The sequence below is a fragment of the Monodelphis domestica genome, chromosome 6 (assembly GCF_027887165.1).
Source record: "Monodelphis domestica isolate mMonDom1 chromosome 6, mMonDom1.pri, whole genome shotgun sequence".
NCBI classification, from domain to species: Eukaryota; Metazoa; Chordata; class Mammalia; order Didelphimorphia; family Didelphidae; genus Monodelphis; species Monodelphis domestica.
Genome location: NC_077232.1, coordinates 115,415,231 through 115,487,319, shown reverse-complemented (window position 1 = coordinate 115,487,319; position 72,089 = coordinate 115,415,231).

Here is a 72,089-nt window from a genome sequence, read left to right as displayed (position 1 = left end):
AACTAAGATAAGTTATCTGGAAATAGAAAATAGTGTTTTGAAAGCCAAAATCAACCAGCTTGAAAATGAGACAAAGGAGATAAAAGATGAAGCAAAGAAGATGAAAGATGAGGCAAAGGAGATGAGAGATGAGGTAAAGAGAATTAAATATGAACTCCAAAGAAAATCAGACCAGAAGGAGAAGGATGACCAAAAAAGCAGGGATGAAATCCAGTCTTTAAGAACTAGAATACAACAAGAACCAACTGACCTAACAAGGCAGCAGGACACTATAAAACAAAACCAATAGAATGAAAAAATTGAGGAAAATATGAAACACCTCATTCACAAAACAGAGGATTTAAAAATCATTTGAGGGGAGACAATTTAAGAATCATTGGTCTACCAGAAGACTATGACAAAAGATAAAGCCTGGACATAGTACTACAGGAAATTATTCAAGAAAACTGGCCCCATATTCTAGAAGAAGATGGAGAAGTGAATATTGAAAGAATCCACAGATCATCTCTGGTACTTAATCCCCAACTGACAACACCCAGAAATGTTAAAGCCAAATTCAAGAACTATTAGACCAAATTAAAAATTATATTACAAGCTGCCAAGAAGAAGTCATTCAGATACCATGGAACCAAGGTGAGGATAACACAAGATCTGGCTGCAACCACACTGTATGATCGAAAGACATGGAATATTATATTCCGGAAAGCAAGAGAACTAAGTCTACAACCAAGAATCAACTCCCTAGAAAAACTGATTATATTATTAGAGAGGAAAGTATGATCATTCAACAAAATAGAAGAATTCCAAGAATTTGTAAAGAAAAGACTAGACCTGAACAGACAGTTCAATTCCCAAGCACAGAACTCAAGAGAATGATCAAAAGGTAATTTAAAAAAAAGAAGGGAAAAAGGAAAATAAAACAAAACAAACAACTTCCCCCTTTTTTAAGATACTCAATAAGTTAAAATGCCAGATATCCCTATAAGCAAAGCAAAGAAAAGAAAAGAAAAGAGGTGATTGGTAACTCTTAAAAACTGTTATCACCTGGGCAGCTAGAAGAATTACACAAAGAGGGAACAGTGACAAACTGTATAGGATAAAAGGACAAGACATAGATAGGTATATAGATATATACAGGCATAAATACATATACATATGTATATGTACATCTAGAGCTAAAAAGAGGTTAATACTAAAAGAAATGGGAAAAGAAACAAATGGGGGTAAATTTATATGTCACAATGAAGCTCATGGTGGGAGAGGGGAGAACATCAATACACTGGAAGGATAAAGAGGTTGGAGATAGGAAATACTCAACTCTTATGTGCATTGAAATTGACTCAAAGAGGGAAGAACAATCCAATCCATTGGGAAAGAGAATAGATTTGTACCTTATAGGGGAATAGAAGGGTAACAAATGGCCTGATGGGGAGGGAAGCAGTAAAATGGAGGGGGAGTGTGGGGGGTAGTTTTAGAAAGACTACAGGGAAAATAAGGGGGGGAATAAGAAGGGAAATGGGTAGAAAGGTAAGGAAAATAAGGGTGGGAACAGGGGGAACTGATTAAAAACAAACATTGCTGTAGAAGGAAATAGTGAAATAAGAAAAGGCAGAACCAGGAGTAGAAATCAAAATGCTCAGAAATACACAGCTGGTAATCATAATTCTGAATGTGAATGGAATGAACTCCCCCATAAAATGCAAAAGAATAGCAGAGTAGATTAGAATCCAAAACCCTACCATATGCTGACTGCAAGAATCACACATGAGGAAGGTAGATACTCATAGGATGAAAGTAAGAGGATGGGGCCAAATCTATTGGGCATCAACTGATAAAAAGAAGGCAGGAGTCATAATCATGATATCTGACAAAGGTAAAGTAAAAATAAATCTAGTTAAAAGAGATAGGGAAGGTAATTACATACAGGGAAGGTAAGAGAAGTAAAGGAAATCTTAGAAAAGTTAGAATTAGTGCACATGTGCAGAAAAATACATAGGGACAAAAGGAATACATTTTCTATTCATGAGCACATTGTACATTACAAACAAGTGCAAATGAGCAGAAATAATAAATGCAACCTTTTCAGACCACAATGCTAAAAATAATAATTAGTGAGTGTAAATGGAGAGGTAAGTTAAAAATTAATAGGAAATTAAATAATAAAATTCTCCAAAATAGGTTAGTTAAAGAACAAATCATAGAACCAATTAATAACTTCATTGAGGAAAATGACAATGATGAGGCATCTTTTCAAAACCTATGGGATGCAGCCAAAGCAGTACTCAGGGGCAAATTTATATCCTTGAGTTAATATATTAACAAATTAAGAAGGGCAGAAGTCAATCAATTGGGCATGCAAATAAAAAAATTAGAAAGTGAACAAATTAAAATCCTCAGATGAAGACTAAATTAGAGATACTAAAAATCAGAGGAGAAATTAATAAAAGCAAAAGTCAAAGAACCATTGATTTATTAAATAAGAGTAGAAGCTGGTACTTTGAAAAAACAAATAAAATAGAAAACAGTACTGGTCAGTCTAATTAAAAAAGGAAAGAAGAAAATCAAATTTACAGTAACCAAGATGAAAAGGGAAACCTGATCTCTAATGATGAAGAAATTAAGGCAATTATTAAAAACTATTATGCCCAATTAAATGGCAAGAAATATGACAAACTAGGTGATATGGATGAATACTTTAAAAAATATAAACAACCTAGACTAAGAGAGGAAGAAATAAATTACTTTAACAACCCCATATCAGAAAAAAAGAAATTGAACAAGCCATCAAAGAACTCCCTAAAAAATTTCCAGGTCCATATGGATTCACAAATAAATTCTATCAAACATTCAAAGAACAACTAATCCCAATATTATACAAACTATTTGACAGAATAAGCAAAGAAGAGTTCTACCAAATTCATTTTATGAAACAAACATGGTACTGATCCAAAGCCAGGCAGGTCAAAAACAGAGAAAGAAAACTATAGACCAATCTCCTTAATGAATATAGAAGAAAAAAATCTTAAACAGGATCCTAGCAAGAAGAATCCAGCAAATTATAAGAAGGTTTATTCACTATGACCAGGTAGGACTCATACCAGGAATTCAAGAATGGTTAAATATTAGGAAAATCATCCACATAATTGATCATATTAATAAGCAAGCCAACAAAAATCACATGATTATCTCAATAGATGCAGAAAAAGCTTTTGATAAAATACAATTCCCATTCCTACTGAAAACATTAGAAAGTATAGTAATAGAAGGGCCTTTCCTAAAAATAACAAACAGTATATATCTAAAACCATCAGCAAACATTTTCTGCAATGGGGATAAACTAGAAGCCTTCCCAATAAGATCAGGAGTGAAACAAGGATGCCCATTATCACCTCTATTATTTAACATTGTACTAGAAACACTAGCAGTAGCACTTAGAGAAGAAAAAGAAATTGAAGGTATTAAAATTGGCAATGAGGAGACTAAGCTATCACTCTTTGCAAATAATATGATGGTTTACTTAAAGAATCCTAGAGAATCAACCAAAAAGCTAGTTGAAACAATCAACTATTTTAGCAGAGTTGAAAGATACAAAATAACACAAGTCATCAGCATTTCAATATATCTCCAACACATCTCAGCTGCAAGAATTAGAAGGAGAAATTCCATTTAAAATCACCCTAGACCAAATAAAATATTTAGGAATCTATCTGCCAAGACAAACATAGGAACTATATGAACACAACTATAAAACACTCTCCACACAAACTAGATCTAAACAATTGGAAAAACATTGATTGCTCATGGGTGGGATGAGCTAATATAATAAAAATGACAATCCTACCCAAATTACTTTACTTATTTAGTGCCATACCTATTGAACTACAAAAAAACTTTTTTTTACTGAATTAGAAAAAAAACTTAACAAAGTTCTTTTGGAAGAACAAAAGATCAAGTGTATCCAGAGAAATCATTAAAAAGGAAGGGTGACATGCAGTCCCAGATCTCAAGGTATACTATAAAGCAGTGGTTATCAAAACAATTGGGTACTGGTCAAGAGACAGAAAGGAAAGTAAGTGGAATAGAGTTGGGTTACATAACCTCAGCAAGACAGTCTATGATAAGCCCATAGATCCCAGTTTGTGGAACCAAAAACCACTATTTGATAAAAAACTGTAGGTAAAATTGGAAGACAGTATGGGAGAGATTAGGTTTAGATCAACATCTCACACCCTACACAAAAATAAACTCAGAATGGGTGAATGACCTGAATATAAATAAGGAAACTATAAGCAAATCAGGAGAATATAGAATAGTATGCTTGTCAGATCTTTGGGAAAGTAATGACTTTAAAACCAAGCAAGAGCTAGAAAAAATTACAAAATATAAAATCAATAATTTTGATTACATTAAATTAAAGTTTTTTGAATAAACAAAACTAATGCATACAAAATTAGAAGGGAAGCAACAAATTGGGAAACAAACTTTATTTATTTTTTTAAATATATTTTATTTGATCACTTCCAAGCATTATTCGTTAAAGACATAGATCATTTTCTTTTCCTCCCAACCACCCCCCATAGCCGATGCGTAAGTCCACTGGGCATTAGATGTTTTCTTGATTTGAACCCATTGCTTTGTTGATAGTATTTGCATTAGAGTGTTCATTTAGAGTCTATCCTCTGTCATGTCCCCTCAACCTCTGTATTCAGGCAGTTGCTTTTTCTCGGTGTTTCCACTCCCATAGTTTATCCTTTGCTTATGAATGGTGTTTTTTTCTCCTGGATCCCTGCAAGTTGTTCAGGGACATTACACCGCCACTAATGGAGAAGTCCATTACGTTCGATTATACCACAGTGTATTAGTCTCTGTGTACAATGTTCTCCTGGTTCTGCTCCTCTCGCTCTGCATCACTTCCTGGAGGTTGTTCCAGTCTCCATGGAACTTCTCCACTTTATTATTCCTTTTAGCACAATAGTACTCCATCACCAACATATACCACAGTTTGTTCAGCCATTCCCCAATTGATGGGCATCCCCTCGTTTTCCAGTTTTGGGCCACCACAAAGAGCGCAGCTATGAATATTTTTGTACAAGTCTTTGTGTCCATTATCTCTTTGGGGTACAGACCCAGCAGTGCTATGGCTGGGTCAAAGGGTAGATATTCTTTTGTCGCCCTTTGGGCATAGTTCCAAATTGCCCTCCAGAATGGTTGGATCAATTCACAACTCCACCAGCAATGAATTAATGTCCCTACTTTGCCATATCCCCTCCAGCATTCATTACTTTCATTTGCTGTAATGTTAGCCAATCTGCTAGGTGTGAGGTGATACCTCAGAGTTGTTTTGATTTGCATCTCTCTGATTATAAGAGATGTAGAGCACTTCTTCATGTGCTTGTTAATAGTTTTGATTTCTTTATCTGAGAACTGCCTATCCATTTCCCTTGCCCATTTATCAATTGGAGAATGGCTTGATTTTTTGTACAATTGATTTAGCTCATTATAAATATGAATAATTAAACCTTTGTCAGAGGTTTCTATGAAGATTTTTTCCCAATTTGTTGTTTCCCTTCTGATTTTAGTTATATTGGTTTTGTTTGTACAAAAGCTTTTTAGTTTGATGTAGTCAAAATTATTTATTTTACATTTTGTGATTCTTTCTATATCTTGCTTGGTTTTAAAGCCTTTCCCCTCCCAAAGGTCTGACATGTATACTATTCTGTGTTTACCCAATTTACTTATGGTTTCCTTCTTTATGTTTAAGTCACTCACCCATTTTGAATTTATCTTGGTGTAGGGTGTGAGGTGCTGATCTATTCCTAGTCTCTCCCACACTGTCTTCCAATTTTCCCAGCAGTTTTTATCGAATAGTGGATTTTTGTCCCAAAAGCTGGGATCTTTGTGTTTATCGTATACTGTCTTGCTGAGGTCGCTTTCCCCCAGTCTATTCCACTGATCTTCCTTTCTGTTTCTTAGCCAGTAACAAATTGTTTTGATGACTGCTGCTTTGTAATATAGTTTTAGGTCAGGGACTGCAAGGCCCCCATCGTATGTGTTTTTTTTCATTATTTCCCTGCATATCCTTGACCTTTTGTTCTTCCAAATGAACTTTGTTATGGTTTTTTCTAAATCAGTGAAGAAGTATTTTGGTAGTTCAATGGGTATGGCACTAAATAGATAAATAAGTTTGGGTAGGATGGTCATTTTTATTATATTGGCTCGTCCTATCCATGAGCAGTTAATGTTTTTCCATTTGTTCAGGTCTAGTTTTAGTTGTGTGAAGAGTGTTTTGTAGTTGTGTTCATATAGTTCCTGTGTTTGTCTTGGGAGATAGATTCCTAGGTATTTTATTTTGTCTAAGGTGATTTTGAATGGGATTTCTCTTTCTAGTTCTTGCTGCTGAGCTGTGTTGGAGATATATAGAAAAGCTGATGATTTATGTGGGTTTATTTTGTATCCTGCAACTTTGCTAAAGTTGTTGATTATTTCAATTAGCTTTTTGTTTGAATCTCTAGGATTCTTTAAGTAGACCATCATGTCATCCGCAAGGAGTGATAACTTGGTCTCCTCCTTGCCTATTTTGATGCCTTCAATTCCTTTATCTTCTCTAATCGCTACTGCTAGTGTTTCTAGTACAATGTCAAATAGTAGAGGTGATAATGGGCATCCTTGTTTCACTCCTGATCTTATTGGGAATGCATCTAATTTATCCCCATTGCAGATGATATTAGCTGTTGGTTTTAGATATATACTGTTTATTATTTTTAGGAATGACCCTTCTATTCCTATGCTTTCTAGTGTTTTTAATAGGAATGGGTGTTGTATTTTATCAAAGGCTTTTTCTGCATCTATTGAGATAATCATGTGGTTCTTGCTAGTTTGCTTGTTGATGTGGTCAATTATGTGGATGGTTTTCCTAATGTTAAACCAGCCCTGCATCCCTGGTATGAAACCTACTTGATCATGGTGAATGATCCTTCTGATCACTTGCTGGAGTCTTTTTGCTAGTATCCTATTTAAGATTTTTGCATCTATATTCATTAGGGAGATTGGCCTATAGTTTTCTTTCTCTGTTTTTGACCTGCCTGGTTTTGGAATCAGTACCATGTTTGTGTCGTAAAAGGAGTTTGGTAGAACTCCCTCTTTGCTTATTATGTCAAATAGTTTGTATAGTATTGGGATTAACTGTTCTCTGAATGTTTGATAGAATTCACAGGTGAATCCATCAGGCCCTGGGGATTTTTTCTTAGGAAGTTCTTTGATGGCTTGATGGATTTCAATTTCTGATATGGGATTATTTAAGAATTCTATTTCCTCTTCTGTTAGTCTAGGCAGTTTGTATTTTTGTATATATTCATCCATTTCTCCTAAATTGGTGTATTTATTGCCATATAATTGGGCAAAGTAATTTCTAATGATTGCCTTAATTTCCTCCTCATTGGAGGTGCTGTCCCCCTTTTCATCTTTAATGCTGTGAATTTGCTTTTCTTCCTTCCTTTTTTTAATTAGATTGACCAGTACTTTGTCTATTTTGTTTGTTTTTTCAAAGTACCAGCTTCTTGTCTTATTTATTAAATCAATAGTTCTATCACTTTCGATTTTATTAATTTCTCCCTTAATTTTTAGGATTTCTAATTTGGTTTTCTGCTGGGGGTTTTTAATTTGATCGCTTTCGAGTTTTTTCAATTGCATTTCCAATTGATTGATCTCTGCTCTCCCTTGCTTGTTAATATAAGCTTTCAGGGATATGAATTTGCCTCTGATTACCTCTTTGGCTGCATCCCAAAAGGTTTAAAAGGATGTTTCGCCATTGTCATTTTCCTTGATGAAATTATTAATTGTTTCTATGATTTCTTCTTTGACTAAATGGTTTTGGAGTATCATATTGTTTAATTTCCAATTGGTTTTAGATTTGGTTTTCCATGTACCATTACTAATCATTATTTTTATTGCCTTGTGATCTGAGAAGGCTGCATTCATTATTTCTGCTTTTTTGCATTTGTGTGCTATGTTTCTGTGACCTAATATATGGTCAATTTTTGTGAATGTGCCATGTGGTGCTGAGAAGAAGGTGTATTCCTTTTTATCCCTATTTATTTTTCTCCATATGTCTATTAATTCTAATTTTTCTAAGATTTCATTCACTTCTTTTACCTCTTTCTTATTTATTTTTTGATTTGATTTATCTAAATTTGATAATGGTTGGTTTAAGTCTCCCACGAGTATGGTTTTATTGTCTATTTCTTCCTTCAATTCTCCTAGTTTCTCCATTAGAAATTTGGGTGCTATATTATTTGGTGCATACATGTTGATTAATGATATTTCCTCGTTGTCTAGAGTCCCTTTTAACAAAATATAATTACCTTCCCTATCCCTTTTGATCAGGTCTATTTTTGCATTGGCTTTATCAGATATCATGATTACCACTCCTGCCTTCTTTCTATCAGTTGAGGCCCAGAAGGTCTTACTCCATCCTTTAATTCTGACCTTGTGGGTGTCAACCCGCCTCATGTGTGTTTCTTGAAGACAACATATGGTAGGGTTTTGGATTCTAATCCATTCTGCTATTCGTCTACGTTTTATGGGTGAGTTCATCCCATTCACGTTCAAAGTTATGATTGTCATTTGTGGACTCCCTGGGATTTTGATTGCCTTCCCTAATTCTAACCTTTTCTTCTTCGGCTCTACCTTTTAGTCCAGTGATTTACTTTGAATCAGTGCCCCTTGTCCCCTCCCTTTTTAGTCCCTCCCTTTTTCTTCCTCTCCCCTCCCCCCTCTCTTTCCCTCCCTTTTTGTTCTCCCTCTCCCCCTCCCCCCCTTGGTTTTCCCTTCTCCTTACCCTTGTTGGGTAAGATAGAATTCAAGATCCCAATGGATCTGGATGTTTTTCCCTCTCAGAGTTGATTTCCCTGAGATTGAGGTTTAAGTAAACGCCCCCCCCCTCTTCCTCTCCTTCTTATAGGAGTTTTCTTCCCCTCCCCTTCCCATGTGAATCCTTGTGTGAGAACCATTATTCTATTTGGTCTTTCTTTACCCCCTATTTATACATTACATTTTCCCCACATGTTAGTATACATGGATTGATATATATGTAGTACTTATAGAAGAGAGTTTGAGTAAAAGAAGAAGATAACATTTTTCCCCTTTCCTTAATATTTACCTTTTCAGGTATTCCTTGCTCTTTGATTTTCGGTATCAAACTTTCCACAGAGCTCTGGTCTTTTCTTTGCAAAAAGTTGGAAGTCTTCTATTTTGTTGAATGCCCATACTTTCCCTTGGAAGTATATAGTCAGTTTTGCTGGGTAGCTGATTCTTGGTTGGAGACCCAGCTCTCTTGCCTTTCTGAAGATCATGTTCCATGCCTTACGATCATTCAGAGTAGAACTTGCAAGGTCTTGTGTGACCCTGATTGGCATTCCTTTATATCTAAATTGTCTATTTCTGGCTTCCTGTAGGATTTTTTCTTTTGTTTGATAGCTTTGGAATTTGGCAATTACATTCCTGGGAGTTGTCTTTTGGGGGTTTAGTGTAGAAGGTGTTCTGTGAGCTCTGTCAGTGGCTGTATTGCCCCCTTGTTCTAGAATCTCTGGGCAATTTTCTTTGATTATATCTTGTATCACCATGTCCAGTTTGGTGTTTATTTCTGGCTTTTCTGGGAGTCCAATTATTCTTAAATTTTCTCTTCTCCCTGTATTTTCCAGATCTATCACCTTGTCGGTGAGATATTTTATGTTCTCTTCTAATTTCTTGGTGTTTTGGCTTTGCTTTATTAGTTCTTGCTTTAAAGCCTGGTTTTCTTTTACAGTTTGGTCAAACTGGTTTTGTAGATGCATGAATTTCTTTTGCATTATTTCCCACTTTTCCTCCCAGAGGGCTTCCATCTTTTTGGTCATTTCTGATTCAAATTCTTCATGGGTTTGTGGAGAGTTTCTATTTGCTTTGGAAGATTTTGGAGAATTTTCTTGTATATCTTCTTCTATCTGCTCTGTATTTTGTATTTTGGCTCCATAGAATGTGTCCAAAGTCGCCCCTTTCTTCTTATTTTTCTTGGTATTTTGGGGCTTCTGTGCTTCTGTGGAGTTTGTCATCTCTGAATGTGGAGGATTAGCTTTTCTTATCTCTGTCTGGTGATCAGATGCTTTAGTCCTGGGCAGATGTTGGTTCTATGAGCTTTCCCTGGGTTAAACTGAATATGCCTCACTGGAACTGGAATGGAAGGGTTGGACCACAAGGCCACACTCTCCCCCGGCACTCTGGTTGCTTTCCGGAAGTTGCCTTCAGAATCACTGTCCCTGAGGCTGTTTCGTCGGCCTGGGGGGGGGGGGGATGGGCTGCAGCTTCCCCAACTCTGAGGGCGAGGACTTTCACTGAGACTTGGATAGCAGGATCCAGCCCGTGAGGCTGTCTTGCCCGCCCTGAGGGTTGCTGTTGTTTCGACCAGCTCTCTGCAGCGGAAGCCCCAGGCAGTAACTTTCACCAGGACTTGGGTAGAAGTCCCTGGGGGTTGTTGTTCCGAGGACCCTGCTCTCTGAGCCCGGCAGTCTGCGGCTTCCAGGAGCCTTGGACTCTGAGCTCCTACCCCTGAGGTCCGAGTGATCTCGGGTTCTGGCTTTTGAGGGGAGCCGTACCTTTTGAACCGGGTCCAGGTCCAGGAGGAGGGTTCCCAGGGTCTGTGCTGTTGATCGTTTTGAATTTCGGCGCCTTAGGAGCTTATAGTTTGAGATCGGTCAGGAAGGATTTTCCGGAGATCTGAGCTTTAGCTTTCTCTAAGCTGCCATCTTAACCGGAAGTTTTTGAGAAAATCTTAAATAAAATACTAGCAAAGAGATTACAACAATATATCACAAGGATTATTCACTACAACCATGTGAGATATGTACCAGGAATGTTAGGCTGGTTTGATAGTAGGAAAACCATTATCTTGGTGGATCATTTTAGTAATAAAATTAACAGAAATAACATGATTATCTCAATTATACAGAAAACACCTTTGAAAAATACAACAATCATTCATATTAAAAACATTACAAAGCATAATAAGTGGGTCATTCCTTAAAATGACAAACAGTATCTACCTTCTTCTTTTACAAGTGTCATCTGCAATGGGGATAAGTTAGAATTCTTCCTAGTAAGATCAGGAGTGAAGTAAGGATTCCCATAATCACCACAATTATTTAATATTGTACTAGAAACTCTAGCTTCAGAAATTAGAGAAGAAAAAGAAATTGAAAGCATTAAAAGTAGGCAATAAAAAAGCTAAAATATCACTCTTTGCAGATGACATAATGGTATACTAGAAAATTCTAGAAAAGCAACTAAAATGTAATTGAAATAATTAGTAATTTTAGAACAGTTGTAGAAGGAAAATACCCCCCCCAAATCATCAGCATTTCTATATTTTTTCCAAAAAAACTCAGAAGCAAGGCTTAGAAAGAGAGACTCCATTTAAAATCTCTCTAGACAATATAAAATACTTGGGAATCTATTTGCAAATACAAACACAGGAAGTATATGAGCACAATTACAAAACACTTTTCACACTAATAAAATAAGATCTAAAAATTGAAAAATTATTAATTGCTCATGAATAGAATGAGCTAACTTAATAAAAATGGCAGTTTTACTCAATTAATTTATTTATTCAGTGTCATACTTATCAAACTATCAAAAAACTATTTTAAAGAACTAGAAAAATAAGAACAAAATTGATCTGGAAGAACAAAAGATCAAGAATATCAAGGGAATTAATGAAAAAAAAGGGAAAGGATGGTTGTCTAACAGTACCAGACCTTAAATTGTACTGTAAGTCAGTAATCATCACAACAATCTGGCACTAACTACGAGATAGAAATGTGGATTAATGGAATAGATGAGGAGTAATTGATTGCAGAAATTTAATATCTGATAAACCCAATGATTCCAGCTTTTGTGATAAGAATTCATTATTTGATAAAAACTGCCTGGAAAATTGTGGCATGATGAAAATTAGGGTTAGAGCAATATCTCACACTCTACATATCAAGTTCAAAATAGGTATATATTTTTAACATAAAGGTCAAAATTATAAGTAAATTAGGGGATTGTAGAATAGTTGGCCTGTCAGAACTATGGGGAAGGGAAGAATTGTACCTTAAACAAGAAGCAGAGAAAATTACAAGATATAAATGAATAATTTTGATGGAATTAAAAAGGGTTTTATACAAACAAAACCAATTCAGCCATGATTAGAAGGGAAGCAACAATTTGGAAAAAAATATAACAAAATTGTCTGACAAAAGTTACATTACTCAAATATGTAAAGACCTAAGTCAAATATGAAAGACTCCAAGTTATTTCCCAATTGATGAATGATCAAAGGTTATGAATAGACTTTTCATGTAAAGAAATAAAAAGTATCAATAATCATATGAAAAATATTATAAATCCCACTTGATTAGAGAAATTAACATTAAAACAACTTGGAGGTACCATCTTATTCCTAGCAAATTTACCAATGTGAGAGTAAAGTAAAATAATAAGTATTGGAGGTGATGTGGCAAAATTGAGACACTAATGCATTTCTGGTGGAGTTGTTAATTGATTCAGCCATTCTGGAAGGCATTTTGGAATTATGCCCAAAGTGCTTTAAAGAATGCATACCAAGGAACTAAGTCAAATTTACAAGAAATCAATCCACTCCCCAATTGACAATGGTCAGAGGATATAAATAGGCAGTTTTCAGATGAATAAATCAAAACTATCAATAATCACAAGAAAAAGTTTCCTAAATCGCTCCTAATTATAGAAATGCAAATCAAAACAACTTTGATATACCACCTCATACTTAGCAGACTGGCCAGTATGAAATTAAAGTATAATAATAATTGTTGGAGGAGATGTGGCAAAATTGTGACAATAATACACTGTCGGTGGAGGTATGAATTGATCCAACCATTCTGGAAGGTAATTTTGAATTATGCGCAATGGGCTTTAAAAGAATGCATAACCTTTGATCCAGCAATACAAATTCTAGGTGTGTACCTCAAAGATATAATTATGAAAAAAGCTTGTACAAAATTTGGTGGCAAAAATAGGGAAATGAGAGGGTAACTTCCATTGGGAAATGGCTGAATAAACTGTGGTATATGATGGTGATGGAATGCTTCTGTACAATAAAGAAGGATAAACTACTTGATTTCTATATGAGCTAGAAAGACCTCCATGAATGAATGTGCAGGGAAATTAACAGAATTAGGAGAACATTTTACACAGAGACAGAAGCATTGTTGGACAATCATATGTAATTTGCTTTGCTACTATTTGTAATTCAATGATCCAGGAAAATCCCAGGGGACTTATAGGAAAAAATGCTATTCACATCAAAAGAAAGAATTGTGGGAGTAGAAACATGAAGGAAAACATTTGTTTTTCACTAGTTTATATGGGTATAGGATGTGGGGTTTGGTTTTCTTAAAAACTTACTTCAGACTTCCGGTTAAGATGGCGGCTTAGAGAAAGCTAAAGTTCAGATCTCCGGAAAACCCTTCCCGACCGATCTCAAACTATAAGCTCCTAAGGCTCCGAAATTCAAAACGATCAACAGCACAGACCCCGGGAACCCTCCTCCTGGACCTGGACCCGGATCAAAAGGTATGGCCGCACTCAAAAGCCAGAACACAAGATCACTCGGACCTAAGGGGAAGGAGCGCAGAGTCCAAGGCTCCAGGAAGCCGCAGCCCGGCCGGCTCAGAGAGCAGGGCCCTTGGAAGAATAACCCTCAGGGCCTTCTATCCAGTCCCAGTGAAAGTCATTGCCCTCGGAGCTCCCCCAGCAGAGAGCAGGGTCGAAACAACAGCAACCCTCAGGGCAGGCAAGACAGCCTCACGGGCTGGATCCTGCTATCCAAGTCTCAGTGAAAGTCCCTGCCCTCGGAGCTTGGGGAAGCTGCAGCCCATCCCCCCACAGGCCGACGAAACAGCCTCACAGCCAGCTATTCTGAAGGCAACTTCCGGAAAGCAACCAGAGTGCCGGGGGAGAGTGTGGCCTCGTCGTCCGACCATTCCATTCCAGTTGCAGTGAGGCATATTCAGTTTAACCCAGGGAAAGCTCATAGAACCGACAATCTGCCCAGGACTAAAGCCTCTGACCACCAGACAGAGATAAGAAAAGCTAATCCTCCACATTCAGAGATGACAAACTCCACAGAAGCACAGAAGCCCCAAAATACCAAGAAAAATAAGAAGAAAGGGGCGACTTTGGACACATTCTATGGAGCCAAAATACAAAATACAGAGCAGATAGAAGAAGATATACAAGAAAATTCTCCAAAATCTTCCAAAGCAAATAGAAACTCTCCACAAACCCATGAAGAATTTGAATCAGAAATGACCAAAAAGATGGAAGCCCTCTGGGAGGAAAAGTGGGAAATAATGCAAAAGAAATTCATGCATCTACAAAACCAGTTTGACCAAACTGTAAAAGAAAACCAGGCTTTAAAGCAAGAACTAATAAAGCAAAGCCAAAACACCAAGAAATTAGAAGAGAACATAAAATATCTCACCGACAAGGTGATAGATCTGGAAAATACAGGGAGAAGAGAAAATTTAAGAATAATTGGACTCCCAGAAAATCCAGAAATAAACACCAAACTGGACATGGTGATACAAGATATAATCAAAGAAAATTGCCCAGAGATTCTAGAACAAGGGGGCAATACAGCCACTGACAGAGCTCACAGAACACCTTCTACACTAAACCCCCAAAAGACAACTCCCAGGAATGTAATTGCCAAATTCCAAAGCTATCAAACAAAAGAAAAAATCCTACAGGAAGCCAGAAATAGACAATTTAGATATAAAGGAATGCCAATCAGGGTCACACAAGACCTTGCAAGTTCTACTCTGAATGATCGTAAGGCATGGAACATGATCTTCAGAAAGGCAAGAGAGCTGGGTCTCCAACCAAGAATCAGCTACCCAGCAAAACTGACTATATACTTCCAAGGGAAAGTATGGGCATTCAACAAAATAGAAGACTTCCAACTTTTTGCAAAGAAAAGACCAGAGCTCTGTGGAAAGTTTGATACCGAAAATCAAAGAGCAAGGAATACCTGAAAAGGTAAATATTAAGGAAAGGGGAAAAATGTTATCTTCTTCTTTTACTCAAACTCTCTTCTATAAGGACTACATTTATATCAATCCATGTATACTAACATGTGGGGAAAATGTAATGTATAAATAGGGGGTAAAGAAAGACCAAATAGAATAATGGTTCTCACACAAAGATTCACATGGGAAGGGGAGGGGAAGAAAACTCCTATAAGAAGGAGAGGAAGAGGGGGGGGGGCGTTTACTTAAACCTCAATCTCAGGGAAATCAACTCTGAGAGGGAAAAACATCCAGATCCATTGGGATCTTGAATTCTATCTTACCCAACAAGGGTAAGGAGAAGGGAAAACCAAGGGGGGGAGGGGGAGAGGGAGAACAAAAAGGGAGGGAAAGAGAGGGGGGAGGGGGAAGGAAGAAAAAGGGAGGGACTAAAAAGGGAGGGGACAAGGGGCACTGATTCAAAGTAAATCACTGGACTAAAAGGTAGAGCCGAAGAAGAAAAGGTTAGAATTAGGGAAGGCAATCAAAATCCCAGGGAGTCCACAAATGACAATCATAACTTTGAACGTGAATGGGATGAACTCACCCATAAAACGTAGACGAATAGCAGAATGGATTAGAATCCAAAACCCTACCATATGTTGTCTTCAAGAAACACACATGAGGCGGGTTGACACCCACAAGGTCAGAATTAAAGGATGGAGTAAGACCTTCTGGGCCTCAACTGATAGAAAGAAGGCAGGAGTGGTAATCATGATATCTGATAAAGCCAATGCAAAAATAGACCTGATCAAAAGGGATAGGGAAGGTAATTATATTTTGTTAAAAGGGACTCTAGACAATGAGGAAATATCATTAATCAACATGTATGCACCAAATAATATAGCACCCAAATTTCTTTTTTCTTTTTTTTTTTAATTTTAATATTATTTTATTTGGTCGTTTTCATACATTATTCACTGGAAACAAAGATCGTTTTCTTTTCCTCCCCTCCCCCCCCCCGCCTTTCCCTCTCCCATAGCCGACGCATGATTCCACTGGTTATCACATGTGTTCTTGACTCGAACCCATTTCCCTGTTGTTGGAGTTTGCATTATAGTGTTCATTTAGAGTCTCTCCTCAGTCTTATCTCCTCCAACCCTGTATTCAAGCAGTTGCTTTTCAGCAATGTTTTTATTCCCACAGTTTATCCTCTGCTTGTGGGTAGTATTTGTTTTTTTAGATCCCTGCAGATTGTTCAGGGATTGCATTGATACTAATGGAGAAGTCCATCACCTTCGATTGTACCACAATGTATCAGTCTCTGTGTACAATGTTTTCCTGGTTCTGCTCCTCTCGCTCTGCATTACTTCCTGGAGGTTGTTCCAGTCTCCATGGAACTTCTCCACTTTATTATTCCTTTTAGCACAATAGTATTCCATCACCAACATATACCACAATTTGTTCAGCCATTTCCCGATTGAGGGGCGTCCCCTCATTTTCCAATTTTTGGCCACCACAAAGAGCGCAGCTATGAATATTTTTGTACAAGTCTTTTTGTCCATTATCTCTTTGGGGTACAAGCCCAGCAGTGCTATGGCTGGATCAAAGGGCAGACAGTCTTTTATCGCCCTTTGGACATAGTTCCAAATTGCCCTCCAGAATGGTTGGATCAATTCACAACTCCACCAGCAATGAATTAATGTCCCCACTTTGCCACATCCCCTCCAGCATTCATTACTTTGCATAGCTGTCATGTTAGCCAATCTGCTAGGTGTGAGATGATACCTCAGAGTTGTTTTGATTTGCATCTCTCTGATTATAAGAGATGTAGAGCACGTTTTCATGTGCTTATTAATAGTTTTGATTTCTTTGGCTGAGAATTGCCTGTTCATGTCCCTTGCCCATTTGTCAATTGGAGAATGGCTTGATTTTTTGTACAATTGATTTAGTTCTTTATAAATTTTAGTAATTAAACCCTTGTCAGAGGTTTTTATGAAGATTGTTTCCCAATTTGTTGCTACCCTTCTGATTTTGGTTACATTGGTTTTGTTTGTACAAAAACTTTTTAATTTGATGTAATCCAGATTATTTATTTTGCATTTTGTAATTCTTTCTAATTCTTGCTTGGTTTTGAAGTATTTCCCTTCCCAAAGGTCTGACATGTATACTATTCTGTGTTCGCCTAATTTTCTTATAGTTTCCTTCTTTATGTTCAAGTCATTCATCCATTTTGAATTTATCTTGGTGTAGGGTGTGAGGTGTTGATCTAAGCCTAATCTTTCCCACACTGTCCTCCAATTTTCCCACCAGTTTTTATGAAATAGTGGATTTTTGTCCCAAAAGCTGGGATCTTTGGGTTTGTCATATACTGTCTTGCTGAGGTTGCTTGCCCCCAGTCTATTCCACTGATCCTCCTTTCTGTCTCTTAGCCAGTACCAAATTGTTTTGATGACCGCTGCTTTATAATATAGTCTGAGATCTGGGACTGCAAGACCCCCTTCCTTTGTATTTTTTTTCAATAATTCCCTGGGTATCCTTGATCTTTTGTTCTTCCAAATGAACTTTGTTATCTTTTTTTCTAAATCAGTAAAAAAAAATTTTTGGAAGTTCCATGGGTATGGCACTAAATAGATAGATGAGTTTGGGTAGGATGGTCATTTTTATTATATTGGCTCGTCCTACCCATGAGCAGTTAATGTTCTTCCAATTGTTCAAGTCTAGTTTTAGTTGTGTGGAAAGTGTTTTGTAGTTGTGTTCATATAGATCCTGTGTTTGTCTCGGGAGATAGATTCCTAAGTATTTTATTTTGTCTTGGGTAATTTTGAATGGGATTTCTCTTTCTAGTTCTTGCTGCTGAGCTGTGTTGGAATTATATAGAAATGCTGATGACTTATGTGGGTTTATTTTGTATCCTGCAACTTTGCTAAAGTTGTTGATTATTTCAATTAGCTTTTTGGTTGAGTCTCTAGGATTCTTTAAGTAGACCATCATGTCATCTGCAAAGAGTGATAATTTGGTCTCCTCCTTGCCTATTTTGATGCCTTCAATTTCTTTTTCTTCTCTAATTGCTACTGCTAGTGTTTCTAATACAATGTCAAATAATAGAGGTGATAATGGGCATCCTTGTTTCACTCCTGATCTTAATGGGAATGGATTTAGTTTATCCCCATTGCAGATGATATTAGCTGATGGTTTTAGATATATACTGTTTATTATTTTTAGGAATGACCCTTCTATTCCTATGCTTTCTAGTGTTTTTAGTAGGAATGGGTGTTGTATTTTATCAAAGGCTTTTTCTGCATCTATTGAGATAATCATGTGATTCTTGTTGGTTTGCTTGTTGATGTGGTCAATTATGTGGATAGTTTTCCTAATGTTGAACCAGCCCTGCATCCCTGGTATGAATCCTACTTGATCATGGTGGATGACCCTTCTAATCACTTGCTGGAGTCTTTTTGCTAGTATCCTATTTAAGATTTTTGCATCTATATTCATTAGGGAGATTGGCCTATAGTTTTCTTTCTCTGTTTTTGGCCTGCCTGGCTTTGGAATTAGTACCATGCTTGTGTCATAAAAGGAGTTTGGTAGGACTCCCTCTTTGCTTATTATGTCGAATAGTTTGTATAATATTGGGGTTAACTGTTCTCTGAATGTTTGATAGAATTCACTGGTGAATCCATCAGGCCCTGGGGATTTTTTCTTAGGCAGTTCTTTGATGGCTTGATGGATTTCAATTTCTGATATGGGATTATTTAAGAAAACTATTTCTTCTTCTGTTAGTCTAGGCAATTTATATTTTTGTAAATATTCATCCATATCACCTAGATTGGTATATTTATTGCCATATAGTTGGGCAAAGTAGTTTTTAATGATTGCCTTAATTTCCTCTTTATTTGAGGTGAGATCCCCCTTTTCATCCTTGATGCTATTAATTTGCCTTTCTTCTTTCCTTTTTTTAATTAAATTAACCAGTACTTTGTCTATTTTGTCTGTTTTTTCAAAGTACCAGCTTCTAGTCTTGTTTATTAGCTCAATAGTTCTGTCACTTTCTATTTTATTAATTTCTCCCTTAATTTTTAGGATCTCTAGTATGGTTTTCTTCTGGGGGTTTTTAATTTGTTCATTCTCAAGTTTTTTGATTTGCATTTCCAATTCCTTGGTCTCTGTCCTCCCTAATTTGTTAATATATGCACTCAGGGATATGAATTTTCCTCTAAGTACTGCCTTGGCTGCATCCCATAACGTTTGAAAGGATGTTTCGCCGTTGTCATTTTCTTCAACGAAATTGTTAATTGTTTCTATGATTTCTTCTCTAACTATCCGATTTTGGAGTATCATGCTATTTAATTTCCAATTAATTTTTGATTTAGGTCTCCATGTACCCTTGCCGATCAATATTTTAATTGCCTTGTGATCTGAAAAGGCTGCAGTTAATATTTCTGCTTTTCTGCATTTAAGTGCCATGTTTCTATGACCTAGTGTATGATCTATTTTTGTGAATGTGCCATGTGGTGCTGAAAAGAAGGTGTATTCTTTTTTGTCCTTATTTATTTTTCTCCATATGTCTATTAATTCTAATTTTTCTAAGATTTCATTCACCTCTTTTACCTCTTTCTTATTTATTTTTTGATTTGATTTATCTAAATTTGATAGTGGTTGGTTCAAGTCTCCCACTAATATGGTTTTACTGTCTATTTCCTCCTTCAATTCTCCTAGTTTCTCTATTAAAAATTTGGATGCTATACTATTTGGTGCATACATGTTGATTAGTGATATTTCCTCATTGTCTATACTTCCTTTTAGCAGAATATATTTACCTTCCCTGTCCCTTTTGATCAGGTCTATTTGTACTTTGGCTTTGTCAGATATCATGATTGCAACTCCTGCCTTCTTTCTATCGGTTGAGGCCCAAAAGGTCTTACTCCAACCTTTAATTCTAACCTTGTGAGTGTCAACCCGTCTCATATGTGTTTCTTGAAGACAACATATGGTAGGGTTTTGTGTTCTAATCCAATCTGCTATTTGTCTGCGTTTTATGGGTGAGTTCATCCCATTCACATTCAAAGTTATGATTGTTATTTGTGGATTCGCTGGCATTTTGATGTCTTCCCCTAGTTCTGACCTTTCTTCTTTAGCTTTCTCCTTTTGAACCAGTGATTTACTTTAGGTCAGTCCCCCTAGTCCCCTCCCTTGAGATGCTTCCCTTTCTAGCCCCTCCCTTTTTATGCTCCCTTCCACTCCCCCCTCTCCTTCCCTCCCTTTTTGTACTCCCTCCCCTCTCCCCCTCCTTGATTTTCCTTTCTTTCTTGCCCTAATGGATAAGATAGAATTCAGGATCCCGCTGGATCTAGATGTTCTTCCCTCTCAGATTTGATTTCACTGAGAGTAAGGTTTAAGTACTTCCACTTCACGCTCTCTTCCTCTCCTTCTCATATGAGAGTTCTTCCCCTCCCCTTCCCATGTGTATCTTTATATGGGAAAGTTTATTCTATTGATTCCCCCCCTATTTCTTGAAGTTAATCTTAGTATTATCACGGTTCCCCCCTCCCTTTTCCTTTTTTTGCCCCAACTTTCCCCAAATCTTCTTGATTCCCCAATCTTTCCCTATGCATGTTTCTTCTAACTACTCTTACGATGATACAATTTATGAGAGTTACACAAAACATTTTCCCCACATATTAATATATATAATTAGATGTAAATGTAGTCCTTATAGAAGAGAGTTTGACTTAAAGAGAAAGATAAAATTTATCTCCTTTTCCCTTTCTTTCATATTTACCTTTTCATGTTTCTCTTGCTTTCTGTGCTTGGATATCGAACTTTCCACAGAGCTGTATGCAGCAAATAATATAGCACCCAAATTTCTAATGGAGAAACTAGGAGAATTGAAGGAAGAAATAGACAATAAAACCATACTAGTGGGAGACTTAAACCAACCATTATCAAATTTAGATAAATCAAATCAAAAAATAAATAAGAAAGAGGTAAAAGAAGTGAATGAAATCTTAGAAAAATTAGAATTAATAGACATATGGAGAAAAATAAATAGGGATAAAAAGGAATACACCTTCTTCTCAGCACCACATGGCACATTCACAAAAATTGACCATACATTAGGTCACAGAAACATAGCACACAAATGCAGAAAAGCAGAAATAATGAATGCAGCCTTCTCAGATCACAAGGCAATAAAAATAATGATTAGTAATGGTACATGGAAAACCAAATCTAAAACCAATTGGAAATTAAACAATATGATACTCCAAAACCGTTTAGTTAAAGAAGAAATCATAGAAACAATTAATAATTTCATCAAGGAAAATGACAATGGCGAAACATTCTTTCAAACCTTTTGGGATGCAGCCAAAGCGGTAATCAGAGGTAAATTCATATCCCTGAATGCTTATTTTGTTATGGGTTGTATTAAAATACAGTATGCAGAATTGTCTAATATTTTTATTTTTAAATTCTAACTTTGTAGCAAACTATTGTGCTAACAGCCAAATAAATAAAAAGTACAAAATAAATTTAAAACATATCAAATCTTATGGCAAAAAAATTCTTCAATAGGTAACATATATAATAACAGTTAAAGGCTTTATGATAAATAATATTTCAAGTTTTTATCGATGGCAATAATGTCTTATTCATCATTGAGAACAAGGGGCAACATGGGATGCCATATACAAAATTATTGTGGAAACACACACACAATGGGACTGTAGTAATATCTTTTTTTTTCAAGTTATACATGGAATAGGTCTTGACTACGTGAGGCACTGATCATTTTGAACAATTTCAAAAAAAATGTTAAATAGTTCATACCGCATGTACTTTTACAGGCCACAAAACTGAAGGCATAGGGATTGGCATCTTGCTTTAGAGAAGGAATGATAAGTAGTTGAGATTGAGGAGTGTATACTTTCATCAGGGCAACAAACATAGTATACAATACCCTCATAATATATAATAATAGTCTTTTAAAAAACTACTGAATCTATTTTCCTTTTCATTAATTTTGACATCTCCTTTGCCATTTCACTGAGGGGATATCTCTTTAAATTTGTTTTTCCTAAGAAAAATTAAACAGACTTTTCTGCAGAAATATAGAAAGCTAGAACTGTGCTTACAAGAGGCCTAAGGGTTTTGATCATAAACAATGGTCCTGAAACCTAAATTTTTATGCAGAGTGATCACAGCAAGGTTAATTTTCTAGGCTTGAGTTTCCACATTTGAAATCTGATCACCTAGAAACAGAAGGAAATTTCTTGATGCAGTGTTCTCTTATGGAAATAAGAAAATAGTTCATTGTATCTGCACAGAACTTGACCTGGCAACAAAAGTCAGGTTTCTTGGAGAAGGAAGATATTATATAATTCCTTCTCAGTGTTTTACTTAAGTATTAATGAAAATATTCATTTTATTTACTTATTTTAGATTTATTACATATAAATAAATATTTATTTGTAATTCATAATTAATAAATTAATAAAAATAAAAACAAGTATTATTTAAAGCCAAAGGCAGCTAGATAGTTCAGTGGCTAGATAGTCAGATCTAGAGATGGGAGTTTTGGATTTAAATATGGCTTCAGATGCTTCTTAGCTCTGTGACCCTGGGCAAGCCATTTAACTGAAGTTGTCTAGCCCTTACTCTTAGGTCTTACAATCAATATTTAGTACTAATTATAAGATTGAAGGTAAGGAATTAAAAAAAAACATTAAAGCCAGTGATTTTCCCTGAAGGAAAGTATAATTTTAATTTAAAAGGCTATTATTAATTTAATAATCCCAAAGCATGTGTGTTTTATAACAGAAACTATAAAGCCCACTTAGAATTACAATTACAAACTGATGATATAGAATTCTGTGGGAAAGAGTCCAAACTTTTTCAGGGGCAACCCCAAGGTCTATTCCCTTTTGATGAGAGTTAATAATCTAATTTTATGTTCCAGTATGGCATAGTGATGTAACACTCAAATAGAAATAGGGCTTATCTACTAAATTATGCCCCTGAAAAAATCTATTGACTTAGAAGAAAGAAATAGTAATATTATATATGATTTAGTGTAATTTTATGTATTTTGTTCATTTCTAAATGCTATAATATGGATTAGGCTCCATTCAAGAGTGTTGTGGGATGCATTGGTGTCCATATGTCACATATTTGATACTTCTCATACACAGGATAGTGAACTGGCCTTAGAACCAGAAAGATCAAGCTTGAAGTCTCTTTTTCAGGGCAAGAAGGTACCATATCAAACTGAAGACAAATTGGAAGAAGATGTTTATTTATACTAGTACAGGGAATATGAACACAAAAAACTGGGAGTTATCTATACCAATGAAATTGTGGGTAAAAATTCTGTTCTATATATTCTTTCTACATGTGCATATTGACCGTTATGAGATTTTTTACATCTTTATTTCTGTGAATCTGTGTAGGATTCAGTTTTCTATTCTATATTTGATACTCATATTGCACATTTTCATTACTAGAGCTAGGGGCCCTTTTACTTTCACAGAGTCAATCTTCACAGGAAATATGCAGGACTATTGTCTATTTCCCTAGAATGATTACAGGTGGCAGCAAAGAGCCAAAAAGAATAAGTGATCATTTTTGCAACAGTTTGTGGAATTAAAATTCTTCTGAAGAAGCCAAGTGACTTTGATGTGGATGGGACTGTGGCGTGGAAAAGAAGAGGTAGAGGAAAGTTGAGATATAGATTATATATACTACCATGTTCCAGTTGGCTTGATTCTTTGTTCAAAATATGGAAGAGGTATACAGTGACATGTCTTGAGAATAAATGTTTATAACATTCCTTTCTATCTTTGATCTGAGAGCATGGATCTTTGAGAAAAGTAAGCATAACATTTTGCTCCCTTCTGTGGCATAGAAAAAAATTGCATTCAAAAACAGAAAACTAATTCATAGTCTGAAAAAAGAAAAATGGATTATTTATATTGATTATATAATTTTATAATCAAAAGGCATGGGAGTAAAGAATATCCCAATACTGACTACACAATAACCAGAGGAGAGAAAATATTACTTCTAAAAGATCATACAATAAGGGAATTTTAATAAGTAAATCATGGAACCAGGAGAGTGAAAGTGTTACAGTGACTCAGACATAGTTAATATCCCTCTTGGGAGAGGAATTGCCTATAATAAAACACTAAATATAAAGATAGAACTGGGAAGTAAAGAAAGAACAGACCTAGCAATCCTCACAGGTCAACTTCAGTTGTATCAGATAAAACAAGTTTCTGAGATTAGAATAAAATAAAACAAAAGAAAAAATGTAACAACCAAGTTACCCTTAATATCTAGGAATATATAAAATACTGAGGAAATCAAGCACAACATGGGGCAAGATTCCAGTAGTTTTTGCTCTCTCCCTAAAAGCAGAAAAAGCTATATAAAATCTATAATGGTAAAAAGAAATCTATAAAATGACCATCCCTGGGTCTCATAAGAATTAAAGAAGGGTGATTCATGATTAAACAGACAAGAGGACAGACACTGCCTTACCATACAGTAAAAGATGAGGTCTTTTAACACTCTTCTGATTCTTTTCTAACAGCAAAAAGACAGAATTCTTTCCTTTGGCTTTTTGAATTAGCAAATTCCATGCTCTAAGGATAGCTCAACTGAGTCATATATACTTTTGGCTGCAATAAAGTTATATAGAGAGCAGGGATAATCTTCCCCCAGGAGCACCTGTATTAAATTGGCCTTTTGAATTGAAACATAGAGAAGTAAAAGGCTCCAAAGCACCTGTGCCCTTCTATATTAAATTGGGCTGTGACTAATTAGAGTCAAATCTCTGTAAAATATCAGACATCACTTAATCTCCTTGCACTTACATAGAAGTGGATCTCATCTTCTAGACATTCTTTTTTTTTTAAATATATTTTATTTGATCATTTCCAAGCATTATTCGTTAAAGACATAGATCATTTTCTTTTCCTCCCCCCCACACCCCCCATAGCCGACGCGTAAGTCCACTGGGCATTAGATGTTTTCTTGATTTGAACCCATTGCTTTGTTGATAGTATTTGCATTAGAGTGTTCATTTAGAGTCTATCCTCTGTCATGTCCCCTCAACCTCTGTATTCAGGCAGTTGCTTTTTCTCGGTGTTTCCACTCCCATAGTTTATCCTTTGCTTATGAATGGTGTTTTTTTCTCCTGGATCCCTGTAAGTTGTTCAGGGACATTACACCGCCACTCATGGAGAAGTCCATTACGTTCGATTATACCACAGTGTATTAGTCTTTGTGTACAATGTTCTCCTGGTTCTGCTCCTCTCGCTCTGCATCACTTCCTGGAGGTTGTTCCAGTCTCCATGGAACTTCTCCACTTTATTATTCCTTTTAGCACAATAGTACTCCATCACCAATATATACCACAGTTTGTTCAGCCATTCCCCAATTGATGGGCATCCCCTCATTTTCCAGTTTTGGGCCACCACAAAGAGCGCAGCTATGAATATTTTTGTACAAGTCTTTGTGTCCATTATCTCTTTGGGGTACAGACCCAGCAGTGCTATGGCTGGGTCAAAGGGTAGATATTCTTTTAGCACCCTTTGGGCATAGTTCCAAATTGCCCTCCAGAATGGTTGGATCAGTTCACAGCTCCACCAGCAATGAATTAATGTCCCTATTTTGCCACATCCCCTCCAGCATTCATTACTTTCCTTTGCTGTTGTTAGCCAATCTGCTAGGTGTGAGGTGATACCTCAGAGTTGTTTTGATTTACATCTCTCTGATTATGAGAGATGTAGAACACTTCTTCATGTGCTTGTTAATAGTTTTGATTTCTTTATCTGAGAACTGCCTATCCATTTCCCTTGCCCATTTATCAATTGGAGAATGGCTTGATTTTTTGTACAATTGATTTAGCTCATTATAAATATGAGTAATTAAACCTTTGTCAGAGGTTTCTATGAAGATTTTTTCCCAATTTGTTGTTTCCCTTCTGATTTTAGTTATATTGGTTTTGTTTGTACAAAAGCTTTTTAGTTTGATGTAGTCAAAATTATTTATTTTACATTTTGTGATTCTTTCTATATCTTGCTTGGTTTTAAAGCCTTTCCCCTCCCAAAGGTCTGACATGTATACTATTCTGTGTTTACCCAATTTACTTATGGTTTCCTTCTTTATGTTTAAGTCACACACACATTTTGAATTTATCTTGGTGTAGGGTGTGAGGTGTTGATCTATTCCTAGTCTCTCCCACACTGTCTTCCAATTTTCCCAGCAGTTTTTATCGAATAGTGGATTTTTGTCCCAAAAGCTGGGATCTTTGTGTTTATCGTATACTGTCTTGCTGAGGTCGCTTTCCCCCAGTCTATTCCACTGATCTTCCTTTCTATTTCTTAGCCAGTACCAAATAGTTTTGATGACTGCTGCTTTGTAATATAGTTTTAGGTCAGGGACTGCAAGGCCCCCATCATATGTGTTTTTTTTTCATTATTTCCCTGGATATCCTTGATCTTTTGTTCTTCCAAATGAACTTTGTTATGGTTTTTTCTAAATCAGTGAAGAAGTATTTTGGTAGTTCAATGGGTATGGCACTAAATAGATAAATAAGTTTGGGTAGGATGGTCATTTTTATTATATTGGCTCGTCCTATCCATGAGCAGTTAATGTTTTTCCATTTGTTCAGGTCTAGTTTTAGTTGTGTGGCGAGTGTTTTGTAGTTGTGTTCATATAGTTCCTGTGTTTGTCTTGGGAGGTAGATTCCTAGGTATTTTATTTTGTCTAGGTGATTTTGAATGGGATTTCTCTTTCTAGTTCTTGCTGCTGAGCTGTGTTGGAGATATATAGAAAAGCTGATGATTTATGTGGGTTTATTTTGTATCCTGCAACTTTGCTAAAGTTGTTGATTATTTCAATTAGCTTTTTGGTTGAATCTCTAGGATTCTTTAAGTAGACCATCATGTCATCCGCAAAGAGTGATAACTTGGTCTCCTCCTTGCCTATTTTGATGCCTTCAATTCCTTTATCTTCTCTAATTGCTACTGCTAATGTTTCTAGTACAATGTCAAATAGTAGAGGTGATAATGGGCATCCTTGTTTCACTCCTGATCTTATTGGGAATGCATCTAGTTTATCCCCATTGCAGATGATATTAGCTGTTGGTTTTAGATATATACTGTTTATTATTTTTAGGAATGACCCTTCTATTCCTATGCTTTCTAGTGTTTTTAATAGGAATGGGTGTTGTATTTTATCAAAGGCTTTTTCTGCATCTATTGAAATAATCATGTGATTCTTGCTAGTTTGCTTGTTGATGTGGTCAATTATGTGGATGGTTTTCCTAATGTTGAACCAGCCCTGCATCCCTGGTATGAATCCTACTTGATCATGGTGAATGATCCTTCTGATCACTTGCTGGAGTCTTTTTGCTAGTATCCTATTTAAGATTTTTCCATCTATATTCATTAGGGAGATTGGCCTATAGTTTTCTTTCTCTGTTTTTGACCTGCCTGGTTTTGGAATCAGTACCATGTTTGTGTCGTAAAAGGAGTTTGGTTCCCTCTTTGCTTATTATGTCAAATAGTTTGTATAGTATTGGGATTAACTGTTCTCTGAATGTTTGATAGAATTCACAGGTGAATCCATCAGGCCCTGGGGATTTTTTCTTAGGAAGTTCTTTGATGGCTTGTTGGATTTCAATTTCTGATATGGGATTATTTAAGAATTCTATTTCCTCTTCTGTTAGTCTAGGCAGTTTGTATTTTTGTATATATTCATCCATTTCTCCTAAATTGGTGTATTTATTGCCATATAATTGGGCAAAGTAATTTCTAATGATTGCCTTAATTTCCTCCTCATTGGAGGTGCTGTCCCCCTTTTCATCTTTAATGCTGTGAATTTGCTTTTCTTCCTTCCTTTTTTTAACTAGATTGACCAGTACCTTGTCTATTTTGTTTGTTTTTTCAAAGTACCAGCTTCTTGTCTCATTTATTAAATCAATAGTTCTATCACTTTCGATTTTATTAATTTCTCCCTTAATTTTTAGGATTTCTAATTTGGTTTTCTGCTGGGGGTTTTTAATTTGATCGCTTTCCAGTTTTTTCATTTGCATTTCCAATTGATTGATCTCTGCTCTCCCTTGTTTGTTAATATAAGCATTCAGGGATATGAATTTACCTCTGATTACAGCTTTGGCTGCATCCCAAAAGGTTTGAAAGGATGTTTCGCCATTGTCATTTTCCTTGATGAAATTATTAATTGTTTCTATGATTTCTTCTTTAACTAAACGGTTTTGGAGTATCATATTGTTTAATTTCCAATTGGTTTTAGATTTGGTTTTCCATGTACCATTACTAATCATTATTTTTATTGCCTTGTGATCTGAGAAGGCTGCATTCATTATTTCTGCTTTTCTGCATTTGTGTGCTATGTTTCTGTGACCTAATGTATGGTCAATTTTTGTGAATGTGCCATGTGGTGCTGAGAAGAAGGTGTATTCCTTTTTATCCCTATTTATTTTTCTCCATATGTCTATTAATTCTAATTTTTCTAAGATTTCATTCACTTCTTTTACCTCTTTCTTATTTATTTTTTGATTTGATTTATCTAAATTTGATAATAGTTGGTTTAAGTCTCCCACGAGTATGGTTTTATTGTCTATTTCTTCCTTCAATTCTCCTAGTTTCTCCATTAGAAATTTGGGTGCTATATTATTTGGTGCATACATATTGATTAATGATATTTCCTCATTGTCTATCGTCCCTTTTAACAAAATATAATTATCTTCCCTATCCCTTTTGATCAGGTCTCTTTTTGCATTGGCTTTATCAGATATCATGATTACCACTCCTGCCTTCTTTCTATCAGTTGAAGCCCAGAAGGTCTTACTCCATCCTTTAATTCTGACCTTGTGGGTGTCAACCCGCCTCATGTGTGTTTCTTGAAGACAACATATGGTAGGGTTTTGGATTCTAATCCATTCTGCTATTCGTCTACGTTTTATGGGTGAGTTCATCCCATTCACGTTCAAAGTTATGATTGTCATTTGTGGACTCCCTGGCATTTTGATTGCCTTCCCTAATTCTAACCTTTTCTTCTTCGGCTCTACCTTTTAGTCCAGTGATTTACTTTGAATCAGTCCCCCTTGTCCCCTCCCTTGATGTTTCCCTTTTTAGTCCCTCCCTTTTTGTTCCTTCCCCCTCCCCCCTCTCTTTCCCTCCCTTTTTGTTCTCCCTCTCCCCCTCCCCCCCTTGGTTTTCCCTTCTCCTTACTCTTGTTGGGTAAGATAGAATTCAAGATCCCAATGGATCTGGATGTTTTTCCCTCTCAGAGCTGATTTCCCTGAGATTGAGGTTTAAGTAACCCCCCCCCCTCTCTTCCTCTCCTTCTTATAGGAGTTTTCTTCCCCTCCCCTTCCCATGTGAATCTTTGTGTGAGAATGATTATTCTATTTGGTCTTTCTTTACCCCCTATTTATACATTACATTTTCCCCACATATTAGTATACATAGGTTGATATAAATGTAGTCCTTATAGAAGAGAGTTTGAGTAAAAGAAGAAGATAACATTTTCCCCTTTCCTTAATATTTACCTTTTCAGGTATTCCTTGCTCTTTGATTTTCGGTATCAAACTTTCCACAGAGCTCTGGTCTTTTCTTTGCAAAAAGTTGGAAGTCTTCTATTTTGTTGAATGCCCATACTTTCCCTTGGAAGTATATAGTCAGTTTTGCTGGGTAGCTGATTCTTGGTTGGAGACCCAGCTCTCTTGCCTTTCTGAAGATCATGTTCCATGCCTTACGATCATTCAGAGTAGAACTTGCAAGGTCTTGGGTGACCCTGATTGGCATTCCTTTATATCTAAATTGTCTTTTTCTGGCTTCCTGTAGGATTTTTTCTTTTGTTTGATAGCTTTGGAATTTGGCAATTACATTCCTGGGAGTTGTCTTTTGGGGGTTTAGTGTAGAAGGTGTTCTGTGAGCTCTGTCAGTGGCTGTATTGCCCCCTTGTTCTAGAATCTCTGGGCAATTTTCTTTGATTATATCTTGTATCACCATGTCCAGTTTGGTGTTTATTTCTGGCTTTTCTGGGAGTCCAATTATTCTTAAATTATCCCTTCTCCCCCTATTTTCCAGATCTATCACCTTGTTGGTGAGATATTTTATGTTCTCTTCTAATTTCTTGGTATTTTGGCTTTGCTTTATTAATTCTTGCTCTTTTACACGATCGTTGTCTTCCAGCTGCCTGATTCTGGCCTTTAAAGCCTGGTTTTCTTTTACAGTTTGGTCAAACTGGTTTTGTAGATGCGTGAATTTCTTTTGCATTATTTCCAACTTTTCCTCCCAGAAGGCTTTCATCTTTTTGGTCATTTCTGATTCAAATTCTTCATAGGTTTGTGGAGAGTTTCCATTTCCTTTGGAAGGTTTTGGAGCATTTTCTTTTATATTATCTTCTGTCTGCTCTGTATTTTGTATTTTGGCTCCATAGAATGTGTCCAAAGTCGCCCCTTTCTTCTTATTTTTCTTGGTATTTTGGGGCTTCTGTGCTTCTGTGGAGTTTGCCATTTCTGAATGTGGAGGATTAGTTTTTCTTGTCTCTGTCTGGTGTTCAGAGGCTTTAGTCCTGGGCAGATGGTTCTATGAGCTTTCCCTGGGTTAAACTGAATATGCCTCACTGGAACTGGAATGGAAGGGTCGGACCACGAGGCCACACTCTCCCCCCGGCTCGCTTTCCGGAAGTTGCCTTCAGAATCGCTGGCCGTGAGGCTGTTTCGTCGGCCTGTGGGTGGATGGGCTGCAGCTAGCCCAAGCTCGGAGGGCAAGGACTTTCACTGAGACTTGGGTAGCAGGATCCAGCCCGTGAGGCTGTCTTGCCCGCCCTGAGGGTTGCTGTTGTTTCGACCAGCTCTCTGCAGCGGAAGCCCCAGGCAGTAACTTTCACCGGGACTGTAGAAGGCCCTGAGGGTTCTGCTCTCTGAGCCTGGCCGGGCTGCAGCTTCCGGGAGCCTTGGACTCTGCGCTCCTACCCCTGAGGTCCGAGGGATCTTGGGTTCTGGCTTTTAAGGGGAGCCGTACCTTTTGATCCGGGTCCAGGTCCAGGAGGAGTGTTCCCAGGGTCTGTGCTGTTGATCGTTTTGAATTTCGGCGCCTTAGGAGCTTATCGTTTGAGATCGGTCGGGAAGGGTTTTCAGGAGATCTGAGCTTTAGCTTTCTCTAAGCCGCCATCTCAACCGGAAGTCTCTAGACATTCTTTGTAGTACCTTTGGCAAGTTAATTCAGTAAAAAACTGAAATTATTGACAATAAGGGGAAGGAGGAGGAGGAGGAGGAGGAAGAAGAAAAAGAAGAAGAAGAAGAAGAAGAAGAAGAAGAAGAAGAAGAAGAAGAAGAAGAAGAAGAAGAAGAAGAAGAAGAAGAAGAAGAAGAAGAAGAAGAAGAAGAAGAAGAAGAAGAAGAAGAAGAAGAAGAAGAAGAAGAAGAAGAAGAAGAAGAAGAAGAAGAAGAAGAAGAAGAAGAAGAAGAAGAAGAAGAAGAAGAAGAAGAAGAAGAAGAAGAAGAAGAAGAAGAAGAAGAAGAAGAAGAAGAGGAAGAAGAAGAAGAAGAAGAAGAAAGAGGAGAAGGAGGAGGAGGAGGAGAAGGGGAGGAGGGGAGGAGGAGGAGAAGTATTTTTGAGGCTAATTTATTCATAAAATATAAGGTCATCAAAAAGTTTTCAATTTCAACCTGCACTCTAGCAGCAAGTTTTTATTTTTTATTTTATTTGTGTCTCTGTGTATGTGTGTATTTTAACCTTATGCACCTCTGTAAAGTCTTTAGGACTTAGGTACTAATCACAGAAAACTTGTGGTCGGCATTAGTTGAGGGAATTGCTAGATATATAATTTTTTTTTCCTGATGAAAATAAAACCCTTCAACTTCATATATATTTAAATATATTTGTCTCTTTCAAGAAATTTAAAAACCCATTTAATGAACACATCTTATGATCAAGACAGAGTACTATATCCTATAGAAAACACAAAGATACAGTGAAATGCTTCCTATCCATAGTTTATGATGTCATAAGGGAAATAGGATAGACACATATAAAACCTATCTATCTATCTATCTATAGCCTTCTAAATTTATGACATAAATTAGGTGTATATGATAAATAAAAAAGATATAAAATGTTAAAAGTATAGAATGCTTTAGAGATGAGATATAGGAAGCCTAAGGGATTCAGTATTGCTTGATCTAGAATCTAGATCTTATAATATAGACAACTGCGATAGGCAGAGATGGAGTTAGGTTGGGAAATGAATTTAAATGCATTTTTTAAAATGTGTAGATGGGAGGAAGGGCAAGATATTGCAGGACTCATGAGTAATTCAATTTAGCTAGCACATAGACCATAGGTTACAGAGAATACTATGATTTAAAGCTAAAAAGTTAAGTTAGTGTCTGATTGTTCATTAGAGCCAGATTGTGTAGGACTATAAGTGCCATATGAAGGAATTTGAACTTCATTTTCTAGGTAATAGGGAACCATTTCAGTTTTATGAATAAGGAATAACATGATCAGAACTCCCAATTAGGAAAATCAGTCTTGCAATTGTGTTTCGGATCAATAGGAATGGAGAGAAATGAGATCCAGAGAGACCAGTTAGGATGCTATTTCAATAATACAGGTTAAGATGAAAGAAAGAATTTAATTAGTATAGTAGCAGGGGCAATAATAAGCATAATATCTAAGATAGGTTAAGATATATGCAAAATTAACTTTTTAAAGCTTTAACACAACTCATAGAAAAATTAGAAGTATAAATTATTAATATTTACATTCAATTACTATAGAGCTTTTTTACCTTACATTCAACTTCAAAAGAATCTCATGTACATGTAGCATGGTTTCATCTGGCCTCTCTGTATGAGAACTTTATGTTATATTTCACCCCTTTTCCAAGGTTATCCAGTATGTTCACAGACTGAGTGGGATGCCTTAGTTCTCTGCAACTGGTTAGAGCTCACACCAATCCTATTCCTCCATCAGAAGGGACAAAGGTCCCCTGTTTCATTTAAACAATAGATTCAATTTTAGTGTGGAATAATTAATTCAATGTTTAAGGAGAACAAACCTAAAAATATTTCTGCCAATACATCAGAATCATCTTATCTGTCACACTACCTCAGCCTCTATTGAGGAAAGGAATATTAGACCCCAAACATAACTCAGTTTCTTTATAATATTAGTTCAACAAAATTCAAGTCCATAGCTTGATCTGGGCTAGGATCCTGGGAATGTAGCTTCTCGGGATTTGTTATATCCAATCTAGAATTCCTGGCTCCATGGTATCAAGATCTCAGGTACTGAGGTCCTTTCTGAAATTAGATTTGGAAAGGGCAACATGCTCTAGGGTAGGTTTACAAGAAGGTAGGATTGAGTGTAGAAGGATGTAAGCCTAGAACCTACCCACCATACCACATGATTCCAAATTATGAGTGAATGAATCCTTCATATTGGGATGCCATAGGAAAAGGAGACAGACTGCTCAATTCAGGTAGTTTTTAATATTCAACTAATCGGAAAAGGTTAATCCCAATCATGTGGTAAAGCAAAACAGAATATCCATACACTTGCAGTCCTTCTGTTTTTCAGGAGGAGGTCCTGGTGCTCTTTATAGGTGTAATGCTCCTTTAGATGATCTGTCATTGCAACAAACTTATTACATATTTACATATTAAGCAGTATGTGAATATGATTAGAAGATATGATAGAAGAGAAATGAGAGAACAATCAGAAGTTCTAGATTAATGTACTTTCCTTAAGAGGGAAAAGAACTGGAAAAGCCAAAGATCAAGGCCCATTTCCACAAGGCCATATATCTGTCTGAGAAGGGAATAGGGCTAAGAACTTTATAGGATTGTCATTTACCAATGCTTTCAGTTGACTAAAACTAAGAAGAAACATAAAAAAGAATTAATAATTAATCAAGAATCTAGTTGTTATCCTGTTTTTTAGACTTTCTCAGTTTTAACTAAATTAACCCTAATAAATATTTCTATAATCCAGGTGATTATCACATCTGAACTGCTTAAAGACTGCCTAGGCATGCTCAAATCTCTCTAGGGTACTTCCATTATACATCATCACAACATTTGGAATCAGCCTTTCAAGACACTTTCTCTTAGGGTGGAAGAAGAACTCTGAACATTTACTAGGTCCCATTACACAAACATAGCTGAATAAAGTAGTTCCTGTTGTCAAGAGGCTTACATTTCAATAAGGGAAAGTGGAGAGGAAGGAGATAACAATGGGTTAGAATTGCTTTGATATGGGTTGGAATTGAAATACAATATTCTATCCCTATGGGTACTTAAATTCCATGTGGTTCAATATGTTATACACACACACACACACACACACACACACACACACCCCAGAATGCTGAGCTTAAAAGTTAGAAAACAAGAGTCCAAATCTAGCCAGGACAAGTCCTTTAACTTCTGATTATATTAAATACTTAATATATAAAATGAGCATAAAATAGCACTTATCTATTTTACAGGGTTATTTTCAGGACTAAATGGCATAAAAATTGTAGTGTTATCACAATGTCTGGCACCTAGCAGACATATTATATGGGCTCCTTCCATCCTACAAAATCCCTCTCTCTCTCTCTCTCTCTCTCTCTTTCTCTCTCTCTCTGTCTGTCTCTCTCTCTCTCTCTCTCTCTCTCTTTCTCTCTGTCTCTCTCTCTATCTATCCATCTCCCTCTCTCTGTCTGTCTCTCTCTGTCTGTCTCTCTCTCTCTCTCTCTCTCTCTCTTTCTCTCTGTCTCTCTCTCTATCTATCCATCTCCCTCTCTCTGTCTGTCTTTCTCTCTTGATTACATATATATATATATAATATATCAATACATTGAAACCTTTTTCTTTTATACTGTTTTCTATTGATCTTTAAATCTCTTATCAATCTTTATGTATCTAGTTATCTAAAAAAACAACAACAAAAGAAGGCAATGGGAGAGTTAAAGATAGGAAATTAAGAAAAACCTAAAACAGAAGGTAACAATTGATCCATATTTTAATGAAGCTATCAAAAAGAAAGGAAAATGTGGCAAACATAAGGTAAAATATCACCTATAAGAATCTGGAGTCTCAGATGCAGCATCTAAGGTTCTGATTGGAGTTGGAAGAGGATGATGGCTGGAATACATATAGTTTGACATGGAGATGACCATGAAATGATCCACCTCTCTCCAAAATAATCATGCCTCTCAAGCATTTTTATTTTCTATATAGAGAAGCAATCCTTGAGCTCTTAGACCTAGGTCTTTTTGAATTCAGGGGCAGCTATGTGTTTCTCAGTAGATTGAGAGTCAGGCCTAGAAATGGGAGGTCTTGGGTTCAAAGTGGTCTGATTCACTTCTTAGCTGTGTAACCCTATGCAAAGCACTTGACCTCAATTGCCTAGCCCTTATAACTCATCTGCCTTAGAACTAGTACACAGAATTGATTCTAAGATGGAAGGTAAGGGTTTGAAAAAACCTCCCTTATCTTCCTTAAAGGCTATATTCTGCTAAAATTCTTTCTGGAAATTTCCCATTCCTTTAAATAAGAGGTAGAGGTCCAAGAGTACATATTCTTCTCACTGTGGCCTTGTGAGCAAGAACATGTCATTTTCTAAAATACTCTATAAAGAATCTTTACTTCTCTTCTAGGAGTGGAGGCAAAATGGAGAGGTAAAGCAGAGAATCTCTAAGTCACCATGAGAATCCCCTCCAACTAATTTTAAAATAATGCCATAAAATGAAAATAGGAATGAAAGAACCAACAAGGAGAAAGAAATGACTTTCAAAAAAAGAAGGACATAAAAGGAAGGAAGAGAACATCTGGGACACTGGGGGGGAGAGGGGAGCATAGTCAGTAAGAGGCTATAACAAGTAGTGAAAAAAGCCAAGGAGAAGCCACAGATTCCCACCCCACATCTGATGTTCCAGGTTTAGAACCTAAGCCTAAGCCAACATTCAGCTCCTGAGACCCTGCTTGAGCAAACAAGGATCCATGCCAACACAAACTCCTTGAGATTTCAAACTGTAGTAAAGTCTAGAATCCCAACTCAGGGCAGTCTGTGGTGAATTGGGCTAATCTTTGTGGCCTAGACTAAAGCCAGTAGTTCCAGTTTGGGCTGGTGATAAGCACATAGAACCCAGTTTGGGGTAGTTGGTTGAACCAAGAGGGGTACAAATATTTCTGCCAGGGGCTCCAGGTAGAGTTCCAGGACAAGGCAATCAACTGTGTGCCTGATTATATCAAATATATAGTGACACCAAAAACTTGTGCCTAAGTCTAGGGCTAGAATTTGAATCATCTCTGACCAGATCAGGTTCGGAGGGAGACCAAAAGCTTATATCCAAGCTATCAGCATCTCAAAGGTAAACTGAATGAGCAGTGGGGGGAGGCCCTCAGTGTTCCCAACCTTTAGGCCATCATACCATCTTAGAAAAGGAAAACAGAAAAATAAGATAAAGGGAGGTTTGAAATTTATGAGGGTACCCTAACCTCCCACAAAACACAGGCTACATATAAGAAGGTAGGGGTAGGAAAAATAAGCAAATAACAAAAAAAAGCATATAACACAAAATAATTTTCATGGAGACAAAGAGCAAGGTAGAGAAAGCTAAATAAAAGCAAAGTAAACACAATCAGAGTCCAAAATTAAAAGTATTGATTGGACACTGGTTCTAGAAGAAATAAAAAAGACTTCAAACACCAATTAATAGAGGCAGAGGAAAAGTGGGGAAGAGAAGTGCAAGAAATTAAAAAAGGATACCCAAAAACTGACAGAGGATAAACAGGCCTTAAAAATCAGAATTGAGCAACTGGAAGGTAACAGTTTCATGAGTAATCCAGAAAGAAAAATGTAAATTCAAAAGAATGAAAAACTGAAGAAAACATGAAATATATTATTGAAAAAAAAAACTGACCAGGAAAATAGACCCAGAAGAAACAATTGAAGAATTATTGGGCTACCTGAGAGCCATGATTAAAACAAACATGTGTGGAAATCATAAAACAAGAAATTATTTAATAAAAAGACCCAGATATACTTGAACAAGAATATAAATTAAAATTGAAAGAATACACAGATCACCACATGAAAGAAACCCTCAAATGCCAACTTCCAGTAAAATAATAGCTATATTCAAGAGCCACCAAGCCAAGGATTAAAACTGCAAGCAGCCAGAAAGAAACAATTCAAATACCATGGAACTACAATCAGGATCACATTGGACTTAGTGGCTTCTATATTAAATGATTGGAAGGCATGACCTATAATACTCAGGAAAGTGAATGATCTAGATTTAAAACCAAGAGTCACCTATCCAGCAAAACTGAGTTTATTCTTTTTTGAGAAAAGTGAATATCCAATAAGATAGAATATCTCCAAGCACTCCCTGAAGAATAAATCAGACCTAAACAAAAAAAAATGAGAATTTCAAACACAAGACCCAAGAAAAGCTTAAAAAGTTAAATAAGAAAGAGAAAATTTAATGGACTCATTAAGATTAAAATGTTTGTATTTCTACATGGAAAAATGATATCTAATTCTCAAACATTACTCTTAGCAGTAAAGCAGACAGAAGTAATATACTTAGAAAGAGATTGGGAAAATAAGCTAATTATGATGATATGATGTATATGATGATGTATGATGATATGATGTGTATATAAATGCAATGACATGATATGAAGTTTATGTGTGATATGAATATATAAGGTATAAATGTAAAAAAATCAAGAGGTGAAAAAAGAGGATTGCAATAATATAAAACATAAAGGAGAGATAGAATGGGATATATTATATGACAAAAAGGAATAAAAAATCATTATATAGAGGGGAGGATGATGGTGGTGAAAGGCAGTCCTTAAAATTTACCCTCATTGTAACTGACTCAGAGAAGGAAAAAAGCAAATATACTCATTGGAATATAGAATTATTTCTTACCTAACAGAAAAGTAGAAAGGGAATAAGACAAGGGAAGTGGGAGATAATTGGAGGGAAGGAGAAGTGGGAGGGTAGTAAAAATAAGGCACTGGTGAGGAGGAATGGAGTGAAAGCTAATAGAGCAGGATCAAGAGGGGAACATAAAATAGAGGGCAATATAGAGTTAGTAATCATAACCCTGAATGTGAATGAGATAAAATGGATGCAGATAGAAGAATGGATTAAAAATCAGTATCCTATTATATGTTGCTTACAAGAAACATATTTGAGGCAAGGTGACACACAGATTCAAGGTAAAAGGCTGGAGGAGGTTATGCATCTTTTAAAGTAAAAAAAGCAGGAGTAGTAATCATGATATCAGACAAAGTTGAAATAAAAATTGATCTGATTAAAAGAGATAAGAAGGAAATTACATCTTACTAAAATGTACTATGAACAATGAAGAAATATCAATACTAAACTGTTATGCCCCAAATAGTTTAGCATCCAAATTTTAAAGGAGAAACTAAAGGAGTTAAAGGAGTAAATAGATAATAAAACCAGTCTAGTAACTCTACTTTCCCCTTTCAGAACTACATTAATAAAATAAAAAAATAAGAAATAAGTAATGGAAGTGAATGAAATTTTAGAAAAAATTAGAGTTAATAGATACCCAGAGAAAACTAAATAAGAATAAAAAGGAATATACCTTTTTTCCACAGCAAATGAAACATATACAATGGTCAACCATGTACTAGGACATAAAAAATTACAAACAAATGCAGAAAGGCAGAAAAAAATAACTGCAACATTTACAGAACATAATGTGATGAAGTTGTAATTAATGAGGGTTCATGGAAAGGCTAATTTAAAATTATTTAGAAACTGAATAATCTGATTCTTCAAAAATGGTGGGTCAAAAAATCATAGAAACAATTACTGATTTCAATGAAGAGAATGACAATGAGGAAAATTTATATCTCTGAGTGCCTATTTCAACAAAATCAAGAGTGAGATCAATGAAATGGACTTGCAACTTAAAAAATCAGAAAGAGAACAATTTAAAAATCCCCAGATAATATCTTAATTTTAAATCCTAAAAATTAAAGGAGTAAATGATAAAATTGACAGTAAAGAACTACTGATCTAATAAATAAGATTAGGAGATGGTACTTTAAAAAAACAAACAAAATAGATCAAGTACTAGAAAGTATAATCAAAAAAAGAAGAGATCAAATAATAGTATCAAAAATAAAAAGGGTGATTGCATCTCTAATAAAGAGGAAGTTAAGACAATTATTAAGACCTACTTTGCCAATTACATGGCAATAAATATAAAATCTATGTGAAATAGGCAAATATATTCTAAAATAAAAAATTCCCGAATACATGGGTTGAAGGAATATGATTGGGGATATAGAATCTAAATGAACATCCTAGGGAAAACAACATCATTGATAGGTTCTGATTAAGGACACAAGTAATTCCCAATGAAATTGCGCATCACCTTCAGTAACGGTGGGGGGGGGGGGAGAGGGAGGGAAATAAAGTGAGTATTGTAATCAAAAAAATTAAATTAAATTAAAATTTAAAAAAGAAAGAAATATAAAATCCCTAGGTTAACAAAAGAGAAAATAGAATGCTTTAAAAAATCCCATCTCAGAAAAAGAAATTGAACAGGCAATCAAGGAAAGTCCTAAGGAAAAATCCCTGGGACCATATGGTCTCAAAAGTGAACTCTTTCAAACATATAAAGAACAAATTATCCCAATATTATAAAAATCATTTGGCAAAATGAGCAAGAAGGAGTCTTCCCAAATTCTTTTTATGACACAAATATGATAATGATTTCCAAACCGGGAAGATCAAAAACAGAGAAAGAAAACTGCAGATCAATCTCTTTAATGAACACAAATGCAAAAATCTTAAACAAAATACTAGCAAAGAGACTTGAGCAAGTCATCACAAATATTATTCACTATGACCAGATGGGATTTATACTAGGAATGCAAGGCTGGTTTAACATTAGGAAAACTATTCACATAATTGACTATATCAGTAACCAAACTAACAGAAATGTCATGATTACATTATTAAATGCAGAAAAAACCACTGACAAAATACAACACTCATTCTTATTGAAAACACAAGAAAATATAGGATTAGAAGGGCCATTCCTCAAAATGCTAAACAGTGTTCATTTAATACCATCAACAGTATAATCTGCAATGGGAATAAGTTAGGAGCCCTCCCAATAAGATCAGGAGGGAAACATGGATGCCCATTATCACTACTATTATTTAATATTGTATTAGAAATACTAGCAGTAGCAATTAAGAGAAGAAAAAGAAATTAAAGGGATTAAAGAAGGAAATAAGGAAACAACTATCACTCTTTTCAGATGATATGATAACATACATAGAGAATCCTAGAAAATCAACTAAAAAGCTTGTAGAAATAATTATTAATTTTAGTAATGTTGCAGGCTACAAAATAAATCCACATAAATCATCAGAATTTCTACATATTTCCAACACATCCCAGCAGCAAGAGTTTGAAATAGAAACTCCATTTAAAATCTAGACAAATAAAATATTTGGAAATACATCTGCAAAGAGAATCTCGTGAATTATATGAACACAACTACAAAATATGTTTCACACAATTAAAAATAGATCTAAACAATTGGAAAACTAATAATTGCCCATGAATAGGATTAATATAATAAAAATGACAATCTCACCTATGTTAATTTAATTATTCTTTGCCATATATAACAAACTGCCAAACATTCTTTTTCATACAATAAAAAAAATATAACAAAATTCATCTGGAAGAAAAGATCAAGAATATCAAGGTAATTAATGAAAAAAATGTGAAGGATGGGGGCTTAGCAGTACCAGTTCTTAAACATTAGTATAAAGCAGTCATCAACAAAACAATATAGTTCTGACTAAGAGATAGAAGACTGGATCAATCAAATAAACTAGGAGTAAATGAACTCAGCAAGCTAGTGTTTGATAAACACAAAGATCTGAGCTTTTGGAACAAGAACTCACTATTTGACAAAAACTGCTTGGAAAATTGGAATACAATATAGGAAAAATAGGTTTACATCAACATCTCACATCTTATACCAAGATAAATTAATTAGATTATTGTATACCTATCAGATCTATAGAAAGGAATAAATGTAAGACCAAGCAAGAAATAGAGAACATTATATCATGTAAAATGAATAATTTTAATTATATTAAATTAAAAACTTTTTTGTACAAACAAACTGATGCAAGCAAAATAAGAAGGGAAGCAACAAACTGGGAAAATTTATAGCAAAATTCTATGGCAATTACATATGGAACTAAGTCAAATGTATAAGAAATCTAGCCATTCCCCAATTGAAAAAATGGTCAGCAGATTTGAATAGGCATTTCTCAGATGAAGAAATAAAAAGTATTATTATTTACATGAAAATGTGTTCTAAATCCCTCCTGATTAGAGAAATGCAAATCAAAAAAAATTTGAGATATCACCTCACACCAAGTAGTTTGACCAATATGACAGTAAAAAAAATATGGACATATAAAATAAAAAGACAAAATGAATAAAATAAAAAATGGAAGGGATGTGGCAAATTTGGGACACTGTTGGTTGGGTTGTGAAATGATCCAGACATTCTGGAAGTCAATTTGGAATTATGTCCAAAGGGTTTTAAAAGAATGCATACCCTTTGGTCCATCAATACCACTACTAGGTTTTACTCCAAAGACATAATGAGATAAAATACTTGTACAAAAAAATATCTGTGACTTCACTCTGTGATCACAAAAAAATTAGAAAATGTGAGGATGTCCCTACTTTGGGGAAGGGCTAACCAAATAGTGGTATATGATGGTGATGGAATACTATTGTGCTATTAGGGATAATAAACTGCTTGATTTTCATAAGATCTGGAAAGACATCCATAAACTGATGAATGAAATGATCAGAACCAGGAGAACAATGTACACTGAAACTGAAACATTATAGGATGATCGTATGTAATCAACTTTGCTACTAATAGCAAAGCATTGATACAGGACAATTTTGAGGGACTTATGAGAAAGAATGGTATCCACATCAAGAGAAAGAACTACTGGGGTAGAAACACAGAAGGAAAATATTTTATTTATCTCTTATTTATATATGCATATAGGATGTAGGGTTTTGATTTTTAAAAGATTATATTATAACAAAAAATGAATAATATGACAATAGGTATTACATGATCTTTGGTATAAGTCAGCCATGATGCGCCTAATTAGAGTGAGAATATTTCAGTTAAGTGGAAGAAACTAGAAAGAGAAACATTGGAAAGAAGCCAGATTAAAGAGATTGGCTTGTTATACATAATATGTACACAAATAAATTAAAAAAAACAGGTGCTTAGGTATTTTCTTTGAATTTGAAAATAAGATTTTTCCTCTCTATGTATACTGCCAACTAGCAAATAATTACATAATCTCTTTCTGGATCAAATATCAACACCATCATTTGTTTCTAAAATGAAAAATAAGTTAAAATGAACTTCTTGTACTCCTTATCATTTTTCTATTATGCCAGTGATACAGAGAAACACAAGATTATCTACAACTACTTTTCCAATCTCCTTCCTTCATACCAACACAAAAATGAATTCATTATCTGTACAACTTTTTTGGAGAGACTCCTTTGTTGTGTGAATATCCCTATAAACCTCAGTCATGAACATCTCCAGGCAGATAATATTTGATTAGGAAGGATGAAAAGTTAAAGGTCCTAAATAGATGTCTATTTAATTCAAAGTTAATCTAAAAAAGTGTCTCTAACTAATATAATCTATCTCCCTACATCTAAAAACACACTCATTCACTTTGGGAGCAATCCTACTCCTTAAAACTTGTCTAATATTCACCAAGCTTTATAATGCAAACAACAATTCAAGTTAAACAACCATCAATACTGAGACTTCAAGTATTGTTAGAAGTAGAATTAGGATATTTATGCTTTATATAGTCATGGAAAACCTCTAAGTAAGCTCATAACATTGATCATTGAATTTATCTCTTTGATATTCTCACCTGATTAAGTTTTGTTAGTTATCTTTGTAGTACCTCAGAGGAACAAAGCTGAAGAAATTCAAATATGAACTTTGGACTCCATGTAACATATGCACATACAAAAACTGGAATGGCAACAAAACAACAATATATTAAGAGAGTCCAGTTGAAGGATAGTCTTTATGCAATAAAAATCCTTTCAAACTCTAATATTTCAGTCCTCTTATATACCCATTCTTTTCCAAAGTTTAATATGATTTTTAGAATTTTTGTAATAACTTCATTGAAATGATTCTTTCAAAAAATATCAAGGAATATCATTAATAGTGACTGTTCTCTTTCCTTATAAACACCCCCCAAGAATTTTGTTGCTATAAGATAAAGCAATGTTTTCATTGGTACAGTTCTGGCTCTCAGTAATATGCATGTTGGGCTTTTATTTCCTCAGCTGATTTTGCAGCTACAGTTAAACACAGCCCCCAGAGTCATCCAGACAGCAGACGATGATGTAGATACCTAAATAAAGATGTTTCTGGCATGATCAACTGTTAAATAACTGAAAGTTGTGAAAACAAGAACAGCCATGTTAATTTCAGCTACATTAAAACTCACATACATATCCCTTTCAGAGTTTGCCAAGTGAAAGCTAAAAATGCTGGAGGTAAGGAACAATTTAATGAAAAATTGTTTTATTTTCCTTCAAAGGAGAAGAGGTAATCACAAATAATATATACCTTGCACTCGAAAGCTACATGTTATTATCTCAAATCAGTGTAGAGAATGAATAAATTGTTCAGAATTTCTCCAAAGGTTAGTCATATTTTTGACATAAAGAAAACTAAGTAGCAAAAGAGTACTCTATAATTACTTTGAGATTTCTATACTTAATAGAGATAAATAAATAGAAATTAATAATAAGACTATAGAACCTCACTAACTGAACTACTGCAAAAATACAACTCCAGATGTCAATTTTAGACATATTAAAGGACATAGTGATAGACTCAATAGTAATTTCAATGATAAAGACAATCACCACATGAACAATCTTCCAATATCATTGAAAATCAGGGCCATCTCTGCAACAGACAGATTTAGAGAACTGATTAAATCACTAAGAAAATAAGTTATTTGCCCAACAACACATAGCCATTATATATCAGAGGAGGTAAGATACTTAGTGGTGCAAATTTGCTCCTGATCTTGTAATTGACAACATATTGCTTGAATAATAAGCCTAGGCCAAAATGAAATAGTGAAAGTTAATAGGGTTGGATTATATTTGGAAATGTCACATTTATAATATCTCAAATTGATCCATTCTTCAAAAGACCAACTCATTCAACGGTATTGCCCTCATGATGTCATATAGCTATAGAATCTTGAAACATGATCTTGTGACAATTAAATGGGGAATATAATAAGGATGATAAATGACAATGAAATGTATAATAGTAGATTAAAACTATGTAAAAGATCTCAGAAAGGAAAATGAGTTAAAGTCACTAGTAGTGAAAATAAGGAACAATAGATATATACCAAATATAATATTAACATCTCCCACTCATTCTGTCTTTTTATCTTCCCTAAAACTCATTTAGTTTAAAATATTATGTGTATGTAAATATATATATATATATATACATATATATATATATATTCTTTCCCTTCACCACCTCAACTCTGAGAAGATAAGAAATATGATGCCCATTATACAATGTAAAAATGGAGATTTGAATCCAGGACTCCAATCCCTGAAGTCCTTGCCCCACTTCCCCAGAATGCTTTGTAATCTTAATGAATTCTCATCTGGGCCAAAAGAAAATTATTATTTAAAGGGTCTCCGCCTATGGTGGGGTCTCTTGGTTCTCTTCTCTTTTTGTCTCCACTGGCAAGCAGACATCTCTCATGATGTGAGTGAAATTGAATTGGGACTCTCGGCCCACCTAGCACATGCCTTCTCTTACTTGTATATTCTTAAAATTGCTTATCTTAAATAAACCTATAAAAATATAATACTCCTTGCAGAGAAAAACTAATTTCTACCCTGCCTCAGTTCCCCCAATTTTAACTTTTATAACGTGATATCATGGAAAACATAAATCCATATTGAACATATTGAAAAAAAAAGTAGGAAAAATAAACTGAAAAAATATGTTTCAATCAGTATTCAGAATGCATTGGCTCTTTCTTTGGAAGTTGACAGCATTTTTCATCATGGGTGACCAATGAATCACATTCATTCATTTTGCTGGTCAGGGAGCTAAATCTTTTACAGTCAATCATCATTACGACATTGCTATTAAGATGGTGCCATTCTAGTTCTAATCACTCTTTTCATTTTGCTTGAAACCTTCCTACTTATAATTTCTTTTTTAATTTTTTTTAAACTCTTAAAAAACCTTCTTACCTTCCATCATAGAACAAATACTGTATATGTGTTCCAAAGCAGAAGAGTAGTAAGGATTCAGCAATAGGAGTTAAGTGACTTGCTCAGAGTCCCAAAGCTTGAAAGGGTCTAAAGGAAGATTTGAACTCAGGCCTGGCTCTCAATTCATTGAACCACCTAGCAGGCCCTGTGCTCATAATTGCTTATATTAGAATATTATTCCATCATAATCTTATACCTCAACTTGTTCAGTAATTTTCCATTGGATGGGTATTTTCTTAATTGTCAATATTTTGCTACTACAAAAAGAGTTGCTATATACATATTTATACAAAAGGTTTATTTTTTATTTTTTCTTTCATTCCTTTGAGATACAGACATAGTATTGCTATAGCTCCGTTTTCTAGAGATTTAGGCATAATTCCAATTTTACCTCAGGATTGTACTGTTGAATTAGTTCACAATTCTACTAACAATGATCTAATATCCAAGTTTTTCTGTATCTCTTTCCTATATCATTTGTTGTTTCCCTTTTCTGTTATATGAACCAACCAGATAGATATAAGATGTATAAAACAGAATTATTTTATTTTTCATTTCTCTAATCAATAATTATTTAGAATAATTTTAAATGTAGCTATTGACCTTTTTATTAATCAAGGAATGGCTTTTTATTTTTATAATTTGTCTCATTTCCCTTTATATTTGTTAAATGAGTTCTTTATCAGAGGAAATTGTTTTAAATTTCCCTTTCCCTGGTTTCCCATTTTCTTTCTAATTTTGGCTCCCTTAGTCCTCTTTGTGCAAAACCTTTTTAAATTTCCTTTTATCAGGACTATTTTTTTTACTTCCTATGATCCTGTCTATACCTGCTTTGGTTATAAAAGTCCTTTTTTATTCATAGTTCTGCCAGGTATATTTTTCCAAGATCCATTAATTTAATTTTAATGTCAAACTTTATGTCTAAATTATGTATTGATGCTAAATTTATCTTGGTGAAAAGTATGACATGATTGTTTATGCCTAGTTTCTGCCAGACTGCTTTCCAAGTTCCCTAGAAATTTTTATTAAATAATGAGTTCTTATACCCAAAGCTAATATCTTTGGATTAATGAAATGCTGGATTATTATAGTCATTCTACTATGTATTATGTACCTAATGTGTTCCACTGATCCACTGCTTTATTATTTAGCCAATGTCAGATGGTTTTGATGAATACTGCTTTGTAATATAGTTTGAATTGCAGTACTTCTAGATTGATTTCTTTCACATTTTGTTTGGATTCTTTTGATATTCTGGAACTCTAGTTTGCTAGAGAATTTTTTTTCTCTTTAATTAATTCTGTAAAATAATTCTATGGTGTTTTGATTGGTATGACACTTAAAATAAGTTAATTTAGGTAGATTTGCCAATTTTTGTTATAGTAGCTGAGTTTTGTGTGTATGGGTTTTCAAGGTCTAGCAACACTAACATACAGGTTTTGTCGAACTTTTTGGGATGCACACCCACCTTTGCTGTCTACTTTTCAAACAACTCTCACCTGTACCCCCAGTAGCCATACACGAGTAAACCATTGTGGAGATGGGCTAAATCAGGTTAAGAATAAACAATAGACCACAAACCTATTGTTCAATTATAGAGGTGTCTACCCTAATCATGTGAAGACTTTCCCCTATGTTATGGGAAGATGAGAAAAATTTGTTTAAAATCTATAAAGGCAGCTGAAGCAGACTCAGTGGGGCATTTAGAGATCAATCAGATGTCAAAGATGCTAAGGTTATGCACTTGCATCCAAGGCCATAATTAGTCATGCTAATTTTTGCTTAATCCATTGACTTAAATTATTACTCTGAAAGAGAGAATGAGGCTGAGGACTTTTTGAAACTCTGCCTCACTTGAATTTAATGTGTAAATAAATTAAATTATTCTTTATGGTGCCATTGGTTCTCTTTGAAAACAGATGGCAAATAACATTGGCTCACCTACCCATAAGCAATCAATATTTCACCAATAAATTAGATATCTATTTGTATGAAAAGTGATTTGCAAATTATTTCTCCCATAGTTCCTAGGTTTTCCCACACATTTGACTCTCAAGAATTTTATATTGTCTGTCATTATTAAAATGGAATTGTTCTTTCTTTCTCTTCATTTTTTTTGGTGACACATGGAAATGCGGATGATTTATGTGGATTTGTTTTATATTATATCTACTTAATAGCTGTACTAATGTTATTAATTGTTTCCGTTAGTATTTTAGTTGATTATTTAAGATTCTCTAAAAATCCTATATCATCATCAAAGAGGGATAACATTGTTTCCTTGTTGTCTATTTTTATTTTATCAAATGTTCTTGCCTTCTTAAACTATATCTAGCATTTCTAAAATTTTCTTTTTATTTTGAACTACACTGTTTTCCTTTTCTCCCATCCGCCCTCATCTCCCCTAAGCCTGAGATGGTTAGCAATTTGATATAGATTTTACATGTGAAATAATATAAAATGTTTTTTATATTAGTATTTTGTGGAAGAGATCGCAGACAAAACAAAAAGGAGAATAAAGAAAGTGGAATGTAGTATGACCTGCATTTAGACTACATCAGTATTTTCTCTGGAGGCAGATGGTATTTTTCTAAAAACTAAATTACTCTCAGCAAAGTAACAATCCAAAATAAGACTCATTATATACATACCCAGAGAAGAAACAGTTCAGTCAAAGCATGAAAAAAACTACTGTCAAAATTTATTTCTACATGTAACTAAAAATTTAAAAAATTAGAAAAATGTAAATGACAAGCAGTATCATTTCAGAAAAAAAAAAAAAAAACCCTCGCATGTACTGATCCAAAATGGAGTAAGCAGAACCAACATAACATTATAAACAGTGACAGCAATGAGTTCCTTGGATTTATCTAGGATTTTTGGATTTCTGATAATGGTTAAATTGTTCATAATTGATCATCACACAATATTGAAGTTACTGCATACAATGTTCTCCTGGCTCTGTTCATTTGACTTTGTATAACTTCATATGAGTCTCTTCAGATTTTTAATTTTTTAAAAATTTTCTGAAGATATTCTTTTCATTCTTATGTCACAATAGTATTCCCTTTAAAACATATAGCACAATTTCTTCAATTATTCTTCAAATGATAGGCATCCCCTGAGTTTCTGATTCTTTATCACCACAAAAGAGCTGTTTTAATTAAGTATTTTTATTCAAATAACTTCCTTTCCTATTTTTATCTCTGGGATACAGACCTAATGATTTTATTGCTGGATCAGAGGCATGCAAAGTTTTTAAGCCCTTTAGGTATGATTTAATATTAATCTCCAAAATGGATGTTTAATTTCCCAGCTCCACCAATATTGCATTAATGTCTCAGGTTTTCTCACATTCCTCCAAACATTTATCATTTTCCTTCTTTTTGTCATGTTAGTCAATATGAGGTGGTACCTTATAATTGTTTTAATTTCCATTTTTCTAATCAATATTTATTTGAAGCAATTTCTTATGTTTCCATTTTCTTCTCTGGTGAATTAAAGCAAACAGTGGTTAAGTAAGTTGCCAAGGATTACACAGCTGTAAGTACCTGAGGCTGGATTGAACTCAGAGCTTCCTATTCTAAACCTAGAACTCTGTCCACAGAGCCACTTAGTAGTTTCCAAGGCAAATCTTGCCTGGGGTCACACAAGTAGTAAGCTTCTGAAGACACATTCAGACTTAGTTCTTCCTGACTTAAGGTTCAGCATTCTATCTACTAAGTCATCTAAAGGATATTAAAAGGGACTGCAGTTCTAAACTTTTGATTTTATAGATGATGAAAATGAGAAAAAAAAAGACTTAGTTATTTGTTCAGTCACATAGCTAGCAAATATCTAGATGAAAGCTGAGACATTTTATACCATACTTTGTTCTCTATATATTTCAGAATGATGCCTTCTATGATCCTGTGATTTTAGAGTATAGTCTTTGGGACTATCCATGCCTAGTTAATATTTATAAGGCATCAGTTTCCTGGATTTTATAACACTGTTTTTGGTTTTGCTTTGTTTTGTTTTGCTTTGTTTTCTAAAGTATTTTCAAACACCACATCTAATTTCATGGTTATTGCAAGCTATAAAGTAAAACATTATTCCTGTTTTACATAAGGAAATTGAGGCCAATGTATTCAATATTTTAATAAATGTACCATCATAGAAATACTTTAACTTACTTTTCTCACAGCAATCATTATGATATTAGTATCTTTTGGCTAATAATTATGCTGTCATTTTGAACACAGAAATTCTGTCTTAAAGACCTTTTCTTAAAACAGTGGTCTATACTTAATTGAAGAGAAATATAAGCTACAGACACATTTATACATGTATATTTATTTCTTTATTTATATTATGTATTAAATATAATATATTATTATAATATCATATACAACTTATATTGCATATAATATATGGCATAGCCATATATCTATATAATATAGATAGAAATTTATACAGATGCAAGTACAAAATCATAAGTTGAATAAATACAAATTAATCTTGGAGACTTTATAGTAAATGTACATATATTAGTAAAGCAAAAGAAAAATAGAAATAAGTTCACTACTAGTCTAACTTCCCAAATTTATTGACTACAATTGCAAGTCTTAGTTCCTGGATTCCTAGGTCAGAGTGGTCCTTGCTGCTTCAAATGCTGACCCCATCTCCTGCTGCAATGATTGCCAGTAAAGGCTCACCAGCAAAACAGCTGCTTTCACCAGCCAAAAAATGACTGGAAGCCACAGTTTCTGCTTGTCCTGGCTTTTCTATCTTGCCCATGACATTACAACTACTCAACTTTCAAATGGAAAGTTTGCATCATGTTTTCTGTCATCAAGACATGAAATCAGGCCATGCCTCTGGACCAGAGACTATTCAGAAGGGCTTCCACCCACCCATTCCAGAAATTAGAAACTGCATTTTCACTCTACGTCCTAACTTAATGCTCATGTGTCAATTGTGAGTTATATATTTGTGCTAATTTCACACATTAGCATGCAATGAAAACATAAATGAGGTTAACAATCTAAACATTAATGTTTATAAAATACTTTACACATGATAATCCTCTGATGAAGGAAATCCAAGCATTATTTTCCTTATTTAGCAAATGAATAGTCTGAGGATCTAAGAAATTTGCTGGTTTCTATTACTCAAACTAGGATTAGATTCCAGATTGGAAACAACAATTTAAACTGTTGCTAATTCTAAACACAAAATTGTGTCTGTGCATTTCAATCTGTCTCTCTTTTCTGTCTGTCTATTTATCTATCTATCTATCTATCTATCTATCCATCTGTCTATCTTTCTCATCTAGGTGACTTAGTGAATAGAGAGCCTAGGGTCATGAAGATCTGAGTCATAATCCATCCTCACACTTGAGTGCACCTTTGGCAATCTATTTAATCCTATTTACCTCAGTTCCTCCTCTGTAGAATGAGCTAGAGAAAGAAAGGAACAACCACTCCAGTAGATTTGCCAAAAAATACAAAATGGGTTTACAGAGAATCTGAAAGAACTGAAACAATTGAACAACTATATATATGAAAACGCACAAAGACAATTGTTATTCTTGGTCACCGAGAGACTACCACTATATATACACATATATGTATATATGTGTATGTGTATGGACATATGAACACACATCAATATATTTTGTGTATATACATATGTATATGTATATATATATATAAAGTATGCAACATAATAATATACTGAATATACTTTTATATACATGTATATATATATTGATACATAATTATATAATACTAATTATATATTTCCCATGATTCAAAAGATGTCTTCATTATTATTATCATTCTTTTTCATCTATTTTATTGCTGTCATCATCCTTTTTCTTAAGAGGACAATAATAGATCACACTTAGAAAGGTGTGACAAAGTATTATTCATCTAGGTATGTTCCTCAGAACCTAGCACAGTAGTTCATTCATGGTAAGTCCTCAAAACGTGTTTAATTGTATCACACACAACATAGAAATGTAATGCCAAGTTTATTCAATTACTATAGAGATATTTTGGAGACAGAATCTTCCTTGACCCTTCCACCACCCACAGAATGAGCTCTACTTCATGATTTACCAGGTTATTTATAACTGAAATTCTGTGATCTTATAATTTAAATAAGCCTTTAAATTTTGGCTTCTTTTGTTTCTCAGGTTTTAGTGCTGTGGTGTAATATACATTTTATTATCATCTCCTATGCCCTATGTTTTCTCACCAATTTTACCACATACTAGTACAAAAATAATAATTATAGCATTGATATGGTTCCTGTAGATTTAAAAATGTATTTTTAAATGTTAAACAGATTCAATCTGACATGGTCTTGGAAATTTCTTTATATAATTCTTCTTCCTTTGCCTCCACTACTTAACCACATAAGCTACAGACATCTACAAAATGGATCTTTTGTTTATGGTCATCAGGAGCATCAGGAGCCTCAGGATCATCAATGTCACTACATTAGATATCATTAATGAATTACTACAATTTTGAGAACCTGAGTGAGTTCCTAGGTGTTTTTGCTTCTCAAATTCTAACAACTATAATAATAAAACTGCACATTTCTACAACATTTTTCCATTTTTGTTAACATTTATTTTCATATGTTTAATTTACAACCTAACATAATATGTAACCTAAAAATAATATAATATATGTCATAAATATGTAATAAATAATTATAAATGTGCTTATACAAAAGAAGCAAATTATCAGTTATGTCCAAAAATCTATGTCTTATTTTTCCCTTCCTTTCCATCCTTTCCCCTTCCCCAAGAAGTCAGGTAATGTGATACACATTGTACCTGTATTATCATATACATATTCCCCTGCTCATCATATTGTGAAACAAGACACATTTTGCTTACACTAGAGAAAAATTCAGAGAAAATAACAAAGAATGGTATGTTTCAATCTGCATTTGGATTCTGTTTGTTCCTTCTGTGGTGGTGTATCTCCTTTTTCATCATGAGTCCCTTGGTGTTCTCCTGCATCCTTGCCTTATTAATATCAGTTAAGCCAATCACAGTTCATCTTCTTTCATTATTTTTGTTACTGTGTTCTCTTGGTTCTGTTCATTTCACTTTCCATCGCTTCATATAAGCTTTTCCAGCTTTTTTGTGATAATCTTATTTCTCGTTTCCATTACAGTCATACAATACAATTTGTTCAGCTACTTTTTAATATTTATAAAATATTTTTCTGATTACAACTTGGTTAACTAAGTAGAAAGTGCAGTTATTAAATATTTGATTTTATAGATAAGGAAACCGAGGCTTTCACTATGATGTCGCTTGATCAGGGGCAACAAAATGTTAATTTTCAGAGGTGTCACTAAAACTTCATTCTCACTATTCTGACACCAGTTTTCATTCCGCTGTAGCCAGCTGCTTCTGTAAAATAAAGTCCTTCTAAATGTGATTCTATCATCTGGTGATTTCTGGATTCTTATATTTATACTCTAAGCTCACTCAAGATACTATGTTTTTGCTGTAGAGTTGTTTCTAAGGTTTCTTGAAAACAAGACCAAATAGTGGAAAATATGAGTTTATATGGTTCTTAACTGCAGGCTATTTTGTTTCTTCATTTTATTTGAATTTTAAAGTATACTCAGAAGATTGCACATCTCTACTTCTGAGTTCTGCCCTATTCTTCTACCTTCCCAGATAATCTCAACATTTCCCTATCACTTGATCAAATGAACATTTATTAGACATATGGTATGTATCAGGTATTGTGTTAGACAATGGAGATGCACAGACAGAAATGAAACAGACCTTGTCCTGAAGGAGTCAATATTTTTAGTAGTAAACAGCATGTACATATGAAATATGAAAATATACATGAAATAAGTCGAAGCTTATTTGGGGAGTAAGAAGAAACTGATTGATCAGAATCAGGAAATGCTACATTATTTGGTGGTGTTTGGGTTGAATTTTAAAGGAAACCAGGGATTTTAAGATGTGGAAATGAGGAAGGAGAGAAATCTATGCACGAGTAAAATTGCCTGTGGAACAATGTGGAGAGAAGATACATATTGTCATTTGTGAACAATGAAATAAGTTCTGGCTGAACTGAAGAGTGTATGAATATTAATTATATATAATAAAACTGTACTAGTAAGGTAGAAACACATTATGAAGCAATGATAAACCAAGAAATTCTTTTTCTTCTAGAAGTTATAGTCACTAAATATTCTTGACCAAAGGAGTAATACACTTAAACTTTAGGAATAATACTTTGGTATTTGGACAGAAAATGAATAGAGCAGAAAGCAGAGTTGAAAGGAGATGATTAAGGAATGAGGTTGGTGAGGACTATAAGTAGAGTGATGGCCTTCTGAGCAGATAGAAGGGACTGGATATAAGAGATGATATGGAAATAGAAGTGACAAGAATTGACAATTTTTGCCACAGGACAAATGAGTAAGAGTGAGGTACTCATCTTAGCTCTGACGTTCAGATGTTAGTGTGACAGAATTTTAGTGATATCCATAAAAGTGATGGCATTTCAAGGAAGAATGGACTTTGGGAGAAAAGTAATGAATTTTGTTGGACATTCTGAGTTTGAGATGTTAAAGTAATATCTCATTCAAAATGTCCAAGAGAAAGTTGGTGGCACACTGAAACTCAGGAGAGATGGATGGATATCATAGTTTGGGAAGCATTAATATAGAGATCCTTATTGAGCAATTGGAGCAGAAGAGGTCACCAAGAGGAAAAGTGTGAAGATGGAAGAAAAAAGACCTAGAATTGAAACGTTGGAAGCACCAAACAAAATAACTCGAGAATAAATTATCAGACAGGAGAATGGCAAAAGTTTTAGGGACCAAGTGCTGTGTCCCATTCCCTATCTTACATACTGAGTGCCTCTCCTTATCCCAGACAGGGAAGGGAGGAAGCACTCCCGTTGGGCTATTAGGCAGAAAGTTGGGTGAAGTGAAAAAATGTTCTCAGTTGTGGTTGAGAAGGGAAAGGGAGTATTTGGATCCCTGAGTCCTTCTGCCTTTCTAGTAATAACCTCTGGTGGGCTACAGTGAGTGTGCTCACAGAAAGGGCTCTGAATGCCCTCTCTGGCATGTGTACCATAGCTTCAACACTATAGACCTAAAGCATACTGATTCTCATATGTTTCTCCTAAGACAAAAGAAGGAAACAGAAAGAAAAGGGAGTGAAAATGAATGAGATCAGATTTCTGCATACACAGATTCACTATGACCAAAGATTCCCAGAAGTGGATCCTTTGTGAATTAGAAGACTTCTATAAATGTTTGCCTATGTGTATTTACATATGTGTGTATATAGCTTTGTACATAGACACACATGCACAACCATATCTTGACATTGACACTGACAAATTGACAACCTGGTTTCATGAAACTGCAAATTGACCCTTATCATTCATTCTTGTCTTTAGGAATCTCCCTTACTGACTCTTGACCCAAACTAACTGTAAACCCTCAAGCACCTCTTGATCACCTTAGAAAAGATTAGCAGATATAATAAAGTTTAAATACTCTTATTGTTTTCTTAGTTTCTCCTTTTGAGTCTATGCTACTCCCAGGTACCTTAGTTTTTTTGTTATTGCATCTAGGCCTATCCTAGTCACTTTAGACTGCATTACTGTGGGTTCCAAGTGAGGGACAGAGCATAAGTCTTCTCCCTTCTCCACAAAGTGATAAGTGCACTACATCCTGTAGTTCAGTGGACATCACAGGACTGATATTCTGTGGGTCTTCCCAGATTTTTCTTCCAAACTCAATTAAAAACCCTTAATTATAATGACTTAGATAGTTCTGTGTTTTTTCTTCCTGAGAACACATACACATACATACACAGGGGTGAGTGTGTGTAAATATGGATGAATCTATTTACAGAAATGTCTTTTGTTTATATAAATAAAAGGAACATTTTTCTTTTTAGATACAAATAAAATAATTGCACATGTATATTATCGATAGGACATATTCTTCCTGGTTTATCTTGTTAAGTCTATAGGTAATGCTTAAATATAGATATTCATGACTTTATCCAATCAATAGCTAAATTCCTGCAGAATTAGCTATAAAGCAAGCATTAGCAAAGGTAATTGTATTTCCCCATATGATCTAGGAAGTAAGTATGTTTCCTTAAAAGGATTCTTCTATAGACATAGTGGGAACCTAAAATGAAAATATGTGTATGGCTCTTTTGCAGGTTTGGCTTGGTGTTTCTTGAAAGCAAAGTAAAAAAAAAATAAAGGGCTGGGTATGAAGGTAATGTGGTTACAAAAGACCCTGTCAACACATAGTAGGAGTTGTTGCTATAGGAAGATGAGATCAAGTATAGATAAATTATAATTATTATATAATGGGGAATGTCAATGACAGTGAAAGTCCAGGACAAGGGATATATTGGATCAGAGACTAGGTATACAAAAAAACAGGATTTAAAGGCTTAAATTTGAACTAGCCTTCACTAGGAAGGATGAACCACAGAACAGAAAGCCAGGAAATGCATTGCCATTTGAGAGTTGCCACTAAAAGTCATAGAAAAAGTGACTTAGAATCACTTGCTTGTGAGTATCAGAGCCAATATTCAAAACAAAGTTTCCTGATATCAAGACAAATACTTTCCCATCCTCCCAAAGTGTACTACTTTTCACATGAGTCTCCTAGGACAAAAGAGAGAAAGAGAAGAAAATATATATAAATACACATATTTCCCTGATATAAGATGAAGTAAAAAGGTAGGAAGAAAAGAATAAGACCAAAATTCAGCACCTTGCTCTATGACAATGGGCAAATCAATTATTGACTTTGACTCTGGTTGTTTTTCCTCCTGGAAAATGATGATGCTGTGAATCTTTTTGTTCTAAGATATCTCTGCCTTGAATAAAATTCATTCCTATGCCTCAATCTCATTTTCCTTCCTTCTCTTGGAATTAAAAAAGAAATAAAGGGAGTTGAAAGACCTTTTGGAATTTAAAAAAGATGTATGAATTCTCAAGCAAACCTAAGATATTAATACTGACTCTGATGCCAATCACTCTGGTGAAGTTGGCTTATTCTCAGTTTTTCTATACTTCATTTGGAGCAGAAACACCATAAGATAATTAGTAATGTGAAGATTCTCATTGTCTCTCAAAGTCAATCAACAGGCATTTATTAAGCAACCATTGTATGCTAGGCACTAAGCAATGTTTTATTAAATATTTAGTATGTGAGAAGAAGTGTGCTAATATCTGAGAAGACAGAAGGCTAAAGAAAGACAACCTTGTCTATGGGCATTGAAGGACCTTCTAAAAGGGAGATAGTATGTAAAAGGAATCTACAAAATATAAGGAGGTTGTAAATAAAATGAGGAGTTCAACTTGGAGAGAAAAGCATGACTTCTCTCTGTCACCTCCTCCTTCTCTAAAATATTCTTCATATAATAAAAAAGTTAATTATTATTAAAATTATTCTGACCATATCACTCTCTTGTCAAGTACCATTAGAGGCTGCTTATTGACTCTAGGATAAAACATATATATACATATATATATATATATATATATATATATATATATATATATATATATATATATATGCTTCTGCTTACATTTAAAATCCACCAAAGTCATACCATTATACCTTTGTAGGCAAATATTTCACTTTAGTCTACTTTATATACTCTATATTCCAGGATAAAAAGAAGTCACCTTGGTGTTCCAGAATTCTTTCTTTAACCTCTGGGTCTTTGCAATAGCTGTCCACCATTGTTAGAATGACCTCTGTCCCAACCTCCTTCTCTCAGAATTTATAACTTCTTTTAAGACTCAATAACTAACATTTCAGGTTACTATTAAAAATTAACAAATTAAAAAATCTACCATGAACCCTTTAGGTGTCTGTGTTTCTAAGTAGAAATCCTTTGAGTTTAGAATGAATAGACCATAGTCTAATACTTAAGAAAACTTCTAATGTACTATTGTGAAGTTAAAATCTCCCTTCTCTTGTAATTTTTTCCCTCTAACTTAACTGATAAATGATAAAATTCCTTGGAAACCACATGGACTCACACTTATAATTCCTAGAATTTATCTGTTGTTACATTAGACTTAGAATGAATGACCTCCATCCCTGAATGTTTCGACAAAGAATATGATCTGTTCCTGCTTAAAAAGCTGTAAGTCTTAATGCAATAAAATGAATCAGCATTTCACTTCATCAATAAGTCTGTAAGAATGGTTTTACTTATGATGAAGGATACCTGTGGTAAGAAATCATTATTCTTATTATTTAAATATAACTTTGGATTAGCTCACTTCTAGAAAGAATGGTCTCTTGTTGATGGGGGAGGAAGACATGCATGCAGGTATGAATGTAACTTTGACTTCCAAACCAGCTTTCTTTGCCAGGTCTTTCAGGAAGATGTAGATTGTAGGGGAATGTGCTTTTCTATTCCATCTGTTCTATCTTCAGGGCTTTGGAGGAGAGCTTCCAGCTGATAAATGTCACTGGATTACTTTCATGTAAATAATGAAAACACCATGGAAGAGAACTGCCATAGATATACACTTCACCCCTAAAAAACTTGCTCCTGGCTACTTGGCAGGTGAGCTCTGACAACTAGTTTCAATTCCCTAGGAGAACAGTAGGACAGGAAAGGTGAGAAGGATTTTACAGAAATGACAAAACCTCAGGGGCAGTCAGGGAAGAGCATAGGAAAAAGAGGGAGGTAGAAGATGCCAGGGAGAAAACAATCTAATAGCAATCAGATGTGCCCTTGGTCCCTCAACACTTTCAAGGTCTAACCCTGCTGTGCTCTCTGTCTTTCTCTGCTCTCCTCCTACTCTCACTGTAACAGCAAGTTCTTGATTTTGTATACCGACCTAAGCCACTCAGAAAAAGTGTGCCCTGACTCTTTTTGAAACAAAAGTACATAGATTTAAGATGACTTTCTCACTATTTCATTTTTGATAATATGATATAAAGGAATCTGTATTAGGAATCATGAAGAAACATTTCATTTGTAAATCTTGTGTTAGATGTATTCCTCCACTTGTCCCTCATGGTCAATGATTCAGTAGAAATGAGTCAAAATAGTCTCCCTTAGTCCTCCCAGGTATTCTCGCTATCCTGCAATGCTTAACTAATAAAAAGAAGAAAAAACATTTTTAGCATTTTCTTAATAAAATGTGAAAATTGACTCATTTACAAATTAATAAAATCCTCTCTTTAAACTTGTTCTTTCCTAAATATCAGATTATATATTAAAATAATGAAAGAATTTATCTCTTGCATGAATGTTAAAGCTGAAGGGGGAGGAAGAGGGAGAGAGAGAAGGAAGAAGAGAGGAAGGAAAGAAGAAGGCAAGGAATTAAGGAGAGAGGAAGTCATGGAGGGAAAGCAAAGGTATATATTTTGTTATAGCAGACCATAAAAATGTAATGGAACAAATACCATACTATCTGTCTACCTCTGACTTTGCCTTTTAGTTTCAAATAGTCATGGGTAATTTAACTATTAGCATGCTATCCCAATCACTTTGACAATGATTCCCTAGCTTGCCTACTGATTGTTCTCTGAAGGGACTCGAAAGAAAATAATGATAGAAGCTAATGGAAACGCCTTAAAATATAATATGGCTGGCAAAATAAATCCTAAAATAGAGAGATTCTCAAGAATACAAAGAACGTGAGTGTATTGATGCTTGTATTCAATTATTGTGTTACAAGGCTTTCATTCCTTTGGAAGGACCTATTATTTTGCCACATAATGCAAAGTCACAGCAGGTATCAAGTGGGGGGGGGCACTTGGAACTGCAACTCAGCCAAACTCCAGAGCTTATTTAGACCAGCCAGCCTCTGTGTGTACTCTGAAACAAAGTCAACAGTTGCTATATCATCACTTCAAACCTTTTGTTGGAGCTTACTGTTAAGATCATGACATTCATTACTTAGGACTAAACCTTTCATTACACAGTTTGTCAAAGTCCTCAAGCAATACACCAGTTGAAAAAGAACAAGCAGTATTAGCTTCCAATTGAGAACTCTTAAATATATAACAAAGGATTTTCAATGTTATTGTCATCATACAGTGACAGCTTTTCATTCATCCATGTACCACCACAGATCACACACATGCACACAGAGTATTTAAGAATATTCAAGTAACTTTTTTGTCTTTTGTAAGTAATAGTTTTTCACCTTCTTTTTTTTAAACATACCCTAATGCTGCAGTGAATTTTCAACTATTGGATTCAGTAAAACATGAAAGATATGGGTTAAAGCAAAACAAAATCATTTTTTCTTTTTATTAGGGAGGGGTGGTATGTGGTGGTCTGGAAATTTCTCCCAGTCATTTCCAGACAAAGACTCCTATTGAGATCATTTTGGTAATTGTGATTTACACATAGTAGAATTAATTTAAAAGGAACAAGACAGTGAAGAAATTTTGTTCATTTGGAGGAAGACTCATATTATTTGTGGAAGTTATTTAAACTTTTTTTTCTGCTCAGCTCAGAGAAATGGAATCATTTTGTATCTTTGAACATTATAACAATATTCTCAGCCAAGAAATTCAATGTTCTCACTTAGAGAATTTCAGGGTCTTTTTTTTTTCCTTCTAGCGGATTTTCTTCTCTTCTTATTTCCTTCTCTTCCCTTTACTCCTTACCCCTCCACTGTTCCCATCTCCTCCATTCTCCTTTCCTTTTTTCCTTCATTTTCCTTTTATTTCCTTCCTGCTTTTCTTTCTTCCTCCTGTCCCTTTCTCTCTCCTTCCCTTTCTTCCTGTAACCTAATGACATTTGTTATATATTAAAATTATTTATAAATGTGCTCCTCTCTTTCATTCGCAGTGAACCTTATAAAAAGGAAAACAAAACATAGCTCAGCAAAATCACTCAAACCTATCTATTGCATACAATAATATATGCAATGTAATGCACCTATATAATTCCAATGCTTCAACAAAAGGTTGAAGGTGCATTTTCTCAGCTCTCTACCAAGAGCAAGATCAGTCACTGTATTTAAGCAATATTTAGTTTCATTTTCTTTTCTTTCTATTTACATATTTTTATTTTCCTTTTCTCTGCTTTGGATATTAGAGCTTTCATAACATAAGAGAACACATTGGGTCCATGACAAATACTTCTTTCTCTTTCTGCTTTGTGATTTCTTTGTTTACATCTCTTTTTTCCCCCATTAAATTATCAACATTATGGGTCTTTATTTGCTTTTTTTTTACCTGTATTCTTTCCATCTAGTTATCCAACTGGAATTTAGATTCTGCCTTCATTCTCAAAGATGCCTTTCTGTATCTAAATCCATTCAATTTTGGAATTCCTCTTGTTCAGGGTGTAGGCTGTATGAATGGGAGAATGAAAATAGGCAGGGACATTGTATCTATTACCCTCAAACATCAAAGATGGTTCACATCACATTGAGCCATTCTTCCCAGTTATCTCAGCTTCTTGACATCCTCCCTGCTATGATCCAACCCATTCACTTCATAATTAAATAAAAATTATTTGTGTTTCTGGTGAAGGAATGCTAATTAATTCTCTTATTGCTCAACATACCAGTTCTAAAATTTCCTATAACAAAATGCTTATTTTCCCTAATCAGCTCTCTTCAATTTGTGAATGTGTATGTGTTTGTATGGTTTTTATATATGGATGCATGTGTTTATGGGTATGTAAAATGTATATATAAACATGTAAGCATCCATGTCTTTCCTTTTATTACAATGCAAACTTCTTGAAGGCAAAGTATATCTTTGATTTTATAATTGTATTCCTTGACACCGTGTTTCGCATCTATTATTTTGTATGCATTTATGTTTATATATATATATATATACAAACATACGCTTTTTTATATTTACATATATACAAATGCTTTTCACTTATCAATTAATTCTTTCATATTCTTCTTCATTTTACTTGATTGTTTGCTCATAATATGTTTTTATCTCCACTCACTTCCTCTAGAGGTAATAGGACCTTGTTCAAGCCTCAACTTGCTTTATCTTTCATATGTGTCTTGAATTATCTTAAAATAGTTTTCTAAAGCCTGTCATCATTACCATCACCAACATTGCTATAATTTTTTGAGATTGAATTACCTATCTTGCCTACACTGAAAATGCAACAGCCACTCATGGACTAGATCTCAATTAGCATCAATATAGAATTTTTAATCTGCTCCATTTTTCTGGCCTTTTCCAGGTTTTCCCTCTTTAGGAACTTTGATGGTTCTCCAACCCCAGGGGCTTGACATGTTTGTGACAGACTTAGTGTTGAAATGTAATTTGCTTGGCCTTACAGTTGCTCAGAATTCAGGAACTAAGTTGACCCACTAGCAAAAACTTTCCACATTATCATGTATTTCAGATGTATACCTTCATTTCTAGTCAGCTTGAACTCTTCTAATAAATCTCAATATTCCTAGAAAAATGAGAGATATTTAATACATAATTTGCTTGCTTCTAAAAAGAAATGTTAAGAGCATTTAATTCCAGACTTTAAAGAACACCTAGTCCAAATCATATTTTTTTTTAATGAGGGGAGGGGAGGGTTAGGCAGACAGAGACAGAGAGAGAAATATTCAAGAATGTGAAACTCAGGTCTTATAGCTCTGAATCCTTTGCTTTACACTACAATGAAATGGAATTGCTTGAAAGCCCTTTGAGCAAGGTCACTTATACAATCTAAGGAAGCAACAAACCTTGGACATTGTAAAATATAGGACTTATTAAATTGCCCATTGATATTACCCCTAAATCTAGTATTCTGTCCCAGTTAATTTTGAGGCAAGATGTACTCCTTTATAAAAAGCAAATTTTCTACTGTTTGTTCTGTATACTGTGTGAGAATGATTCTAGTGATTTCATTTCATGACTATATAGTCATGCATCTTTGGGATGTGAATTTTACAATTCAGCTATTTCTGCTTCACAGGTGTGCAGGTTTAGCAGATTGTCTTTGCTCCCCTGCAGTTTCCAATTATTACAGTTTAAATGATTTAAATTAAACTATGGGCCTCACATGGCCCTAGGGAAAGAGGCAGTACAGACTACTAACATTATCATACTGAGTGAGACCTATGAAGAGTTAGGAATCCCCTCTATCCAACTAGTGAGTAAATCATCATAATTATGGAAAGTTGTTCTAAAATTAAAGGAAACTTTCCCCCCCTTATTGGTGAGGTGCAAAACAACTTGAATAGATTTGGGATAGAATGAAATGGTTATACAAAATTGTAGAAAAAGAGTTTTCTTTTCCTCAGATCCTCTAACTGTGAAATATGTTTTTAAAATAATGTCTAAGTTTTCTTTAGTCCTGAAGCTTTAATTTTGTGTTTCAGTCACTATAACAAAAGAAGTCTTACAAACAAAGGGAGGGAACAAAACAACTTGGGATGAAAATATAGAAAAAATTAAAATAAAATAAATATTTTAAAACTCTGACATTTTGGACTATAGAAGAGTCAATTAAACTTAAGTATTATGATGTATAATTCATAATATGTAATATAAATTCTATACTGCATTATATATGTAATCCATAACATATCCATAATAAGGCAAGCAAGGACGGCTACTTATAATTCTGGAGAGCAACAAGAACTGGGAGAAAAGAAAGATGGGATCTCTCCATCTGTAATAAAGTTATTAAAAAAGTTATTTCTTAAGCTCATTAGAAGTTTGCTGAGAGGCAGACAATAAAGAAAAGTAATAACAAGTTTTCCTTCTGACACCCTTGATTGCTCTTCTCATTGAAGAATTTTCCTCAGTGTTCATGGCTTTTTACACTGGAACCCTTCTATGTCTTTATAGGCCTCTTTTTACTTGGCTAGTTTCTGTTAGGATTTTGTCACCATATATTCATGAAAGTACCTACCTCCCTCTTTTTCTCATCTTCCTTTTATGTTTTGCCTCATTCCATTACAATGTAAAGCCCTTGAGTTCAGGGGTTATCTTTTTCTAGGTATCTTTTAATTTGGACATTCATGGCAGTCTGATATTTAATTAGCAATTAATAAAAACTCATTCAGTAATTGTCTTTGCTTTGAAATATCCAACATGTCAAGCCAATCAGTAAATAGTATGTCTTTAAGCCCATCCTAGCAGTCATATAAAAAAGAACACAATGTTTAGGTAAAAAAAAAAGACTTCCTGTAATATGTACTGTTTTATTTTTAAGTCTCTTTTTCTTGGCATTTCCAAGAGGAATTCAACATATAATACTATCTACTCTGGTTCATAATTTAAGCACTTCTTATTTCACATTTTTCATCCCTTTTTCTGATCATTCCAACTTTTTTCAGTTCCTGCTACATTGACAAGTTCACATTAGCTTACTTTTGTTGCCAGATAAATTATCCAACAAGTACAAATTTTAACAGCAAAGTTTTGCCTGTTTTCTTCATTATGGATAAATCAATATAATCTAGAGAGGAAGAAAAAATGTAGTATATCATTCTGGGATAATGGGAAATTTTATTCTAGGTACCAGAAATTCCTTAATGCTCATTCAAATAGTTATTTTAATTGAATTTCTCTTACTTTAGACTCATATCACCCTGTTGTCTCCCACTCTGTCCTTTGAACAACTGAGAAAGACACATTATTCTCTATCTTTTTTTTTTATTTTCCATTCAGAGAACTGAAAAAGCCATCTCTTCTTATCTTTGGAGAACAAGCTTTGGATAGTCAGATGATTAGTCTTGGGTTCTGAAAATGTCCAAATGAGAATTCACCAGAGGAAAGTTAAAATGCAAGTTAGATAAAAGAAACAGTTCTATTTCAACCTTTATTAGGTAAAAATAATAATGTATGATGATCAACTGTAAATGATTTAACATCAGCAATGCAAGGATCCAAGATAACACCAAGAGATTCATGTCAAAAATGTTTGTCCAACATCATAGAAGGAACTAACAGCATCTAAGTACCAATTGAAAAAAAATTTTTTTTAATTTTATTTCTTCTAGGAATTTTTCTCTAAGATAGATAGTGGTAGTCTCTCAGTGACCGAGAATGACTATTGTCTTTGTGTAGTTTCATCTACGGTGTACCCTCATGTGGCTTTGGAGTCCGAAGCCTGAGGCACAAAGTTTGTGGCACATGGGGCATGGGAAGCCAGTTATTACGGAAGGTGCGGTTGTGGCCTGGTGTCGGCATTCACACGCAGTGGAGAGACGTCAACGTCGTTCATCTTCAAAGGTGGTGGCAACATGGTTAATGTGGGTTCACCAGCTGCTTCTGACAGAGGCAGCAAGTTCTAGTTGCTTTGGTGTAATGCCAGCCCACTTCAAGTTGGACTTTAGCTGATCCTTGAATCTTTTCTTTGGTCGGCCTTGTTTCCTGAGTCCAGCAGACACCTCACCATAGAATACCTGTCTTGGTATTCGCTGTGGGTCCATGCGGATGATGTGTCCAGACCATTGTAGCTGGGTTTTGAGGACCATTACTTCTATGCTGGTGGAGTTGGCTCTGTCGAGGACTTCCTGATTGGTGATTTGGTCCTGCCATCGGATCCTCATGATTGACCAGAGAGAGCATTGGTGGAATTGCTCCAACTGCTTCATGTGCTTCTGGTACAGTGTCTATGTCTCACAACCATACAGGAGTGAGCTGAGGACCACTGCATTGTACACTTTGAGCTTCATCGCAGTGCTTACACCGCTGTGTTGGAGGACTTTGGAGCGCAGCCACCCAAGTGCGTGGCTGGCCTTTTGGATCCTGGTATTAAACTTGTGGTCTAGGGACCTGTAGTTGGCAATGGTGCTGCCCAGGTACTTGAAAGTGTTGATGTTAGAAAGCTGCATGCTGTCGATTGTAATGCACGGCTGGTTAGTTGGCTTCCCTGGTGCAGGTTGGAACAGCACCTCTGTTTTGCTGAGGCTGATAGTCAGGCCAAACAGTTTTGTTGCGGTGGAGAACCTGTCTACAATGGTTTATACACGATTTTCTTGGTGGGCCATGAGAGCACAGTCATCTGCAAAGAGAGCTTCCAGGATGAATCTCTCTCTTGTCTTTGTTTTTGCAGTCAGGAGGGGAAGGTCGAATAGTGATCCATCCAGTCAGTATTTGATGTAGACGCCCAGGTCTAGATCCATCAGAGCATGTCATAATACTTGGGTGAAAAATAGGTTGAGTAGTACCGGAGCGAGGACACAGCCTTGTTTCACACCATTGGAGATGTTGAAGTGATCAGAAGTCTCTCCACCAGATAGGACTTCCCCTGTCATGTCGACATGAAAGAGCTGGATCAGTTTGACGAATTTTGCTGGGCAACCGAGCTTGCTGAGGATCACCCACAATGCATCCCTGTTCACTGTGTTGAACGCCTTTGTCAGGTCTATGAAGACAATGTAGAGACTCAGGTTCTACTCAAGGCATTTTTCCTGCATTTGCCTCACCGTGAAGACCATGTCGATGGTGCTGCGATCTGGTCGGAAGCCATATTGTGATTCAGGCAGGTTCTGCTCTGAAACAGATGACAGGAGTCTCTTGAGTATAACACAGGTGAGGATCTTTCCAGCCATGGAGAATAGTGAGATGCCTCTGTAGTTGTCACAGGCTGTTCGTGGGCCTTTGTTCTTGTATAGGGCTATGATAGAGGCATCTCTGAGCTCTGGGGGCATGTCTTCCTCTTCCCATATGCTGAAGGCCTTGTACACCTCGGTTGGGATCCTGTCTTTACTGGGTGCCTTGCCTGCACTCATTTGTTTAATGGCTTTTTGGACTTCCTCTATTGAAGGAGGGACATCAAGTTGTTCAATGGTGCAGTTTTGGGGGATCTGGTCAAGGGCACTTTGGTCGACTGAAGAGGGTCGGTTGAGAAGCTGACTGAAGTGTTCTTTCCACGTGTTGTTGATGCCTTTTTTATCTTTTATGAGACTGTCACCATCAGTTGATAGCAAGGGAGTGGTGGTGGGTTTTAATGGCCCATAGACCGTCTTGAGGGCATTGAAAAATTGTTTGTAGTTTTTCATATCAGGAAACCACTGGATTTCTTCTGCCTTTTTTTCCCACCATCTGTCTTGCATCTTCCTGATCTCACGCTGTGCCATGGCTTGGAGAGACTTGAATCTGTCCTTTTTAGGAGCAGAGTTTGGGTTATTTTGCCACTCCATAAAGGCTTTGTTCTTTTTGCTCAATAGGTCTTCAATAGCAGTGTTGTTCTCATCAAACCAGTCCTGATGGTTGTGTTGTTTGGAGCCTAGGACTGCCTTTGATGTTTCCTTCACTGCATCTCTGAACTGGTTCCATTTCTTGGTTGAGCTTCCAGTGAGTGGTCCCTTGGCAGACAGCTTGTTGTCCAGGCAGGACTGGAATGTTTGCAAATAAGATGGATCTCTAAGATGACTCACTTTGTAAAATGCGTGAACCTTCTGGGCGCGTTTTGGATGGCGAGGCCCAATGTGCATTTGAAGAGTCTCTCTAACCAATCAGTGGTCTGTCCAGCATTCATCTCCTCTCATGGCTCTGGTGATCTGTACATCCTGGATGTCTCACTGGCATACAGTAATGTAGTCAATGAGATGCCACTGTTTTGATCGTGGGTGCATCCATGTTGTTTTATATTTGTTTGCCATTCTGAACACAGTGTTCGTGATGGTGAGTTCGAACTCTGAGCATTTGCTGAGTAGCAGTAGGCCGTTGTTGTTCATTTTGCCCACACCGTTTTTGCCGAGCAATCCTTTCCATCTTTCATGGTCCTGGCCAATGTGGGCTTTGAAGTCTCCCAGTAGTATCAGCTTGTCATTTGTGGGCACTGAGTGCAGGATGGCACTCAGGTCAGAGTAGAACTGCTAGATGGTCTCCTCTGTGCTGGTCAGTGTTGGGGCATATGCGCTGATGATTGTGGCATACCAGTCTTTGCTGAGAGGCAAACGGATCTTCATGAGTCTCTCGCTGATGCCCACAGGCAAGTCTGGCAGGTGTTTGAGCAAGTTGGTCTTGATAACCAGGCCAACACCATCGATTCTGTCTTCATTTGAGGCTCTACCTTTCCAGAAGAAGGTGTATCCAGTGGTGGGTTCGCTGAGTGATCACTCTTCTGGTAAGCATGTTTTGCTTAGGGCTGCGATGTCGATGTTATATCGTGCCAGATCTTTACCAATTAGAGCTTTTCTTCTCTCAGGTCTTGGGGTATTCTCTCTATCAAGTAATGTCCTGATGTTCCATGCTTCTAGTATGAGTTTCTTTGTATTATGTTTTCTTTGGTTTCGACCTCTTAAGGGGAAGACTTGCCAGTCTCAGTGTGCTGACCAGGTGTTTGTAGGGCAGGCAATGTTTGCGACAACTTTTCTAGTCCCCTCCCATGATTAGGGTGAGCAGTGCTGTCTTAGAGAGCTCAGTCACCCAGGATGTTGCCGAACATCCCTGCTGCCCGCAGGGCCGAGCGACCACTGGTCCATGGACTGCCTACGTGCAGGATCGTGACTACAACTGCCAGTGGTCACCTCCACCTGTTGCATCACCACTCCCCCATTGCCGCAGGTCTTGAAGAGGGTGGATGGGGTCAGGATAGATGAGTGTTCACAAAGATACTTGTGCGTGAAAGAGATTTAAGTGGAAAAGTTGATGCACAGAGACAGTCCCACTCTCTCGGCATTGGAAGCCTGGGTCCAGTGGCACGAAACATTGTTATGTCTGGAGACTTCCTCAGCTGTATTGGATGGCCGTTTTGTCTTTTGTGCTCCAACATGCCCTAAGAACTCCATAGTGCTTTGCTGCATCGCCATCTCAGCCGTTGAACCTTCTTATTGGTTTCTTCCCTCTGTTCCGCCAAAGCAGTCTTCACATGCTGGGTGAACAAAGCCCTGGTTCACCAGGGGTCGATGACCCAATGGCTACCCTCACAAGATTTAGCTGGCCTGTCGAAGCCATTGCCTGGGGTGTGGCTGATGCCACATGCTAGCAGCTACTGGGAGCCACAAATGAGAGCTGGGTGTCAAGTGGGCATCAGAGGCTGGAGAGCTGCCCTAGGAGGGCATGACAAGCCCTTCATACTAGAGATACTACCCCTCCCTGAGCACCCCATACACCCATAAGCAATATGTATAACTAAAATGGGCAAATAGGAAAGCTTAAAATAAATAAAAGTAGGAATACCATTGAACTAATAAATTAAGAGAAAAAGATTTATGAGGAAAAGGAAAAAAAAATAAACCGTTGTTTGATTTGATTTCAAAAGAGAAAGAAGAAAGGAAGTCAAATTACCAGTATCAAAAATAGAAAAGGTAAATTCACAAAATGTAAAGAAGAAATTAAAGAAATTATTAACAATTTTATTCAATTATATGCAAATATATATGATAATCTAAAATAGATGAGTATTTAATGAAATATGAATTGCCCAAATAAAAATAAGATGCAATAGAATACTTAAATAATATCATCACAGAAAAACAAATTTAAACAACTCTCAATGAATTTCCTAAGAAAAAAATATTTGCATTTCCAAGAGAATTATCTTTATAAAACTTCATAAAACTAATTGTAAAAACAGGCAAAGAAATAATTCTATCAAACTTCTTTCATGACAGAATTATGGTGTTGATGCCTTAACTGGAATAGCAAAAACAGAGAAAGAAAACTATTGTTTTATCTTCCTAATGGATATTGATGCAAAATTTTAAAATAAAATATCAGTAAGGTCATTATAGCAATCTATCATATACATTATAACTAGATGTATTTTATAACAGTTATTCAGTGATGGTTCAATCTTAGAAAAAATCTATCAGTATAATTAATCGCATCAATAACAAACACAAAAGCAACAATGAGTCCCAATCCATGCAGAACCCCATTGCTTATAAAAATATAAGAGAACAATGGATTAAATGGACTTTTCCTTAAAATGATGAATAGTATCTATAATAAACCATCAGCTGGGATTTTCTGTGATGAAAATAGCCTGGATGCCTTCTAAATAAGAACAGGGGTAAAGTAAGGATATCTATCATCATTATTGTTATTCAGTATTGTATTGGAAATGCTAACTACAGCTATAAGAGAAGAAAACATATTTAGGAAATTAGAAAATGCAAAAGATACTTAGTTGTCACTCTTTGCAGATGGTAGAATGGCATATTTAGGGTATCTTAGAGAATCAATTAAAAACTAGTTGAAATTAACAACTTTAACAAAGATGTAAAATAAACCTAGGTAAATCATCAGCATTTCAATATATCACAAAAAAAGTCCAACAGTTAAAGACAGAAAGAGAATTTTCATTTATAATTACCAAAGACAATATAAAATACCTAGGTATATATCTCCCAAAACAAACCCAGAAACTATATGAACACAATTATAAAATAATTTATCTATGAAAAAAGTCAGATTTAAATAAGAGGAAAAGCTTATGGGTAGGCTGAGTCAATATGATAAAAATGTCAATTCTGCCTAAATTAATTTACCGCTTCTGTACCATACCAATTAAACTACACACATATATGTAACCTATGAGGAATAGAAAAAAATTTTCATCTTGTAGAACAAAAGATCAAGAATATTCAGTAATTTAAAGGGGGGTGTCTACGAAGGATGGAGGTCTTGATGTACCCAACCACAAAATGTACTATAAAGTTTTAATTATAAAAATAATCTGGTACTGGGTAAGAAATAGAGTAGTGAATCAGTGGAATAGATGAGATCATTAACATATAGTAGTAACTAAATGCAATTATTCAAGCCTTTGAGAGAACTCATTATTCAACAAAATATCATGGAAAACTGGAAAACAAAATGTCAGAACAACAACTCACACATTATACTAAGATAAAATCAAAGTGGATGTATCATCTAGAAACAAAGTGTGATTCCATAAACTCATTAAGGGAACATAAAATAGTTTATCTGGCAAATCTAAGGAGAAGGGAAAAATTTATAACCAAAGACATAAAGAATAAAATGAATGTTTTCTCATAATGAATTTAAAACGTTATGCAAACGAAATCAGTGCAACCAAGATTCTAAGGAAAACAAATAGGGGGAAATAGAGTAAAACTTTCTTACAAAAGTCCCATTTCTCAAAAACATAGACAATTGAGGCAAATTCATAAGAATACAAATATGTACATTTTATAAGTGGTCAATGGATATGAACAAGCAGTTCTCAGAAGAAGAAATCCAAATCATTTATACTCATATGAAAATAAAAAAAAAAAAGTTCTGAAATTCCCATTGATTAAGGGAATCCAAATTAAAAAAAAATCACTGAGATACTCCATTCTATCCCCTAAATTAGCCAATATGGGAAAAAAAGTGAAATGATAAATGCTGGAGGGGATGTGAGAAAATTGGAATGCTAAAACACATTAGGGAAGATGTGAACTGAAAAAAAATCATTCTGAAGAGCAAACAGAAACTATCACTTAACGGCCATATAAGTGTATAACCATTGACCTAGCAATACATTAGGTCTGTATCCTAAAGTAATGAAAAATAGGGGCAAATAATCTCTGTACAAAAAAATTTTTGTAGTAGCTTTTTTGTAGAAGCAAAAATTTGGGAAGTGAAGGAATGTCCATCAATTGACAAATGACTAAACATGTTGTGGTATGTGGTTAAAATGGAAAAATATTGTGGGATCTCTACTAAATACTTTCTATAAATATTAACTCATTTGTTCCTCGCAAAAGTGCTTCAAGGAATGTGCCAAGCAGAGGCTAAGACATTTTTTTCAGGATGACACTGTTAGGCACTTAATTGGTGCTTAATAAATGTTCCACTCCCTACTCCCTTCCACAGTCACACATACACATTTCATCAATCTCTCCTTTGTATTTTTATCTTTAATTTTATATTGAAAAATATGGTGGTAAAAATAAATGTATTTTTATATATTAAAGGTGAATGAAGATTGACTTAAAATGTGATTAACAATGGGAAGAACAACAAACAATTAAAAAATCATATGTTTGAGAAATGTTTAAGTTTTTTATTAGGTGGAGGCAGTTCATGGTGCAGGGGATTGTGAGTCAAGTCTAGATATGGGAGGTCTGGCATTCAAATCTAGCCACAGACACTTCCTAGCTGTGTGACTGTCAACAAGTGCTGAGCCCTTATCCTCTTTTGTCTTGGAACCAAAATTCAGTATTAATTCTAAGATGGAAAATAACTTTTAAAACTGTTTACTAGGCTATATGTAATGGATGTTTTTAGGTATTAAATTTCAAAATCTATAAAGTGAGATTTTGTCTTTTTAGATACTGTGAATATGTATTTCATGCCTAAAACTTCCTAGGAATCGGCAATAATAGAAGTATTTGTCATCTTGTGGGGGATGAATGAAATGATCATTCTGAATCTTTAGTCTTTTCTAATTAAAGTTAAGGAAAATATTCTCAGAGAAGTAAAACATCATGTCAAAAGTCATACATATAGGAATTCCATAGGAGGTATACAAGTCAACTCCAGTTTCATTGACTCTCTGCTAATGTATTTTGCATTATATATCTCTTCTCTTTTTTGGATCTTTTTGAAAAAAAATAAAGATATTATATAGTCAGATACTCAGGATTAGGAAAATAATTTCTACATAAAA